This window comes from Rhododendron vialii, chromosome 4a (assembly GCF_030253575.1).
Source record: "Rhododendron vialii isolate Sample 1 chromosome 4a, ASM3025357v1".
NCBI classification, from domain to species: domain Eukaryota; kingdom Viridiplantae; phylum Streptophyta; class Magnoliopsida; order Ericales; family Ericaceae; genus Rhododendron; species Rhododendron vialii.
In genome coordinates this window covers 34,359,464-34,427,784 of record NC_080560.1, presented here as the reverse complement: position 1 = coordinate 34,427,784, position 68,321 = coordinate 34,359,464, and the positions used below count along the sequence as shown (strand labels likewise).

Below are 68,321 nucleotides of genomic sequence, written 5' to 3'. Positions count from 1 at the left end.
TGTGCAATTACCAATTATCCGGTGGCATGTAAACATGTACGTTGGAGAAAATTGGTCAAAAGAATTTGATCAAATTATGGCATTTCATCAACCAAAATGATTGACAGTAATCTAAGCGATTGGCTTCAGACTGGGCAGACCGAATTTAAAAAACACGAAACCATATGAAGCACTAACCATGGACTGTTTTGTGGAAGCTTTATCCCTGGCTTCCTGAAACCTAGCCTGAAATTTCTCCACATCAATGAATATATTGGAGACACGTGTACCGACTGTATTGCCTGCACCGATTCTCACACTACCACGTGGCTGCTTGGACATCAAGAATTCTAAGGCAGCAAGGTTGGACCTCTCCACAATCCTATGTTCAGCTCAGCCGCAAAACAGATAAATGCATTAAGAAACAAAGTGCAAAGAAGACTGAATTTTGCTCATTCATTAACTGGAACTGATGATATAAAAACTGGAACTGATGATATAAAAACTGGAATTGATGATATAGATGCATCATGCATGCTGATATAACTTTATAAAATGGTAAGTCATGAACATTTGCCCTTCTTAATCAAACATTTCTGCTCGCTGTACTTTAAATAATCAAAATGAATATCAATACCTTCAGTTCCATTATGATTGTGTCTAGGACTCTAGAATCAGTCTAGATACATAGATTTTTAGTCCTTTCTATGTTCTAAGCCATAAATTAATTTATGGTAGGCTGTAGGCATAGCCCATTTAACCTCTAGTTGCAACTTACTAAGAAGGAATAGCATTGCCATGTAAAACATTTAGTAAATGCATAAAAATTTGAAGTGTGAGCGGGTAAGAGCATCCACAATGGCAAAACCAATAGCAACATGTTTACAAAGTTAGCAATGTTGGCTTCAAAATTGGCTTGCAATGGAATAAACTAACTTAGCAATCTCTTAACCAATAACCAAATTTGAGCCTTTCAACAACCAAAGTTAGCAACATTTGTCTCAAATTCAATAACAAAAAAATAGTTGGTCCTACTCACAAAAGTTACTTTGTATGTTTTTTGTTGTTTGAAACTTTCACTCTTTATGGGTAGGTGAAACTCACTCTCCACTTTGGCAAGTGGTTGTGCATTTAACAATGTTGGTCACTTTATGAATTTTAACAAATGTTCTTCACTTCCACTTATTTTACAAGAACGTCATTCAATGTAGACCAGTAGATTGGGGAAGAAAAGAACTAACCGTTGGATTTGAATTTTTTCCAAACCCATTTTAATTAGCCCATTGTGGAGCTTAGGGTTGCTAACTTTAGCCATGCATTAAATGGATAACCAAAAGGGTGATGTGACAACTTTTAATTATCCAATTTTGATTAGTCCATTGTGGATGCTCTAAGACTGCCTCTGGTTACAATAGAATAAAAAAAAATGCGATTGGCTGCCTCTGGGAATAAAACAAAATAAAAAAAAATGTTGTTTAAAACGAGTAAGTTAAACTCAGAGGATTGGAGCATATGAAGCATGGATACTGATACGGGATACAAACACGATACATACGAATACAGCAATACGAGAAAATCCAAAAATAAAAAGGATATGTATCCGTGAGTATCGGTATCCGACAGGGATACGACTCCCATCTAGAAGTATCTGTGCTTCATATGCTGGAGCAGTAGCTCTCCCGCTTAAGAGGAAATCTAACACTATTTCAATGGATAGGTCATAGTAATTGGAAAGGGAGGAAAGTGAACAAAGTATTTACTGAGAGTGAAGTTTAGACAATCGTTTATAAACTCAATGGATCAAGACACAGACTAACAAGTATTTCAAATTCAATACACTCTTGGATAGGACTGTAATTTGGATGAGAACAGAATGGCATGGCTCATGGTTAGAAAGGATATACCTTTATAAGAGTAATAAACACTCGAAGATGCAAAGGTACCATTTTATGTCTGTAGAGCTTTGAGGTCAAAGTACTTCTTCCATAAGAAATTAAAGATACCTTTATAACTGTAAAACACTCGAGATGCAAAGGTACCGTTTCATGACTGTACAGCTGTGAGGTTCTAATTCTATCTAAAGGGAGTGAATACATGGACTTTAAAGCAGTAACATTGATTCATCCGTAGTCCTACTTAATTTACATGCACTAACTGCACTTAGTTGATGGATAAATCAGTTAGTATAAAAGTTCGCAAAAGTTAAGGTATGAAATGCTTACGAGATGCAATCGACTGGACATGCATCTATGGCCTCTTGGACTTTGTTTTCAGGATCAGCCCATTGAGCAACAACGCGAGCTCTTCCATAAACTGTCTCAACAGCAAATGTCTTTTCGGCTAGTAAGGCACATTTTAAGCAACCAACACACTTCACCTCATCCACAAACACAGCTCTTTCTTCGCTCTCTGCTCCAAACCACACTGAATACAGAGGCTTGCCAGTATAGCCTCTTAATTCAGAAACCTTTGCTTGTTCCTGCATTATTGGTTCTCATGGTCAATCAAAAGAAGAATAGAAAAGAAACCATGCGCCCACTCCCATGTGTACAAAAGCAGATAGACGAGTCTTCAGGAACATGCCACCTTACAAAAGCAACATCCTACTGGAGTAAGAGCGTACCCTTGGTATTTTCATGCATGCAGTGAACACAAAAGAAGGTAAAATCAGGTGTTGACTTCAATTCTACCATAGATCAATTGAATAATCTTTATGTGATTGCTTATCATGATTCACGAATCACGATCTATCACTAATTCATTCAAGGCCTTTGTGGATTCCCTCAAATTTGAATGGTTTTCACATCAAATTTTAGGAAGTAAAATAATCGAATACAGATATAAGAAAATGACATGCAGGACTTCATGTTTTAATTTTAGTACCATCTAGCGACAATCATGGCCCCATAAATTTCACCAAATTGTTCACCTTCTACAATGACAGAATTCAAAATTGTTGATTCTTGATTGAACCACTAAAATTAGCTTAGTAACATCCAATAAATTGGTTTTTCAACCACGAAGTAGGAGTGCAAGAGCCTCTTTCTATCTCGTCTCTCATCGAAAGAGATTAGAGGGAGAAATGGATTTTGACTTTCTTAAAGCAACACATAAAAACATGGATTGAAATACTATGAATGAAGTAGATGGGATTATCATCCAGAAAGGGCAAGCACTATTCCCCATAGATATCGCAAAGCATGTGCTGTAATGTATCAGTAAAACCCAACATATTCCCAAATTTCAAATTCTGTAGCCGTCTACTACTGAAAAATATCTGCTCGTTTTTGCCTTATTTTTCTATTTAACTGAAACATTTTAGGAAAGGGCTTGTGAGATTATTCTCTTCTTCTTCGTTTTTTGGTAACGGAGGAAAAGCCCTACAGCCAAGCCACAAAATAGACCCAACTGTGCAACCCAAACCTCCGGGAGCTAGCGCGGCCACACCAGTCACGCCACCCACTTACTGAAAGGTACTCACCTGTGGGGAATCCAACCGCAAACCATACTCCCAAAGCGTGGGCATCCGCCCGAACCACTGGGGCAACCCTGGGTGTGTGTAAGAGATTACTCTCTTCTGGGTGGTTCCGCAAGAAAAATACTCTTATTCAATTCGAAATTTTGAACATAGCAATTAATTGGTGCGTGTATATATGGCCGGGGTAGTTAGTTGTACTGACCCTATCATATGCTGAACGTGAACCAGGATCAGAGAGAAGAGAGTATGTATCATTGAGAATGATGGCCATCTCATGGCCGGGGGGCCCAGCTATATCTGGGTGGCACCGCTTCTGCAACGCCCTGTACGCCGATTTGATCTGGGTTTGATCGGAAGAGCTATCCACACCCAGGAGATCATACAGATCCAAGCCCACCATCGAAGAAGACGAAGAGCTAGTGCTAGCTTTGCATGTCGTTAGATAAGAATCGTTACGAGCCTTCCGAGTAGTGATTGGAGTGTAAAATCTCAAGGGCTTTGGATGTGGATTTCTTGTACTTGTGATTGATGAAACAGCAGGAGGAGTAGGGTTACATGGAAGGAGGGTGGAGGAATGCATTTTGCTTAAGGGATGAGAGAGAGAGAGAGAGAGAACTCTGTGTTGTCTGTGTGTATATATTTTTGAGACCTGGGAGAGGAAGGAGGGAAGATATTTTTCTTTTTTTCCCACCCTTGAGAAAGAAGAACAATGGGCCAAACAAATTGAATGGCTTATTTTCGTCTGCCAATTTTACCCCTTAATTTGGGAGCATGCGGCTTTGACCAAATAGATATTTTCGTCATTTTTCCCTCAGTCAAAAATATCTCAGCCTTCTGTGATGGAGTATGTGGATGGATCACTTGTGGACACGTTACCCAAACTTCTTCTTTCCAATACAATTTGTTCTTTCTCTCCCTCTCTTTCAAAGGAATCCGGCTGTGGTACTCCCACGTGGTTTGGGAGCACCATACTCTCATTCTGTCAGCAAAAATGATACTCATATAATAATTTAAACACAATATTAAACATAATTTTAAATACATATGAGCTTCACACAAACTATTATGTGTAGGCCCTACATGTATTTGAGAAGTTGTGTAAATTATTGTGTTTGAATCGTTATATAAGTAGCATTGTTGTTCGGTCTGAGCCATTGGATCAAATCCTTTTAATCTCGGCCAGAGAAATTCTTTTCTCTATATTTCTCCCAGTTACTCCTACCACCAGTTGGTTGTACGAGAAATATTTTTCAAATTCCGTTTAGGGCCCTCTCCCTCTCTCGCCTCTCCCTCCCTTCCTCTCCCGCTCCTGTTTGGGCTAAATTAGCACAATTTTTGACAAATGATTATGTGTGGACATGCCAGAAAAGAATATACAATTTATAATTTTCAGATTAACTCAAAATAGTTAATTTAATCAGGTAATTGTGTTATCCGTTTGATTACCTCAATTAAGAAGATTTTTCCTAAAGGTATCAATCATATAATAGATTGACACTCTTCAATCAAAAATAATAATTGAACATAATAAGCTTGAATTTAATCAAAAGTAAGTTTATATATAATTACTTTTAAGATTTCGACAAGAATAATTCAGAAATATAAGCACACTTGAATTGAATCGAAAGCAATCCTATATTCGATTACTCTTTCGCAAAAAAAAGACAAAAACATAGTATAAGATAACTTGAGTTTAATCAAAAGTAAGCTTACATTCAAATAAGTCTTCAAACTTGCAAAATACTAAACTAACTAAATTACTGTCCTAAACTATTTTAGATCTCTGAGCAACCATTTTGAATGGATTGTCAGATGATGAATTTTTGTCGGGAGGGTTCTTTCTTCAATTGTTTCTTCTATTTATAGATGATGTGTCTATCTTTAACCTGTATTCTTCACGTTTTCCTTTGATGCCCACGTTTTCGTTCAAATTTGATTCAAAACATTATTCATTCCCTCTAAAAACGGTTGCAAATACCTTCGAACGGTTGCTTGACTTGGTCTTCTCAGAAAATTATTCTCCATCCACGTTTGTTGATGTTGATTATCGTTAATTTCTGGATAGGGGGTTTTTGTTTTTGTACAACATGGATTAGTGCTTCGAGATAAATTATTTAGATGATTCACTACAAACATAACTGATTTCTCCTATGAAACAGAGTGCTGATGACACTGTTCGATGGTTTTAAGAGTTAATCAGCAGTTGTGCTTAATTATCATCTTAATACCTATCATTTGATGACCAAACGTGATTGTTTTAAATCTAAACAATACTGTGTAATACTAAAACAACATCATTATTAAACCTTTTGATCTTCTATATCTCAGGCTTAATTATGACATGTTTTGATTGAATAATACACAATTTGGTGCCACGTGTAATTTTCTTGTTGGGTGGCATATCTTAGGACGTAAGAGCATCTCCAGCCTTGACCCATTTTAAGACTCAAATTTAAAAATGAGGTAAAAATCACAAAAATCTCACTCCAATCTTTGACCCAAATTCTTTCCCATTTTGAGTTTTACTTTTTTTTTTGCCCAAATTTGAAACAACTTTTGCCTTGACCCATTTCTCCAACGGCTAGTTAGAGAGGGAAAGAAAGAGGGAGATGTGTAAAATTTGAGTTTGATGGTTGGAGATGTGTCTATCCAAAATGAATTTTTACCCAAAATTTGACTCAAATTTGAGTAAAAATATGGGGAAAGGCCGGAGATGCTCTAAACAGCTCGGTCGTCCCTCTCGCGCATCTACCTCCAAAGCTCCCTAATGCAAACGAGGAAATCGAAGTCGGACGCCTCCTGCCTCCCTCCTGTGCTCCTCTCCCGTCGATGGAAACCTCTACACCTCCACAGGCCCCTGAGCAAACGACAAAAGCCCTCTCTCTTGCGATCTCCCCCAACTTTGCAAGGTATTTCTCTCTCTCTCTCTCTCAAACACACACACAGAGACACCCCTACACGTACACATACACTCACCCCTATACACGCACAAGGAGCCCTAGCATTTTGGGGGGTTGTGGCTATAGGAGTCAAGAAATCTATTCGGTTACAGGAGTGGCCACTAGTTTAGAAAACCAGAATTTCGGGCCAGTCGTCAACCATATGGAATTTAGGGCTTGTGAGTTTGTTTCAGCTGTGCTGGTCCTAGTTGGAGTCTTGTTTAGTCTGTCTGTTTACTATCTCATCAGAACGGCTACTCTCTCATTACCATCTGTTTTGGAAGATGTTTACTAATATTGAGATGATTACATCTACCAATATTGATGTTGTATGCAACAAAGATGGGTAGTGCTGTCTGAAATCAAAGTTAGGGATCCTTGGTATTAATTTTGGTCTTATATTGACTCTGAATCTGTTGCTGATGTGGTGTTGGGAGATCAAAACTTAGTTGTCATTCCTTGTTCTCTGTTAGTATAAGACTGGTGGCTTATGAACAAGGCTGTCTGATTTTGGTTCTTTCAAGATACTGTTATTAAAGGTTTAATTTTTTTCCTCAAATTTTCCAATGATGTTTGCAAAGAGCCCACTGGAGATGGATTGTAGTTGAGTTTTCTGTTGTAGATGTTAATAGTGTTGTGCAAAACGGTAGCTTGATTGGTGTCTTTCACACTTTTCATTGACATTCTTCCATGTGCTTTTGGGGTTCAAATAAAGATTTATGAAAGAGTGGTAGTACCTGATTTGCCCTTCTTGCCTGATTTAAATATAATAAGGTTCGGGAAGAAGTTGAATTTCAGTCATGGGCATCCTTTATTTGGGGGTGGATGAGTATTGTGCATCCCTTGCGTCCTTTTCTTTTCCCATGAAGACAAAAAAAAAAATGCAAAGAAAGTGGTGGTGGTGGTGGTGTCAAAACGAATGGAAAGTGGAGAAAACAAACAGTGCTTGGAGATTTTGTGCGAAAGCATCTTTAATTTCTTGTGAGACACTTGCTTGACTCCATCACTTAACGCTCATTACCCCTTAAAACTAGAATTTGAAATTTGGCCATGACAAGATGCTCATTACCCCAAAAGAATGGTGTTGATTCTTAAATGCAGGTATTTTCTTGCATCATGTTTGACAATATCTTACACTATTTTGTTGAGTTCACCATGTATATAATGGCTTAATTTTATATGGCAATGAATGGTCACGTTCTTCGTTAGGTGTTGTTGAAGTTGTGTTGCCAACCGATCACAGTATCCATACTAGAGCATAAGGTACTTGTCGAACAACTCACTTCACTTTGATACTTTGAAATAATTAAATTGGCTCGAACTGAATTTTGTCAATTCTGGACTTTTGTTGAGTTCCATTTCTTGATGCGACTTCAAGGTGTCAGGCCCTTTTAGTTTCATACTATGTCATATTAAAAATTGTGCTGATTTGGTTGCCAGATTCTTTTGCATGGATGTGTATCCAGTTGGTAAGAAATTAATCGTTGGTATGAGCATAAGACTTAAGTATTAAAGATAGCATAGTGCCTAGAGTTTTATTTCTGAGTTGGGTTCATACTAACAACCCCTTTGGATCGTGACAAAGGATGAGAAAAATCCTCACTTAGCTGGATAACGAAATGAGATGAAAAGTGGTGAGAAAAGATGAGAAGCCAAGAAAAGAGATTCATCTCTTTTGGTACATTGTATTTCTCACCAGATCTTATAACTTTTCCAAGGGAAAAGAAAGTGGAAGGGGCATTGTGGGAGAGAGATTTTCATGCTTTTCATTTTTTACTTGCATTCTTGCTTTTGGTGGCTTATTTTCTTTAGCGTTTACGTACTTATTTTGACAGTTTGAGCACAATAATCTATTCTATCTACCAACTGGGGTCCGATTTTATTCCCATTGCGGAATATGGAAATGAGTTCAGTAAGGGTTCAAGAAAAGAAAAGAAAACCAAGGAAAGTGGTGAGGCTCTTGTACAGTGGGAAGAACCATTATGAACTACTTGTCTGAGAACTAGTGCTTCAAGTCTAACAGGAGAGGATACACTGGTAACCTCCGTAGTTTCATCTAGAATAGAATTGGCAGAATCATCGGGTCGTAGACAAAACACATTCACAGAAGCAAGGAATCGATGCAATTTTGCCTTCGAAGCAATCACAGGATGACAGAAGTTGCAAATTCCCTGGGTTTTTTTTTTATTGTTTGTACATACTGAAAAAATTAATATAGAACATAGAATAAAGGATGAAATTAGGCAAAGATGAAGTTACATTTATATATACTAATTAGATATTTTGGTGCCCACTTTCCGTCTCCAAATATATATAAGGAAGTTATATTTGGATTGCAGTGACATGGTATCCTGTTCCAAAAGCAGTTTACCATTTCCTAAGAGATGGGACTTTCTTTTACGTAGAAACTAGCAGAGGTGAACGAGCTATTGCTGTTGAAGCAATTGGAAGAGGAACTGGTCTTCTCGTTTAAAAAAAGTTTGATAGGTTCCTGGAAGATTATGCAAACATACCCTTGGGAGAGATGGTTCAGTGGGATTTGAAAACATATTATTTACCACTCCTTTGTTGTTTAAAGCGTGCCAGGTAATTACAAGTTTTTTTCGTAGAGTACTGTTGGACATATTGTTTCATTTAAAAATGTTTTCTCCACAGCAGCTACATTGGAACTTTTTGTAACCATTCTTTTGAACAATGTTATTGGTGTTCGCTATTGCTAGTATTTGAAATATGTATCTCAACTTCATTTAACCATGCCAACGGTTGTATTCACTTCTCTGTTTTTAATTATTGTTCGATACTTAATATTATTCATTGATATTGAAGCACGACTATCATCAATTACAGGGGCAAATTTGATATTGAAATCACTAATGCAACTAGTTCGATTGAGGCGGCAATCTTTGCTGAAAAAATAGAAGATTTCTTTGGTATTACGACAGCAAAAATAATGAAAAATGCAGTGGAGGTAAGCACAAAACCAAATTCAACCAATATTATTCACAACTCTATTTAGTGTTACAAATTAACCCATAATATTACACAGGACTATCCCTCTCTGCCTCTACTCCATAAATTATCAACACCAAAGAAAGTGACTGCCAACTTGAAGGCATACATGTACAACTATGCAGGAATGAGTACATGCAAATTCAGTGTTGACTGTTGAGGCAATCTTCAATATGGGAGCCCCAGATGATATTGAAACACTTGGGCTTCAAGCTTTGAACACGCCGAACAACAAAGCCAAAAAAGACAAAAACAAGGCTTCAGCATCCCATGAAACACAACCCTCCAGCCCGGCTTCAACCACCATGATGCATGAGGCACTCGTAGAAGAAGAAATCAACAAGAAAAACGACTAGATCAGGAATCACAACAACTTTTGAAAGCCTAGCAGATTAACAAGGAGGCAAAGCTTTTGGTGTGCATGTTTTGCTTCCCAAATATCTACACCTGAAGAACGACTACATCAGGAATCACAACTTCTTTTTAGATTAAAAAGGATGCAAAGCTTTTGGTGTGCATGCTTTGCTTCCAATATTACTAAATCTGTAACCTTTTATCTGCAAAACTTTGGTTGTAAATCATGTTCTCGCTTCCAAACTCTTAATGTAAATTATAAGACATGCTTCTTTTGGAAAAATTCTCTGAAACTATCACATCGGGCATAATCCTCGTACTATGCTCACCTAGTTTAGAGAAATGATACCCACATGGCAAATGTGCACACGATTCTGTGCACAGATCGCTGTATGGGGCCCACATAGGTCTCATACAAATGATGCAAACTAGAGAGACTATTTCTAAATTTTACTTTTTACTTTTGTTTTTGCAAGTAAAATTTAAAGATACAATACGCAATATATTTATCATCTCATTTTTTTTTATTGAATAATCAAAATATGTTGAAAAATGCTTGAGTTTAAGTTGCTGCCTCTGAAGAACTCAAGCTTGGTTATCCGTTGACGTGGTTCGCTAAATCTGTGCCCAAGAATTTTATTCTCAATAGATTCCATATATTTAGATCACAAAAATAAAATAGATTTCATAGATAGTTTTTATCAACATGGTTGTTGAATTGATTATTAAGCAACCAACGTAATATTTTGTTTTGGGGCTCATATGTGTTGTGCGGAGTTTGGGCAAAAGTTTTCCAGTTTTTTAATTATGGAGTGTTACCCATTAAAACTCAATTTACATAGCAAACACAAATCTAACTAATTCTCTCTCTCTCTCTCTCTCTCTCTCTCTCTCTCTCCTCCGTCGTGTTACATACTCCATATTTGTTAATTTTACTAATATTACCCACATGCACAACCCTTTTCTTTCTTTCTCTCTCAATCTACCTTTCTTATTTCTTTCGACGAAACTTTTTAAGAGCCTATCATTCCCATCTGTTTACCTTCATTACCGATTTCACAATTAACCAAAAATCATCGAGTACTCTTTTGAAATTGTGGTGGCAGACTGAGGAGGGTAGAGGATATAAAAATAGGAGGGTAAAGTGATACAACGAGATAGTTGAAAGAGTGTCAATACTTAAGGGTGTAAGTGTAATTTAAAAATGCGTATCGGATATCAATGCTGAATTTTATTACCAACCATAAATATGGGGGCCGCTATTCGCAGCCCTCTATTTTCTTCCGGAGCCCATTAAAAATTTGCAAGTAATTACAACATGACCCCCTAATGTATAATGACTTACTTACCCTTATACCTATACATGAAATGACCTATATGCCCTTATAACCAAAATTCCTAAATTATCCAGTACCCCCTTCCCCTCAAAATCCCCCCAAAATCATCATTCACGTTTGAAAATAAAAAAAACGCACACAACCTCCAGTTCTTCATTCTCGGCTTTGTACCAGTTCATCTTCTCTTCTCTCGGCTCTCTAAATCATCATTCTCTTTTTTCCTCTCTCTCAAATTTTTCAATGGAGGAGGAGCAAAGACCATATATTGTATCAATGGAAGGTTCAAGTCCTTCCATTGATCCATTTTTTGACCCACTTGTAGGATTTGATTTTGAAATTGAATCAAATTTTATTGACAACCATATCATGGCAGAGGAGAAGAATGATATTGTGATGGACACTGTATCTTGGAAGCCGCGTGAGGAGGTAAGTTTTTCCGTTTACAATGCCTCTGTTTTGTTGTTGTGGCGTCTGGATTTTGTAAACCCAGTTTTTCAAGGGTTTCGTCGATGTTTCTGGTTCGAACAGAATGAACAGAATAAAGTAAGTAATTTCGGTAGCTAACCACTGTAAAATATTACCATATTCGATAGCTAGTTACCGAAATTGAGATACATTTTCAGCATCTAATTACCGAAATATATGTTTATTGTTTTTTTGTTGTATGCATTTTTGACATGTAGTTACCGAAATAGAATCTTTTTTTCAACAGCTAGTTACCGAAATGTATGTATGATTTTCCTATATAGTATTAAGTTTAGTAGTTCTTTACCGTAGTTTGAACATATTTTCGACATGTATTTACCGAAATATAATCTTTTCTTCAACAGCAATTTATCGAAATGTATGCATGGTTTTCCCCATATAGATAGTTCGGCAGTTGTTTACTGAAGTTTGAATATATTTTCGACGTGTAGTTACCGAAATATAATCTTATTTACTTATGTATAATTTTGTAGACATAGTTCGGTAGTTGGTTACCGAATTTTGAACATGTTTTCGACGTGTAGTTACCGAAATCTTATGTATAATTTTTTTCTATATAGTTCGGCAGTTGATTACTGAAATTTGAATATATATTCGACGTGTAACAACCGAAATATAATCCTATTTTCAATACCTACTTACCGAAATGTTATGTTATAATTTTCCTATACATAGTTCGGCAGTTGGTTACCGAAGTTGGAATATATTTTCGACGTGTAGTTACCGAAATGTAAACTTATTTTCAACAGCTACTTACCGAAATGTTGTGTATAATAATTTTTCTATGCATAGTTCGGCAGTTGGTTACCGAAGTTGGAACATATTTTCGACGTGTAGTTACCGAAATGTAATCTTATTTTCAACAGCTACTTACCGAAATGTTGTGTATAATAATTTTTCTATGCATAGTTCGGCAGTTGGTTACCGAAGTTGAACATATTTTCGACGTGTAGTTACCGAAATGTAATGTTATTTTCAATAGGTACTTACTGAAATGTTATGTAATTTTGGCATGCCGAACGTTCGGCAGTTGGTTACCGAATTTTGTATATATTTTTGACATGTGGTTACCGAAAGTGATACTTATGCGAATTCTATGTATTTTTGACATTCACTTACCAAAACAGATCTAGAGAGGTATAAAACTTGTTTTAATGGACTTTTGAATTTTTTATACTTTCTTCAGGGTGACGCTTCAACGCACGGCAGCCATATAGGTCCAGTGACCATAGCACCGGAGTGTACGACGGAGAATGTGAGTGCGCACGGCAGCCACATAGGTCCAATGGCCCTATATGATTTGACACGAGAGTTTACAACGGAGAATGTTAGTGTTTTCAAAATAGTTGGATGATTCAATGGTTCTTTGGATTTTCTTTGTTTACTGTTATTAAATGTTTTTGTTGAATCATGTTTGTAGGTTTTTGCATCTGAAGATATGTTGAGAGATTGGATAACATCTACCGGTAAGGAAAATGGGTTTGTAATTATCATAAAGTCGGCAGAGAGAATGACAAAGAACCGAAGGCCAAGGATGCAGTTTGCATGTGAACGGGGTGGAAAGTTTAGACCGTTTATCAACAAGGCAAAGGACAAAGGAGGTAATGTGAAGGAGAATGGCAATGGCAAAGAAGCGAAGGCAAAGAAGATAGCACGCGTCACAAGAACTAAGAAATGCGAATGCCCGTTTCAACTGAGATGTGTTAAGGGGTTGGAAGGTTGGACTGTCACTGTCTACAACGGCAATCACAATCATCCTCCTGCGAAACAGCTTGAGGGGCACGCTTATCCCGCGAGGTTATCTTTGGAGCAGTCGAATATGTTGGTGGATATGTGTGTTTCGTCATTGTCTACACCGCGAGAGATCCTAAGTCTAATAAAGGGCAAGGATGAATTCAATGTAAGTTCAATTAAAACCATCTACAACGCACGCTACAAGCATGGGTTTAAGGACCGAACGGGAAGATCTCAAATGCAATATTTATTGGCTAAGTTACAAGAATATGGGTACATCGAGTTTAATCGGAAAGATGACAATGACTGTGTGAAGGACTTATTTTGGTCACATCCTACTTCTGGTGACATGTTGCGTGCTTTCCCTCGGGTTTTGTTGATGGATTGCACATACAAGACCAACAGATACAGGTTTCCTTTGCTCCAAATTGTTGGCATTACATCCACCGAGAGGACTTTTTCGGCTGCCTTTGCATTCATTGATGGGGAGAAAGAGGAAAACTATACGTGGGTGTTGGAGAAATTGAAGAGTATAATGGATCCTGCTGCACTTCCCGGTGTTATTGTGACAGACAGGGAGTTAGCTCTAGTGAATGCCATTACAAGAGTGTTTCCAATGGCCAGCCATCTTCTTTGTCGATGGCATATTGGGCAAAATGTATATGCCAAATGTAGAAAGATGTTTGATGAGACGACTTGGGCTCTGTTTAAGCATGCTTGGGATTCACTGGTGTACTCACCGACTATATCTTTATACGAGCAAACACTTTGTACAATGAAGCGGGAGTTTGTGCTATATCCAGATGCGCTTCTGTACGTTGAGACAAATTGGTTGGGACCGTATAGGCAGAAATTTGTATCAGCTTGGACGAACAATGTAATGCACTTTGGCAACCTGACAAGCAATAGGTAAATGGCTAGCACCATATGCATGTTTCACTGTGTCCATATCTTTTCACAATTAGATATTGATATTTCGATGCCTAAAACTTTCCTTTACCATTTCCACAGGGTTGAGTCTGAACATGCGAAGCTGAAATCCCACATTGCGAATTGCCAAGCCAACTTCTCGGCGGCCTGGGCTAAAATGCACGACTTGGTTAAATTACAAATCACGGATATAAAGGGTAGCTTTGAGAAAAGTTTGAATTGTTGGCAGCACCAGTTTAGAATTCCTATCTTTGACTATTTAAGGGGAGCTACTTCACAGACTGCCATGGGTTTGATGTTGCCGGAGATTAAGAAAATTGATGACATGGTCGTGGAGGACAAGGTTGACTGTGGCTGTCCTATTCGCCGAATCCATGGTTTACCTTGTGCTCACGAGATTGCTCCATTCAAGAATCGGGGTGAACCCATACCGTTGTCGTTGATTAATGATCATTGGAAGATGCTTTCGTTTGAGAAACATAAAGATGATGGGGCAATTTTGAAACTAATGAATGCCGATTGGAATATCTTTATGGCCAAAATGGTTGGCCAAAACCCTATGACCCATATGCATTGGATGAAGACTTTAAAACTCATTTTGAATCCATCAATCATATCCCTGTCTTCACCCCAATAGAAGGTCCAGACCCGCGGTCGAAAGTCCGGTTCGGTCAATAAGTCAATGCGTAGGAACCCGTCTGAGTTTGAGTATGTTGAGGCATCCTTGGAAACTCCTAAGTCGGTCAAGGAAAAAACCCCCAAGGCTAAGGCAGTTGTGAAAAAAAGGCCCAAGGCGAATGCCATGGCGGATGTGGAAACTCCCGACAAGACCACAAAAAAAAAAAGCATCAATGCGGTGGATGATAATAGCCCCAAGGGAAAGGCCATTGTGAGAACCCCTAAGGCGGCAAAGGAGTTACCGAGGCGGAAGAAGCCAAAACTTCTTGGAACCCTTTTTGTAGGACCGTACCTTAATAACTTTCCGGAACCAATTCGGCCGCACGTAAAATCTATAACGGATGTGACAAGTGATGGAAATTGTGGGTACCGAGCAGTAGTTTATTTTATGCACCAATTCGAGCACAATTGGAAGACATGCCGAAATGATTTGCTCTTGGAGGTGAATAACCATTATGACCTGTACGAAAAGATTACTGGTATCGGAGGTGCTAACAAGTTGCATTATAGATTGTCGTTCTTTCAAGACGGAACTGCACCCGAAGATAGGTGGATGATTTTTCCTGACATGGGTCACGTTGTAGCTTCAACTTATAATGTGGTGGTTGTCCTCCTATCCCAACTTCAATGCCTTACTTTCCTTCCACTCCATTCTCGTCCTCCATCATCAGACCAAATAAGGGTTCTTGGAATTGGACTCGTGAACGGAGATCACTTCGTACAGGTACATACCGTATAATTTTCTTTCTCATAAATTCAACATTACTACAAATTGCCTTCATGTGCAATTTTTAAAGTCTTTTTACTTTGATAGGTTGATCTAAAAGCATGTTCCCCCGTGCCGCCTATTGCCAACAATTGGTTCAAATTTCGATGGGAGGAGGCCAATGAATGGGAGACACTTTTTTCTGCCGAAATGGAAGCATTTAAAGCCATAATAGGAAGTGATGTAGCAACCGCTGAGTCGATTGACGTAGATTAGTTTTGTTTTATACGTATGGTTATCATGTTGACGCTTTATATTGCAATGCTGTTAACTAAGCACATTCATGGAGTTTGGTTTCGCTCTTAGTGCCATTAATTTTATTATGGGGTTTATGTGAACAAATTGACTGAGCACAAGTTCATTTCAGAGGCTGCATTCCAAAGTTATTGTAATCTTGTTGTAGCTGCATACCGATATTTTTGTATTTTTTCAGCATCTATGACCCGAAATTTGTATAATATTTCAGCAGTTGGATACCGAATCATTGGTACTATTTCATCATGTGCCTGCTGAAATATGATTTTTTTTTTGAACAAAAAGTTAGGTGGACTCTCTGAGGCACCAAGTGTCATTGATGGAGTTGAATCTGAATCTTTTTTGCCCAAATATGAGTACCACAATCTATAGAGGGGGCGAGTATTGGCAGCCCCGTAATTTCTCCCTTAGCACTATATTTTGGTAAATAGTTGTTGAAAATCATACATAACATTTCGGTAAACAACTGTTGAAAAAAAGTTTATATTTCGGTAACTACATGTCGAAAATAAGTTCAACATTCAGTAAACTACTGCCGAACGAACATTTTCGATAAATAACTGTTGAACAAAATATTATATTTCGGTAATTGTATGATGAAAATGTATCTTAATTTCGGTAAGTAACTGTCGAAGGGCCCATGAAATTTTTTTTTGGGCTAAAGGAGAATGTTTTATTGTCGCCCCCTTTACAGAAAATACAAGACAACATTTGAGTGTCTATCCAACATTTACAATGTTTCAGAAGATTATAAGACTCGTTTTGTCACACTTTGAGCACCACAACTTATACAAAACTTATATAAAACAAGTATAAAATAACATTGAAAATGTCAAACGATACTATTTTACGATGGAGCAGGTTGGGGTGGCTCAGGCCTCCTACACAGCAACAAGGCACAACTGCGTATTATTGTAAGCCCTGGACAGGGTACGTCAGGGGAAGTGAAGGAAGCTCCACACACCTTCACAGCTACAGGAGCATCGACGTGACTACAACTCCGACGACGTCGAGAGGGAGGGTAGGTGACGTGCCTTCCACTCAACAAGAAAACCAAATGTGGTCGTTGTAGTATGTACACACACTGACCGACGTTCCCAACACCTCTTATTCGGACAAGGGAACGAATGGTCAGGACGTTGAATATTCCCAATACCTCATATTCGGATGGACACGGCTTGATTACCTAGCTTGGAAAAAGCATGACAATGCACAAGCCATCGAAATAATTTCACTGATGAAAATATATGTACGCTATGGGATGTACATATGTTAATTGAAACTCCGGCCATAGGGTTTACAAATTTGGGACACAGGTTAAATTTTGTATGAAATAGTTGGAAATATAGAGGGAGGTATGAGTCTGAAACTCCCTCTGTCAGCTCCCAATTTATAGGCATATACGTTGGGGCTTTGAGATGAAGATAATGGGCTGTATGGAGAAAATTGCAAGTTCAAAACAAATCAACTGATTGGACAAGGCACTGCACGTATATTTACGAAAGATTCTCTCCCTGAGGAGGAGCATGTGGGTGGGGGCACTATACAGAAGTTTGGTTGCTGAAATTATTGGGGAAAAAGATTCTGCCCTTTTTCAACATTTGCTTGCTAAAGTAATTATAAAATTTCGGTTCCTTATTACTGAAAAGTGTTATTAATTTCGGTTGCAGGTTGATTTCAGCATTTGCTTTCCGAAATTATTAAAATTTTTCAGTAGTGTCCTACCAAATACCAAAAATTGTGAAAGTTTCAGCATTTAGAACCTGAAGTTGTTATAATAAATATTTCAGCACTTCGATACTGAATAATTTGTACGATTTACAGAACATAAATGCCTTTTTAGATTCTCTCCCTGAGGAGGAGCATGTGAGTGTGGGGGCTCTATACAGAATTTTGAATTGGCCTGGGGGAGTAGATGGGGAGTAGATAATGTGGTGTATGGAGAAAATTGCAACTTCAAACAAATGTTGTGATTGGACAAGGTACTGGACTCCATATTTACAAAGATTCTCTTCCTGTGGAGGACCATGTGGACAGGGCCTGAAATTTTGAAAGTTTGTTTTTGTGAAAGACACTTTCATAGTAGTTCAAAAAAAGCAGAACAAGCTTGACCAAATGTTCGTAAAAAAAAAGCCCAACATGTCCAAGTAGCAAATGTCTTACACAATTCAAAATACTAATAAGAACTGTTTATCCATAAACCCAACATCTAACCTCGCCCCAAAACACCCCGCAAACTCCTAAGTAACAAATGTGGGCCGTAAAATAGCTTCTACGTCCTGCAGTGCCTGCCGCAACTCAACAGCTCCAAGTTCGGTATCGCCCAAAGCCCTGTGTACCACATCCAACACAACCCGAACCTGCTCCTCACGACCCTGCCTAACACGCCCTCCACCAGGTGCCAAACCATGTCCCACCCTCGGGTGCGAGAACACCCTCAACCACGGAATGTAGTCATCAGTACACGCCCAAGGAATCCCAGGTGGTGTAGGCTCTCTCTTATCCTCAGGCACCAAGTGGTAGTCAGGGCTAGACCAAAAACCTTCAGTCCATTCGTAAACAACGTTGTAGGTGTGCTGGCCTCGCGATGCACGCTGAGGTGCTATAGGGTCTGCGGGTATTCGCTGCAATAGTCCAAACTGCCTCAAGACTCTGTCGGGGAGGTATGGCTCCACATAGGACATGGCACGAATGGGACCAGTGTAGAAAGCAATCTCAGAGACATTTTGCCTGCGGGCCTTGTACGGGTCAAATATCACCTGTTTGTCAAACAAAACATATGATATGTAATAGTACAATAAATTAACAAGTTAATCAAACGATCCGGCGAAAGCCATCAACTAACACTGTATCATTCATTCAAAAACTAAAGTCTGGCATATATGTGGAACTTGGCTTATAAGTAGGCCAAGGAGGCAAAGTAGTGCACACGTCAATTGAAAAGTGGCATGAACTCCTATTGGGTTTTCTTCATTTGAACAAAAGCCATTTGAGGCAGGGTTACAATAGCAGGCTATCTTGATTATTCATGTCCCCATACGCTTAAGAAATTTCACGATTAATGATTCTGCTCGATTAATGTCCCTGCATCACTGTGCTAGAATTACGATACTTCAGAAGATGAGTTAAGGAAGACAATGAAGAAGGCTAATGGTTTGATAGTAGATATTTTGAAGCAAAAGCCATGTCATGCATCTCAATGTGTTACCGAGAATTTGGAGAATATTGACACAGGTTAAGTTGGAACTTCTCCTATATTTGATTAGCTTATAAAATAATTGTACTTACAGTTCTCTGTCCTTAGTGGAAGAGTTTAATTTCTACTCTCAAACTGTATAATATTGTAAGACAGCTTATAATTGGCAACGTAATTCTACAAAATGTTGAATGCAGAGTGTGTTAGAATTCTACCTCATCTACAAGTAAGTTGTCCAACACGCGCCGGTAATGCTGTACACTTGTGCCACTCTCGCTATGCAGACACCAACGTCGTGCCCGTGGAAGTTCTTTTGTGTACTCTGGGTCAACAACAGCATGTAGCGTTGGGAAGTGCTCGTTTATCCACGCCTATAGCATTACACGCATGTGAAGCATATTACAATCATATATCCGTAACATGAACTTATTGGTTTTTTCATAATCAGAAAAAGTAAGTGTACCTCTAGTAAAATAAGAAATTCACCAATCTGCTTTGCATTCCTCCTACTCGCATAACCAAGATTTCTGTACAAATATGCCAAGCAACTAGAGCCCCATCCGTACGTATGAACGTGATCTAAATCCTCCAATAGTGGAAGGAGGTCAAGCTGTACGAACCCACCTGACTTATCACAAAAAAGGGTGCACCCAATGACATATAGCAGGTACGCACGAGCACAACACACAACCCGCTCGTCTGTGTCCGTCTCATTTACGTCTTTGAAATTCATCTCCAACCAACTCAACTTAACTGTATACCGTTTAACTGCATTCACAGTAATTGCATTTGTCGCAACTTCGTTCGACACACCAAGCAAATTCATTAACAGTTCTTTTGGCGTCCTTTCGTCCTCTCGTGTACACAGGCAATCCACGAACAGGTATCCCTAGTAGATGTTCTACGTCATCTAATGTCAACCCCATCTCACCAAAGTCAAAGTGAAAGGTGTTCGTCTCCGGATGCCACCTTTCAACAAATGCAGCAATTCTAAAGGAATTGCATTGCGCGTTTTTATTTATGCTACACAATGGAAGCAAGCCCGAATTCAATACCTTTTGTTTGAACCTGTCTTCTGTAACTACCCAATTGCCCAAAAGACCCGAGTGTTGATGCAATCTTAATGTACCCCTCTCTTCTCCCTCCAAAATGGCTTTAGCCACATGTGTGTGAAAACTCTTTAGCAAGGATAGGTCCTCCGGACCACCCACATCCAAAGGCGCATCGTCATGTTGCTGTGCTTCTGCCCGGCCCCGGCCACGGCCCCGACGTCGACGTCGGCCTCGAATAACCTACACATACATGCCAATAATACCATACAGATTAGTGTTCATAAAACAAATAACTATTAAAAAAAAGTAATAAAAGCAAGCGAGTATAAAATTGAAAAAAATGTACCTCTTCCGGTGGCTGTTCTACAACCTACACGCATATGCAAAAACATACAATACATATTATTGTTCATAAATTAAATAAAGATTAAAAAAAACTATTGAAAGTAATTATGCAATTGAAAAAAGTTTACCTCTTCTTCTACCGGTGGCTGCGGTGCTATAACCTACACGTATATGCAAAAACATACAATACATATTAGAATGTCCCAAAAAACAAATAAAGATTAAAAAATACTATTGAAAGCAATTATGCAATTGAAAAAAGTTTACCTCTTCCTCTACCGGTGGCTGCGGTGCTATAACCTACACGTATATGCAAAAACATACAATACATATTATTGTTCATACAACAAATAAAGATTACAAAATGCTATTCAAAGCAATTTTGAAATTGAAAAAAGTTTACATCTTCCTCTACCGGTGGCTGCGGTGCTATAACCTACACGTATAAGAAAAAACAAAAACAATACATATTAGTGTTCCTAAAACTAAAAAACTATAGATTGCAAATAATATGAGTTAGTGTTCAACAAAATAAAAATGTAGTGGAACCCTTTTTGGAAAATTTTCACCTCATCCTCAGGTATGTCCTCGAAGACAACATCTTGCTCTTCCTGACGAGGCACTTTGGCCTTGCCCCGGCCCCGGCCCCGACCTCGGCCTACTCGAGTTCTAATTCGAGGCAGTGAACGCATAACCTACACGTATATGAAAATAATACAATTACAAGTTAGTCTTAAAAGAGGCAGTTCATACATATTTCAATTTTTTGGTACCGAACGTTTCATAAAACAAACAAAGATAAAATACAAACTACTACAAAGCTGGTGTGAAATTGGAAAATTTTAACCTCATCCAAAGGTATGTCCTCGACGAAAGCATGTTCCTCTTCCTGACGATGCACTTCGGCCTCGCCCCGGCCACGGCCCCGATCTCGGCCTCCACGAGTTCGAACTTGAGGCAGTGAACGTATAACCTAAATAATACAATTACAAGTTATTCCATTTCCACATGAAGTTTTAACGTCTGGTTGCCGAAATAAGCATAACATGTCAGTTACTGATTACTGAAAATAATAAACAATTTCGGTGATTGGTTACCAAAAAATAATTTTGTTTCAGAAGTCAGAACATTTTATCATACGTGAAGCTTCTGCTTCTGGTCTCCAATTTACCAAAAGGCAATACAATGTTGCCTACAAACAGTTAATGCCTGAGACATAAACTTTTCCTATTCACATCCTTGAACTCCATTACCAGAAAAAAATCTTCCACAAAAAACTACTAGTAACAAAGTTTCATTATTTTTGTCCACCTAAACATAGCCACTTTGACTCCGATGCTTTCAACAAAATATTTTGAATACAGTTCTTATTTATCAATTTGGTTGATCATGCCCGTATCCTTTATAAACAAACAGCAAACATACTTCAACGTGGCTCAAATGGTTGAAGTTATCATCATCAATCTTGCAAACAGTATGCCATCATCAATTTCTACGCCACTTCAGCATGGCAGAACTTAAAGCTAGCTAGTTAATTCACATTCAGTCAAATTGTATTACTGGATACTGGACAAAAATGCGTAGTCTTTAAAGAGGGAACGATACCCTCTTATCGATGAGTCATAACAAGGAATGGTACACATCAAGTAGTATCAAACATTCATGATAAAAAGATCCGAGTTTAAGCGGAGTGGTTTTTTTAGCTTTTTGTACACAAACTAAAACAGTTTTTTGTACAAAATGTTTCACACTGTTCGTACATGCCCTTACACTATATGTGGGACAGATCCGACCTAAGTCGAGTGGTTTTTTTATTGAGTATAAACTCGGGCAGGTATGTCAAGTCTCGTGTTCTCAGGTCGAATACCACCTATGTGATAAAAAGATCAACTTGTTAAACATGAGACACTACGAAGGAAGATGGCAGAATTTGTCTATGAGAAAGACTTGAGCTATTAAACTTTATTCAAAAAATCAACTATTGAAAGCTGTTTACCTCAGGAGCCTCAGACTCGTCCTGAAGGACACCCCGGGCCCGACCTCGGCCTCGAACTCCACGTGGTGGACGCATAATAACCTGCATATCATAACAATAATACAAATTTACAAGTCTGAAAAGACAACAACAAGTAAGAATGCCTATAAGACTATGCACTATCAGTATGCTATGGCTTATGGCAGGACAAAATGAAAACTCCATAATAGTACTCTATAGCTTTTCAACCGTTGTTGTAAAAACATACTCAGACTTCCTCCAATTCATACAAATGATGCAAATAGAGACAACCAATGTCCAAAGCAAACTCAATAACATTTTCAAACTCATTTGGCTCACTGCAACAAAGTGTTCATTGCTCTCCCTCTTATATGTTCATTGTTTGGTTGACAAATCGAGTCTGACAAGTTTTGTACCAAGTGTTCTGCAAAATATATTCCAAAACAGAGAAGGGACAGGAAGAATAGCAAATTACCAAGACAACTTATGATGAAGGCCATACCTTAGCTTTTGATTTCGTCTGGTAATAATTCATCATACTATTTTGTTGAGTATGAGAATGCTGTTTCAAATATGAGTACGTCTTTCGGAAAAACTAATCTCAGTACCCTATATGAGTACGTCTTTCAAAAAGACTAATATCAATACCCTTACTAATATTTTGTCGAGGGACACAAGCTATTGGCAAAGTTGTTTAAAACCTAAATATATCTTTCAAAAAGACTAATTTCCAATCCTTTTTTTTTTTTGTTGAAGTATGCAAAGCTCTTGATTATTTTTTCCATTTGGGAATCACTATTAACTTTCTTGTTTATTTAACTATAACTTTCTTGTTTGGGAAAAGGGCCTTGCATATGAACTAGTGGTAACTCTTGTAATAGCTGAAGATGGTGACAATCTAAAGCTAAGATCCTAGAAAATGCTTACTGAAAAACAGCAAGGAACCTTAGCGCATTTTTTGGCTTATAATTAGACTATGAGTTAATTGAAGAGCATCTTCAGAGTCTAGCCCTTACTCATTCAATTGAATCCCTTCTCATTGGGTACGCGTCTAAGGTGATTGTGAAAACCTATGATCTTTTCACCTTGTTGCATGTATCAATCAAGGTTCCACTCTATTGCATAATTAGGTCAAATTTGGTGGTGGATCTATTCCATTTGGATGTTTGAAATTTAAATAGGTTAAAGATTTCTGCGAAAGGAGGCAGCCATGGCTCAATCATCACAATGAAGTCGAGGACACAAAATAGATGTGTGCAGAAACTCGTTAAACAATAGGTAAATTTGGCTCTGTTTGATTTCCTTTTTTGGCTCTTCTATGGGTGAACTGAGAAATCTATTTATTCACAGGTTGCACATTCACTACCCTATCCACATAGAGCCCTCAAGGTTGAATCCCCATTACTATTTAACTGTTAATATACTAACAATAATAGAACTCCTATATATTTTGGGATAAGTGGAGTTCCTTATTGTATACCCTTGTTTGTTGAATTCAGGTACTTGAGGATTAAGATGGAGTTTGTGGAGAGGATCTTGTCATCAGTTATTGCAAAACGTTTATACTTGATTGGTGAGGTTGATATCTTTCTCTGGTGTATTTAAGTTCTCTTGGATTTTTTTATATCCAATACGTAAGCACTGAAGGGGAAGTTTGTGCATATAAATGGCCACGGAGCACCGAATTCTATTAAAAGTGCTAATGGTGCGTAATAAGTCCACTATAACATACCCAGTTCCTGTGATCGTTAGACTAGTTAAATTAGCACCGTAGACTATTGGGTAAGCAACTTCCATCTCCGTGTTTCAATTCATTTTCCTTTTTACCGGCAACCATAGTTGTTGCAATAGTCAGTGACGGGATGAGATGGGCATTGTGCTGTGAACCGATCTTTTAAGAATTGTTTGTGCTTTTTGCTCTCACAAACTTACACTTACAATTTAGTTTTCTCTGCTTTGTATCGAATGCCTAATTGTTGTATTGTGTTGCTTTTTTTTCACAGATGATCCAGCCATGCGATATGTTGTATAACTTATAAGTTGTAACTGGTATCCGACTCTCTGATAAGTTAAATCCTAGTTGGTTATGCGCTAGTCTAAGTTGTATGGTTATGAGCTATTTCATATTCTTTGCTCTAAGTTAGGGTTAATCGATTAGAACCAGGGAATGTGGAGTCCAATTAGGTGGAGCCGTGGAGGATGTGGAGTCCGTAGCATCTCACAGCTTACTAATCGGGCACATTCACCGTTTTTTGCTACCAATTTCGGAATCTAGTTACCAACATTTCTAAACAAATACGGGATCTAATTACCAAAATATTTACAAAAATACGGGATCTAATTACCAAAATATTTACAAAAATACGGGATCTAATTACCAAAATATTTACAAAAATACGGGATCTAATTACCAAATTCTCTACACACACACACACAGAGAGACAGAGAGACAAAGAGAGAGAGAGAGAGAGAGAGAGAGAGAGAGAGAGGGAGATTAGAACAGAAGAACAGAGAGAGAGAAGATCAGAGAGAGAGAAGAACCTGAGCCGGTGGTGCAGCGGTGGTGCGGCGGCAGGAGTGGCGGTATTGCAGTGGTGGCTATGAAGGTGGAGGTGAGGGGAGACGGAAATGGAGTGGCGTGGGAGGAGACGTAATGGGTGGGCTGGGTATTTGGCTGGGATTAGGGTTTCTATTTGGATGGGTGGGGGAGTTTAAGTGTAATTTTTTAGAGGGAAGGGTATAATAGGAAGATCATGTACATTTAATGGGTTACATGGAGAAAATTTTCTTTTTTAAAATATTGGAAATGGGCTACGTGGAGTAACGGGCTACGGGAGAAAATACGGGGCTGCGAATAGCAGCCCCCATAAATATTAGCAAGACCATGAAAATGTATCACAAATAATCCAAAACGGTATCCGAAAACTTTCCAGGTATGCATAGTATCAAATAGTACTAAAATGGTATACTCCCTCCGTCCTTTAATAAATGTTTATATTATTATTCTAGACATTTTAAAATATCATTTATGTCTTCAAAAGTATGTACTGTATTTTTTATATGCACTATAGATCTTAATTGGTTTTGTTAGACAAAATTTTGAAAATTACAAAAAACTATATAAATTGAAAGGTATAATTAATTTAAAAATAAAATGAAAAAGTACAACTGGGCAGTTATTTAGAGATGCAGGGAGTAATAACCAGTACGGTATTCGGAATTTTGATTTGGGGGTGTTAGAAAAATCAAGTAGGGGTGGGCATCATGTTGTGTTCGTGTCGTGCCATCTCAGTTCGTGTCAGAATACTCTCAACTCTAACCTAACCTGTTTAGCTTTTTGTGTTTTCGTGTCATGTTATATTCTTGTTGTGTGTCAAAAATAGCCGACCCTAACCCGCTAACTTCGTGTCATGTTCGTGTTCGTGTCGTGTTATCGTGTCCTTCCATAAATTCTCGTGTCGTGTCTTCTTGTGTCAGAATTCTCTCAACCCTAACTTGACATATTTAGTTTCTTGTGTTATCGTGTTGTTTTATATTCGTATTATGTGTCAGAAATAACTGATTCTAACCTGCTAACTTCGTGTCGTAAATTTCCACCCGTAAAATCAAGCATCCCTTATTAGAAAATCCAATACTTTATGGTGCAAAGTGTAATTTTTCCGAACATACACAGCCGTAAAATGGCAGCTACAAAAACCAGTGGCGAAGAGCACACTAGCAGGCAGCCACCAGGGCCAGCAGCTCCATATATACGACACAACACATGCATAAGTGCCCTTTCCTCTCCCATTCTTCCCATTTCAGGTCTCTCTCTCTCTCTCTCTCTACCCCTGCATTTCCTACTCACACTCAGAATCTCGCTTTTCTTTTTTTGTATTCTCGAAATTACGTTTCTGTTTCTCTTTCTGGATGATTATTTATGCCCTTGTTGATGTTAGTCTTTTCAATTTCCGCCACTTGATTTTTCAGATCTATGGTCGGGTTGAAGCTTTAGGGTTTTAGTGGGTTTTTTCCCCTCTCGAGAGCACTGGTCATGGCCACTCCGTTTCACAACTTCCACTTGCCCGTCACTGCTGCTCAGGTCCTCTCTCTCTCTCTCTCTCTCTCTCTCTCTCTCTCTCTCTCTGTGTGTGTGTGTGTATTTGGGTAGAGTGAAAATGCAAGAACGAGAAGGAAAAAAGAAACTTTGCTTGTGTCTTTTTGTTTCTTGGTTTGGCGGTCAGGGTGTCTGGGCCAGCTTTCGTGCACCTCGACTTATCCCTTCCAGTCCGTTCAAAGCTAGGCCATCCAGGCCATCCATACTGGGACTAGGAGATTGACAAGAAATTCCTTTCTTGCTGCTTGACCCAAAGAATCGAACCGTCGTCAATTGTGTGGGGAGCAAACCCACCAATCAACCGGATTAATCTTTAGGGCTCACTTTGCTCGTGTTTGATTGGCATGAAAGTGCTAGAAAGTGAATTTTCTTGTGCTACCCATTTAAGAATGGTTACATAGCTTTCACTTTCTTGTTAAAAACACAAGAAATAAAATGTTCTTGAGAAAGTTGTCACCTCCTATGACACTTCCCATTATGCCCATAATTTTTTGATTATTTCATTGTGAAGTTGTATGTTAAGGGTAAGTTTATAAGTATTTTCTTGCAGAATTTTAACAGAACTTTTCATTTTTATCAAAAACATAAATTTCCTTTAGACTCTCTTTTCTTTCACTTGACTTTCTCTCATTTCACTTTCCAATGTAATTTTCTTTCTAATCCAACGGACCCCAGAGGTGTGTAGGTTCTTGTTTGTATGTAGTTCTATATGTAAGTGTCAAGGTAGATGTGTGTAAGACCAGGAGAGGTAGGATTAAATATGAAAATAGTTGTGAGTTGATTGGGGCCAATGTAAGATAGGTTCAGTGGTCATAGACTAGGGTGGTCTGGTGACTCTGGTGAGATACAACCAAAAAAAGGTGATAAGATTACTAGTAAAGGCCAAGGGGAACACCTAAATTGATTTGGGGAGGGAAACACTTAAACTAATATGAGGTGATGTTGTAAAACATGACATCTACTTGTTAAACGTTAAGTCTTTGAACCGATAGAATGGCAAAACAAGATTCATGTAGCCAACTTTAGTTTATTGGCACACAAGACTTAATTTGGTTTCCTTATATGTCAGTATTTTCTCAGTCTACTTTCTCTAAAAATCTCAGTTATGGGTGGTTTCAGGTTGGCACGTACTTTGTTGGGCAGTATTACCAGGTACTTCAACACCAACCTGAGTTTATTCATCAGTTCTACAGCGATGCCAGCACTATGATTCGTATCGACGGTGATGCAAGAGAGACAGCCACGGCAATGCTGGTATGTGTTTTTTAAATTCGGTTTTATTACTGTGATTGTGTGTTATGTTTTTTTGTTAGAGTGTTAGTATGATTTTTAAGTGTTTGAAATAGACTTGCTGGCAGTTGTCAGACAGTCAAATAATGTGATTTCTACTTTGGGAACGGGTTTTTTTTCCTTGTCAAATTAATTATCATCTTTTGTTTCTCATTTTGGTGTTGGAACTTGGACCGTTCTAGGACATATGTGATTCTTGTACAATGTTCACACTTACTGTTCTGAGTCCTCACAAAATTTGTGGAGTTCGGAAATCTCTGGGTGTTTTGTGACTTTGTTCTTGTGTATTTTCCATTAAAAATATTGAGCATATAAGAAAGCTCATATAGCTGACATGGACCAGTGCAAGTGTGCATTTTCTTTGCATTGCAATATCAAGGAAACAAGGTAACTTTGTCATTGAAGATAAGGATAAGTGTCCTTTGGTTACTGCAAAATAAGGATCTTGCCTTCTACATCCCGGAGGCCATGCCATTTCGTATAATGGGAACCCTAGTAGCTGTGGGCATGCCTAAAATGAGAACCATAATTTTCAGAAAAGGCGTAGACATGTAGATATGGGAATGGCCGGTTTTCATGTTAAGTGTTTAAATGCAAGTTTGCAGCCTCTCGGTTTCTGTTAGTCAAAACACCAGAATTGATTGGAAGCGGAATTTGGATGTCTTTGTGTGATTGAGTAGATTAGGAGGGTGAGAAAAATGGAGTTTCCCGTGGCACAAAGTGCTAACCAGTGCACGAGGCTCTGACTACTATCAGGCCTAGTGACTGTGAGTCTGTGACACTACCGGTATTTAATCATATGTGACTATAGCTGACTATAACTATGTTGAATCGAGTTAGAACTTGGAACATCCAATTTATACTCCACTACTCCCTTTCTTGTATATGAATATGTGGGTGTCTCTCCCTTCAATTAAGTTGGCCAGTTTTATTTAAAATTGGAGGGGAGCAAAGCTAATTTGACGAGGGGAAGGGGTTGGGGCCATGGGGGATTGGATATTTAACAAGATATTGTTATTTAGAGTGGTGGGGGGAGAAAGGGGCTATGGGGGATTGGATATTTAACAAGATATTGTTATTTAGAGTGGTGGGGGGAGAAAGGTGTTCAACGAGGGGGAGGAAGATGATTTTACGTCCTAATTTTTATCCTTTATGTTTCTTCCGATGGATTAAGATCACATGCATTGGTAATACTACACATTGTAACGAGTACTACAATAAACTATATCGTGGGCCTGCTAAAATTAGTAAATTATCATTCTGTACAATGAACTGGTTTCTCAATCTAAGTGGCTTTATAAAGTTAGAAATAGGCTACAAAGTCAGAAAATTGCCATCCCGAAGGGATTGGCTACTGACAACAGTTCCTTCTCCTAGGATCTCTCTCTCTCTCTCTTTCTCTCTCTCTCTCTCTCTCTCTCTCTCTCTCTCTCTCCCCTTGTTTTGGGATAAATGGAGGATGAATGCTGGGCTGATGGATATTGGCTATGAGATGGTTTTGAATGTTCCCGCCAGATATCTAGAATCCTAGTTCTTTCAGTTTGTGCTATAGCAACACTTAACTCTTTTTAAATTACTCCATCCTAGATGATGACGATCCTTTGTTCGTGTATATTCCTCCTTTCTCTCCCTCCTTTCTCTCAGACACATTGCACAGTGTTGGAAAGCGGAAACGACTAGGTATCAATCACACACAATCAAAACACTACTCTTTTATTAATCTTGAACAGAAAACACAAACACAATTACTCATCTCACTCATTCTCTCTCGTCAATTTCCCTCCCACTAGCGGTGGGGGGGAGTACCCCGCAGGGGCTCCCTCTTTCTCATGTCTCTCTCTCTCTCTCTCTCTCTCTCTCTCTCTCTCTCTCTCTCTCTCTCTCTCAATTCCCACACTTTTACACTACGACTTGTACACATATATATAGGATACAAGCTCTAATCAAACAAAAGACAAATTTCATGAAATCACCCGCGCGCCTACCAAATTGGACTTTCAAGACCAATTCTTATCCAATCAATCTTTGACAAAATCTCTTAGCCTGATCCTAATCCTTGAACATGTTTCTCATGTGTAAATCAAGCTTACCATATTTCAACACACAGTACCTCTCCTTGCTGGGTAGGTTAAGTATCTACAACCACCAGAGAAGAAGTTGAACACAATCTGTTTGGGTTTACTGTTAATCCCAATGACAACCACATTGCCTCTTCCTTGTTCCTTAACACTTAAAAGGTCCCCACCTGACATATTTTATTCTTATTCTTCCCAAAAAGTTAGGTTGAAGGATGTTAATCTCAGGACCTTCAAAAAAAGTTATAGGCCGACTAACCTGACCTAATTTTTGATTTTATATTGTTGGTTTTGCTGGAAAATAAATTTGGAGATGGTTATTTCTTTTTTATACATTTACTTTGATATCATTTTTCAGTTTTTTAGATTCTGTAGGGATATTGTTTATTTTAAGTCAACTCTATTGGAGATGGCAAATAAATAACTCTAAATTCGCACCTCAATCCGACATCTTGATGTTAATAATTTTTTGTGCAGTCAATGTGCTTGTCACTTTTGCACATTTAAAACTATGATAGAGTTGTATTTTATCCATTTTGTGCATAATGGGACTTCTGGCATCTTCAAATAAAACGTTTCGATGTTGTACATTATTAAGCGCTCTTGCTGAACAAAAGATTTGCTTTGCATTTTGTGTTCATGCCATTTTCTTCTCTTTGTTCTCTCTATCTCTCTTTTAGCCAGATTGAGGAGATGCAATGGCCAGGTTGAGAGAATCTACATTTTCACAGCCATTGTTTTTATCAATGCAAAGACCTGTTGACCTTTTGCTTTCATTTTACGATCATTGTTGTTTTACTACAATTTTTTCCAATTCTGGGACTTTCCAATTAACCAGAGTAAAAGAACTGTCTAGTTTCCTGTTGTGATATGCTCCAAAACTGCAAGCACCTTTTGTTGAAATGAATTATTGTCATTAGAAATGTTCTTGGTTTTGGCTTTCCTAGTATGTGAGGTCAATGTTATCTTGCCCTTCACTTGCTCTAGTTCTTAAGTTGTTGAGATCTGTGCATATATATCATGGTGATTAGATTTTGGAGTGATAGTTCCCAACATAGCCGATTGCCATCTTCTGATCCACCTTTATGCCACTGGTTAGAATTCCTCGTGCTACCTTAATAATTGCATTGCACACTCATTTCGTGTAAGGTATAGGCAGGAGGAAGGACCTAATTGTAATGAATAGAAAATTTGGCTATTAGTTATGAAGTGGCAACCATATAGCGAGACATGTCCTAGTTTGCTTCAACAAGGTGCACTTGATCTTCATGCTAATCTACAGTGTTGTGTTGCGAGTAAGACATGTGTTGTGCGGTAATGATTTAAAATCTTGCGTCTAATCAATGTTTTGTAGTCTCTGTGACTAAGAAAGTTATGTAACTTGTAGTTGGCACAATACTTACTATAGCTCCTACCTATTTTTCTTAATTGCATAATTGTCCTTGTTAATTTCGTTGTTTTGTCTTGCTTCGTAAATGCCTCTCTGTGGTATTGTACAGTTCTACTGTATTTTCAGCTAGTATCCTTGTTTTCTAAATAATAGCCATTTGGATTAACTTATTTCCTTTTCTTTCACTTGTTTTGTGGCAGGAAATTCATACACTTGCTATGTCTCTAAATTACGTGGGAATAGAAGTAAAGACAGCACATTCCCTTGAATCATGGAATCGGGGTGTTCTTGTCATGGTTTCGGGTTCTGTGCATATAAAGGACTTCAGTAGCAGGAGGAAATTTGTGCAAACTTTTTTCCTTGCACCTCAAGAAAAAGGCTACTTCATTCTCAATGATATCTTTCACTTCGTTGAAGAGGAACAAATTCGCCACCATCCAGTACCATACTTAATGCAGAGCAATCTTGGTTCCAAACTAAATCCTTCAACTACCATACGGGAACAAGGTATTACAATCGAAGATGTGGTTTGAAGATTGCAAATTACCTGACCCGGGATCTTTGTTACTGGGAGTGGCTTCACTTTCTTTATTCTAAACAGGGCAAGAAACTATTTATGTATCACTTTCTAAGAAATATTCCGCAAATCTCTCACTTCATTGCAAAAATTTTGATAGTCAAACAAATGGACTGGTTAACTACCAATTGGTGGTTGTTTAAACCTTTTTGTGGGGGATAAGCGATTTAGGATAGAGGTTCACATAACCATAAAAAGGGAGAGATGCAATTCAATCATACTAGGGTAAAAAGGAGTGAGCTAAATAACTGGTTATGGAACAAATATAATGGTACAAACTTTCTTTGGCCTTGTTTGTTACCACCTAACAGTGTATATGGCTTTGAAATAGTTAGCCAAAAAGTATTCAAAACTCACATTTTTAAAGTTTGACTTTTTGAGCCTTAAAATCTTAAAACATGAATCGATTGAAGTACCTTTCTGAAGTACAGCTGCCTTCCAAATTTTGAGCCAAATTAGCTGGGAAAAATGGAAACAAATGGCAATTGGCACCAATGTTATTCTGTGTAATTCGTCGACAAGATGGCTGGCTTCTTCATTGGATTTCAATTTTGCAGCTCTAGATGTAGTTCGTTTTGTTTTTCATATGCATACTGGAAGTATGTTGGTTCCTTTTTAGAACTCTGGCGAAAAAATTATGGCTTTTGCAGTATCCAACTACATGCCAGTATCCAACTACATGCTGGGCAGAGAAATCCAGTCAAGGGAGTTTGTGGATCCTGCTGATATCATAGAAAATGGTCTCGATTATGGTTACAGGTTCTCAGAGCAACGACTGCAGCATAGCCCTGAGGCTGAATGTATTCTTGAAGACAATTTTCCTGAGTCTAATGGTTCTTTTCAAAATTCAATCAACCCTGTATCAGATCACCTGTCTGCTCCAGTTGAGGAACTTATTGAGGAGCCCCGAAAGCATACTTATGCTTCTATTGTATGTATTACTTAGTTCCTGCTTTCGATACATAAAGGATAATTTATAGCATGTGGCTTCAAGAGTAGTGTGATGATGTTGAGAACAAAAGGAGAGGATAATCTTCCTCTCCCCCCCATCGCCCCCTCTAGAGCGACTTCTAGTGTTGAAATTTTGATCCAACCACACACAAATTTACACTCTCAAAAAGGGGGAGGGTCCCTCGCACACCATAAATCTACTCACACACACACACACACACTCACAAAGGGTGTGTGTTTGACCCTCTCCCTTCGTGTTTGTGTAAATTTGTAATTTTTTTTGGCCATTATTGATTAGTGAACTCACATAAAGGGGCATCTGTTTCTGGTTTTTTTCCTGTATACATTTTACTTACTGTTGTGGTCCATGAGTGCATTGCATATAGCTACTAGTCTAACCTAGCGACGGACTCTCTGCTTGATTGTCATTGAAAGTTGCAGGTTGCTAAAGTACATCCAGCAATATCTCAGCCCTCTGTGAACAAGTCCATGTTTCCTGCTTCAGAGTGGAATCATACACCAGAAGCACCTACTCAGCAGTCTGTTGCATCATCAACTGCCATAGAAAGTTCATGGGCGGAGACTCCAGAGGAGTTTTCAGCTGTGGGAGATGAAGGTCAATGTTTCCTGGCATGTAATCTATAGTTAGAGTGTGTTGCTGTGGCAGCTGTATTGGAGGGTCCTCTTATGCGGGATCCTTGTTGATAACAATATTAAATTGAGCAAATCATGTCATGAGTTTTTGTCATTTCCTTTTCATCTTACAAACGTATTCATCATAAGTACATGCACCTTGTTGGATGCCGTTTCCTGACTTTTTCCAAATATCTGAATGTTCTCAGATGAAATAAAGTCAGTTTATGTGAGAAACTTGCCACTCATAGTGTCTGCTTCCGAAATTGAGGAGGAATTCAAGAAGTTTGGTAAACTCAAACCTGATGCTGTGGCCATTAGAAACCGGAAGGTTGATTCTTTTAGCTTCCCTCATGTAGTATCATTGCAGTTTTGACTAAGAAGAAAACTAACACGTGACCTGTGCCTTATTGATGTGCAGGAAATTGGTGTTTGCTATGCGTTTGTCGAATTTGAAGACATTACTGGCGTTCAAAATGCAATCAAGGTCTGAATGTATATCAGTATACTTATTGTCTTATATGATATGGTTCTTGAGTTTATTCACAATAAGATTATATCATCATTCAAAGCTCTTTATCTATTCTGCTTTTTAACTAGTTGCTCAAATCTTCCTTGTGCCAACCTTTTTCTTATCCATCTATAGGATTATGGCTACTATATGTTTTTCTAGATTTAAATGAATGTTTTGCTTTACTTTATGTTCTATCAATTGGCATCGGTCTGTTTTTGAGCTTTAATTTCTAATTTGGTAATTTAAGGCTTCTGGCAAGCATCCAAAATTTTCAAGTTCAAACCATTATTGGAATTCTTTTTCAAAGTCTCCTTTCTGCACTGGCTACTCAAGTTCAGCATTTTATTTACCTTCTCTCTGTCCTTTTTCCTTTGTGGTTTTATTTGTATTGTGCGATGATAATTATTACTGGTGTGGACGGTGCTTGGTCTTGTATGGCAAATGTTACCTTTCCTGCATTCTAGCATAAAGCTGGCCCTTGGATTTCTCTGATTCTTCCTGCAGGCTTCTACACTTCAGATAGCTGGACAACAAGTATTCATTGAAGAGCGGAGAGCGAACAGTGCTTATGCATTTCGAGGAGGAAGTAAGTACTTGAATCCTCCTAAAATTTGAACAGACTAAGGTTTTTCTGACAATGTGAGGTAGTACATTTCCATTTCATCGTTACATCCTATGATAACAGTCCTAAACATATGTTACCTCACACATACCTATTGCCGCTTGACTGTATGTTGGCTTGTCCCACTTGAACTCTCTGTGCTGTCTTGATAACTTCAAAACCTATTTGTGTATTAGATATAGGCTTTAGAACGTTCTGCTCTAAAATTTAGTATCATTGAAGCATTTTTCTGAATGCATTGTTCTAGTAAGTGAGAAACATTTTAACTGTACATCATGGGGAAAGTTGGTTATTGAACACAATTACATATTAATATAGTCTAGCAAGTTGTATAATTCAGCTTGTGAGCATATCAATTGTTTGATATTCCACAGTCGAACCGTTTCATATTTGTTTAGTTGAGTAAACATTGTTTTCTTTAGAGGTACTAAATTTCACTTTCTGAGGGCAGCAACTCCATGAAAGTGAAGCCATGGTCTAGGTCTCCACCCCTACCTTGCCAATTCAACCCAGCTGACAGCATTGTGGCCTATGGGGCATTTCCCACCCCCCCTCGTTTGGCCATTCTTTAAAGCTGATATTTGCACAGGGGCAATGGTTTGGTGGTTCCAAGATGAACATAAGGTGAATAGGTTCAAACGTTAAGGTAGCCGCTTTGTGCACGTAATGCCAAAGGTTAGGTCTCCCAATCCCTTGCAGACCCTTTATGATCTAAATTGGGTGTAGTTCTTCCCCCCTTGGAACACAAAGAAACGTGACATTTGATGGGGAGACATGGCTTTTCTTCGTGTGTGTGCATGATCTGCAATAAATATTATTGGACTAAAAATAGTTTCAGACTCAATGATCTGTTGCTCTAACATCAAACATCTTTTGCTTCCTTTTTGATGTAATTTTTGTTACAATCGAGTTGTTTTGAACAGGACGGGGTAGAGGGAGGGGTGGCTACACAATGGAGGCTCCAAGGGGACGTTTTGGTAATCGGAGTTTTGGCAGGGGAAATAGCCACGACGGAGGTGACCACCGGGACTTCAACAGACCAAGAGGAAATGGTCTCTATAGACCAACTATGCGCCAAGTGTCTGTAAGTGGACAAAACTAATCAGAGTGAAAGACTTCCTATCAAGCACAGTAAAAAAGGAAGAAAAAAAGAAGAGGGTTTTGCATCAAGTATATTTCTAGGAGGCATTTCAAATAGTATATGCAGGAAAGATTTGCATATCAAAATTTTGGGGAATGCCTTTGAGTTCCATGTTTTTTTCTCTTTGTGCATGGCCTAATTCAAAAGGTAACGATTTTGCAATTTTGAGCTCTGCTTTAGTTGGTAAAATGAACTTCTTCTTGTTTGGCCTACTTATCCTCGTTTTTTTTTTTTTTGGTGCCTAACTAGCAGATTTATCGTCCATTTCGTGTGGTTGTTTGTGTGTATGCTCAAAGGAAAAAAGTGACAAATAAACTGGAGATGGATTATAATTCCAACATTAGGAGCATTATGACTTCTTTTACGATTAGTACTAGTCTACTAGATAAATGAAAGTTTAGCCCTTTTGTTGTCGAGTTGTTTTTCTCATAACAGGGAAGGTCTACCTTTAGAGTGAACCTATCGGTAAGCGATACGAATATAGCCAGGTAGTAAAACTTTTCACTAACTCGTTTAAGCTGAACCACAAATAAACTTTGGAACAATCCACATAGGGTCTAGGTAAAAAACATAGAGAAAACCAAGTATGCAGAGTATGGAAATTATGGACCTTCATAAGTTGTCATAAAAAGTCTCACACCTATTAGCACAATTTTAGATGTTAAGGAGTATAAGTTTGGCTAACTTCTTAGGGGCCTTTTGGCATGGGTTTTTTTTTTTTTGGGTTTTTGTTAATCTTTATTTTTATTGGTTTTTGTTAATCTTTATAAGATTTGACTAAAAAAAATTTAAACCATATTTTTCGTCTTGATAGAAATTTTAAAAGTATAGTTCAAGTTGAAAAGAAATCATAATAAGACAACGGAAGAGACCATTTTTATTTTTATTTTTGGCTTTTTGGGTCATTTTTGTCGCCTTATATGATATTATTCAACTTTGGTTCATGTTTTTATACCTTTTCAAATCCCCTCATCGAGACGGAAAACATGGTGTAAAAATTTGACTTGAATGTTGTAGAAGATTAAGAGTAAGAAACCAAAGACCGTGCTAAAAAACCCTTGAAAAGACCCTTGAAAAGTTAGGCCAGGCTCACCAGAGTTGCAACTTTTTAGTGTTAGTGCTATGAGAAAACCCAATCACAAAATGCAACCGAAGGGTGTGTGTGTGTGTGTGTGTTTATTTATTTAATTATAGAAAAACTAGTTACTTTGTGTACGTCCTTATCTAAGGATGGGTTTAAGTAGATTATTACAAGTTTGTAACCTGAAATTTTGCGAAATAACAAAATTACCAAACCCCCAAAATTAGGCTTAGAGAGATGACTCCAATCCATGCATCAAACACCGGTCAAAGTGATATATTTAACTGTCTCCTCCTTTGTATTCGCTGGTCAATGTTTTCCTATGGAGAGGACTCTCTCTTCCTCCCCATTTCTCTCTGCATCTTCCTCACGTTGATGCCAGCCCTTCCCTCGTCGTCCTATCTTCGGGCGGCGGGCGGAATACTCCCCAATCACCACCACTGCTCCCGCCGCTAGGCCGTTGCTGTTGCCGTTGTCGACACCACCACCACCAAACATTACCAATGGCTCATTTAAAGCCGTTCCAGCTCTTAGAAATAAACATCATATCAGCCCAAGAATTGGAGCCCGTGTCACGAAACATGCGGACATACGCGACCGCATGGGTGCACCCCAAGCGCAAGCTCTCCACGAGCGTGGATTCCCAAGGCCGCCACAGCCCCACGTGGAACGACAAGTTCGTGTTCCGGGTCGACGAGGAGTTCCTCCGCACGGACACGTCCGCGGTCATGATTGAGATCTACGCCGTACACTGGCTCCGTGACACCCTGGTGGGCACGGTGCGCGTTCTCGTGGGGAATCTTGTCCCCCCTCCAACCCGTCCCCATCTCGCCAACCACCATCATTTCGGGATGCGCTTTGTCGCGCTTCAGGTCCGCCGCCCATCAGGTCGTCCCCAGGGGATACTGAACATTGGCGTGGCGGTCCTTGATAGCTCGATGCGGAGCATGCCTCTGTACACCCAGCTCAGCGCATCAGCCGTTGGCTACCGGGACTTGATGGACGACGATCACCTGAACAATCACGGTCACCAGGGCACCACCGCCCAGATCGGCAGTAGCATCACAAACGTGAAGCCGATTTTGCGTCGATCTAAAAGCGAACGGAGCGAGCGCGTTACCTTTGACGACATTTCGACTGCGAATGGGTCCATTCTCGCGATCAAGGGAAAGGCTAGTTCACTGCTTTCAGATTCCACCATTAACCCATCATCAAAGGGAAAGAGCAAGAAAGGCAAGGCAAGCTCTGTAATTAGTGGTGCAGAACTAAGGGAAAAACCAAAAGAGAGAAGCAAGAAAGGAAAGGCTAGCTCAGTTATTGGTTCAATTATTAGCAGAGACTCGAACAAGGCAAATGCCAAAACTGAAAACCCAAATCCTGATCCACCCAAAGAAAAGAAAACAATTCCCATTGAAAAACCCAAACCAGTTGAGCCCAAAATCAGCAATAAGCAGGGTGATGAAAAGATCCCAAGTAAAGAGGTCCCAACCATAACAGTAATTGGAAAACCCATTTCGAAATTCAATGGGTTTGAGTATGGGGGCCCAAAAGGGTCCTCCATAGTGAATGGAAAGTACATTTACGGAGGCCCGGTGCCCGCGAAGGCCCATTCTTTTTGGTCCGATTCGGAGGTGGGCCCGTCGCCGTCGGAAGTGGCGGCGGTGATGGCGGCAAGGGAGAGGCACCCGATAGACGACAACCAGAGCTCGGTGTTGGACGGGTGGAGCTTAGACGAGAGCGTGGAAGGGCTCCGGTCGAAGCTTGAGCGTTGGCGGACGGAGTTGCCGCCTCTCTATGATCGGAGCGGGTTTGGCAGCAGCAGTTACCGATCGACTAGTCAGCACGTGCGGAGGCATAGCGACGACGGAGGCATGGGCCTCTTTTCGTGCTTTGGAAACATATATGGGTATGAGTGCCAATGCATTTGTGGGAAGCCTCCGGACGGGAGGAGAAGCCTCAGCGGCCGGTTTCAAAGCCCGTCGGCTAGTGCGGGCCGGTCCTTCGTTTGAGCAAGGCCCAAGCCCAATAACTCTACTTAGCCCTATCCATTGGCATGCCCTTGAATGGAATATTGACATGGTTGTGAGACAAGTGACTAGAAAATGTGGGGAAAATGGTCAAGTTTGAGAATTGGGTAAATGATAGCATGAACAGAGGGAGCTCAAAATCTGAGGGCTAGGGGCCACAATAGACATTGGTGATCATTCAAGTAAGTGTGGTGTCAATTCTTCCCCCTTCTTTTTTTTCTCTTGTTATTCCTTTTTTTCGCCTTTTTTGCGTTGAATCTGTATACGTTTGAGAGCACAAGAGTGATATATAAATTATAAGCAAAGAGAAAAGGTGTATAGTTGCTGTTTGCAGAATCTCAAGACTTTCCTTCTTTATTTGTTTGAAGATATTGATGATGTTTTTTTCTTAAGATTTTGAGCTAGGGTTGTTTATCTTCGTGGTTTTTGGAAAAATTTCTTGAATGGACACACTCGTAATGCTATGCATGAAAAGAACACTTTGCATTGAATGAACTCCATCAGATTAGGACTTTTGCAAATGATATGGTGTTTGGATCATGAATTTGTGCATGAATTTATCGACCGGAAGGACAAGATAAAAGAAGAGGTAACAAGAGAACAAACGGAAACCAAATTAAAACAGAGCTATTAGGTAAATTGCTTCACAACTTTCTGATCCAAAAAGAGCTGTTGTCTTGCTCCTATGTGATTGGAAGTTGTTATTCACAATGTAGCTTGGATTCATTTTGACTTGGGAAAGGAAAAAATTGACTCATTGTGAAGTTGGGGGTAGTGCCTCATTGTCTAATATGAGTATACACTCCCTTCGGGGTTGCCTCTTTATCAGTTGCCTAGCGGGTGCCCCTTCCCCTTCTGAGTAGACTAGAAATTATAAACTCGTGTTTGATGTTCTTACAAAAAAGCGGATATAGAACATAGATCACCAATCGATTACGAAATGATCGATTCGATCTTGCTTGCTACAAGATATCTCATTAGTCATGGAAGGGTTATAGCCTAGGTATTAAATTTAGGTTATTGTTCAATCACAAATAAGGCAATAACGTATTCATGAAGTTCGTGTTTTGTGTGCTCCATAATACTGCGATTCATTGTTACTAAAAATAGTATTCGAAAAGACACTAACTACAACTAACAATACTGACTTTCGCTGAGAAAAAAAAAATAGTCCAGAAAAGATGAATTTAGAAGTTTGATTTTTATATCAATTTTTCTACATCTTGTTCATCTTCATCTTCATCTTCTTTTCTTCTCAAACTCAGATGCTAAATAACAGCTTATTCCATTTCCCATTCACATAGTTCTTGCTAGAGATAGCCATGGCCATTTAGTAAAATAAGGTTTTCCTTGGCAATTTTTTTTTTGCCATTTGGTAAACCTAATCTATGCTATCCTAAGGGACTTGGGGGAGGGGAATGGGGCTTACAAAAATCGAACCTTGCCCAAATGCATAAGGCCTCACCATTGAGGCAGCCAACCACTTGCTTTCTCCTTGGTAAATATTTGAAGTGCTAAAATTGCTGGTCTGTCTAATTTTTTTCCATGACTAGGGTACCAAACTGCTTTAAGTATTGCATGTACAAAGTTATGACAATTGTATGTCCTGTTTGGCGTTGAGAAGTGGATCACTAAGAAGGGAGATTAATATTGGACTGCCTTTCCTCAAGTTTCTTGGGGGACTGCACACTTGGCACTATTTCAGGGCTCTTCTCGAGCACGCAAAGATGATCGGAGCCGTTCACTTTTTATTAGATGGTGTCAACTTATTTTGATTGGGTATCGATATACATATATAATTTTAAGGTCCATTTATTTTCAAACAAATGGAATAAATGGGTTCGGGTTCAGTGAGTCAAAGTGAATTTTTTTTCAAGATAAATGGACCCCGAAATTATACTCCTATCTACCAATAATCGAACGATATGATTTTTTTGTATGACTGTTCTTGACACGGCCTAAAACGTGAAGGATTCCAATCATCTTCGCGTGCTCGAGAATAGCCCGGAAATGGGGCCAACCTGAGGGTGCAAAAATTTTAATTTCAAGGACGCGCACTACTACAATAATAGATGTGCGTCAGATTAAGAAGATTCACAAAGATCATGGTTTTTAGTGAAAGCATGATAAAAGGTGGTGCTTAAAATTTTTTATCTCAGTTTAAGTCCAATGCTAAGATAAAAAGTGGGTTTTAGCGCGAAATAAAAGACTTCGCTCTTGCGGCGAGATAAAAGAAAAACAACCTCACCCTTGCGGCGTAATAAAAGATTTTAGGGCGGAAAAAAATGAGATAAAAGATCTCGCTCTTGTGGCGAGATAAAAGATAAAAGATCTCGCCCTTGTGGCGTGACAAAAAAGAGAAAAGACCTTGCCCTTCTGGTGTGATAAAAGATTTTTGGGCGGAAAAGAATGAGATAAAAGATCTCGCTCTTGTGGCGAGATAAAAGAGAAAAAACCTCACCCTTGTAGCGTGATAAAAAACTTTATCGCGAAAAAAAGTGAGATAAATGATCTCACTCTTGCGGTGAGATAAAAAGCCTACCCATTTAGGCGCGCAGCCTGAATTTTCACGTAGGAGGGCTGGTACTCATTTAGGCAGACTTTGAAAAGTTATGTGAGAAAAACGATGTCATTTAAGAACTTTGAAAATTTTTTTTTCTTTTTTTACAAAAGGTAAGAAGATAAGCCCTAATTACACTTATCCCAAAAAAATTTACGTTTCATCTTCATCTTCACGCCCAAAAACGATCTCGAAAGAGAGAGAAGGCAAATCCCACAACTGGGTTCCACCAGTGCCCAGTTGCTTCTTCGACGATGGGTGAACTGTTCCACTAGTGCCCGATTTTCACGTGGGCGAGCTGTAATCTTTATGGTTTATTGTAATAGTGAAATTTAGTTATTTTGGATGTCTTTCAAGTATACGTTTGACACATTTGGTAAAAAAGAAATTATATTATTATGGCTTAGTATTGTCTGAAAAGGATTAAAATCCAATTGATAAGCCACCATTGAAATTAAAATTCAATATAAACACAAAATCCATGTGAAATGGTTAGTTTATAAAAAAAAAATCTAAAGTTTGTCTATAATGTTACAATCTGCAGTTTGTGATAATTTTCATAAAAATACAAAGCGCACATTACAACAAAAAAACACTATTGTCTACTAAATTTACTAGCTAAAATTAAATTTTTCGCCCCAAGAAAATTTTTTGGTGACCAACAACTAATTTTGATTGGCAAAAAATCTGTTGTCATATTTTTAAAAATTTTTGAACAATGTTTATATATGTATTTTTATATATTTTAATATCATGTTAATTGTATTTCAAAAAATTCAGCAAATTTTTAGGAAAGAAAAAATTTTCTCACTTTAGGAATTAAGTAAGCATAAATATTTTTATTTTTTTAATGTAACAGAAATTCTTGGCTAGCTTAGTGGTAAGGGCTTGGAAAATAACTAAGAGTGCGTGGGTTTGAAACTTGGCAATGAAAAGAAAAGATGGTCTAGTAGATATATAAAAAAAATCACGCGCAATGTTTTTCCATCTCAGTTTATGGTGCGATCATTTTGAACTTTCAATCACGGTTATAGACCGTGATCAAAAGTGACATACAAGCACAACCAGAAAAGAGAAACGATCACTCCCAAGAGAAACAATCACGGTTAATAACCCCGATAAAAGAGAAACGATCACGCCTTTTGGCCGTGATTGTTTCTCTTTTTCAATCACGGTTTTATAACCATGATAAAAGAGAGTGACTTACAATTACACCCAGATCCATAACGGTAGCAAGAGCGTGATGAAAAACTTACAATCACGGCCAATGACTGTGATCTTTATGGTTTATTGTAGTAGTGGCGGCATCACCACTCCATGCATCCAGTAATTGTATGAATTCGGGGTCACTAATAATGTTATGTCACCACCCTAGAGTGAATTGTTTCGAGCAATGCTAGGGATACAGATGTGCCCAGAGTTTTTCGATGCACGTGAATTTCACAAATACAAAATATAAGACCGACAGACAGAGAACTGTTCTGGAGACATTTGTGTTCGATTTTGTGCCCGGCCGGATGTCTATATCCGAAGCATTAGTAAATTGCCATTTACTTGTAACTTGGTACTGGTATATATCCAGTTTACTTTGGTTCGGTTCGAACGGTTTCTATACAAGCTTTTGGTCCTGGCTTTTTAGATTCTTTGTACTATCTTATGGAGTATTAGAAGTCCATAAGAAAAGCTTCTCCAACAACTAGGGTTCTTCTGCCAATACAGGGCTTACCCACAAACAGGGCCGGCCCAAAGATTTTGAATGCCCAAGGCGAAATTAAAAAAAGTGTGCCCCTAATACTCGGATCCCACTGTAAGACTTCTGAATGAGAATGCTCTGTTCCTGAGCTAAGAGGCAGAGAAGAACTCAAACATTCTCTTCCACGGTGATCCCAGCCATATTTTTTCTTTGTGAATCCGTTGACGAAACCATGTCAATTTTGCTTTCGTTCAACACCAGATTTACGCTTTGTTTGGATAGCTGGCAAATAGCTAAACATACCTTGCAAATTAGAAGTCCCAGAGAAAAATGAGAATCTTTGTTGACATTGGTGTTTATGAATTAAGTCCAGTTGTTGAATGTATCAAGTAATTTCTACAGATTCATATCATCCTTCAAGTCTTGAACAAAAGTTCAGGGTTTGCAAAGCTCTGTTTTTTCCTTTGATTCTTTAGAGGCAATGCAATTTGAGTCAAACATAAAAAAAATTTAATCCTAAAAAAACAAGAAGGATATTTTCCCCAATTCCAACACAACGCAAATCCCCAAAACTGAAACAATTAAACTACGGTAACATCAGAAAAACTATGGGAACAATATCTGTGGATACACAAACTAATACACCAATATATGTACGTAGATTTCTCTGATCTGAAATACAAAAGTTATGATAAAAAAAAAATGCAAAACAGAGGAACCCCAATCGCTGCCATCTTCACCAAAGCTAAACATATTGAGGAATGAGGACCCAACCTCGACTTTTGTCACTCTGCTCAACAATCCCTGGAAAAGCACCAGAGAGAGAGAGAGAGAGAAGCACTGGTAAGAAAATGGGTGCACTGAGGGCAAGGATTGGCGAGAGATAGGCCGCGGCGGTGGGAGGGCGGGAGAACGGCGGAAATGACATATTCGTTGAAATGGGGGTGGGCGTTTGATGGTGGCGGGATTGGGTGTCGGTGGTGGTGATGAAGATGGGAAGCAGACCATTCGATGGGGAGAGAAATATTTTGGAGAGAGAGAGAGAGAGACAAGAGGGGAGAGGGAAGGAAGAGGATGAAGATTTTGGAAGTAAAATTGGTGCATGGGCCCTCAAATTTCAAAATCCCCAATTTTTTTGAATTTTCACTAAATGTTGATGAGTGTGGCTTTGGTTTTTTTTTTTTAAATGGACCAAGTAGTTTTTTGATTTACAAAAATGCCATCGAGTTTTTGGGTCATTTGAGTTTTTGGGCCTTTATTTGCATGTTGGATGGGCATTTTTTTTAATGATATTGGGCTAAAAGGAGTCCTAGTCAAACCCAAACACTAAAAAAATTGGAGTGCCCCAAAAATGGAATTGGACATTTTTAAGATGCCCAAGGCCCAGGCCTCTTGGGCCTTGGGGTTGGGCCGGCCCTGCCCACAAAAGGAAAACATAAAGGGAAAATGACGGCCCAGGACGTGTTTGGATAATTAATACCCACCAAGGACATGCTGAGATGTTAATGCTGAAAATGTCCTTGACGGGTATTAATTATCAAAAACGTCCTTAGCCGTCATTTTCCCAAACATAAATTGGAGGAGGTGGCTTTGGGGGTATAATAGTCCAATTGACAAGGATGGCAACACAAGAGAGGTTTGGCAGTTCGAGACAGAATGCTTCAAAGGCAAACGAGGCTATAAAAAAAAAAAAAAAACTAAACTAAAACTAAAAATACTGCTTTTCTCCGTTCTAGCAATTTCAATTACATATATAACGTACGGATTTATTTCATTGTGTTGAGCTGCAACTATGGCAGAGTCAGAAATCGAAATCGGAGGGGGCCGAACTATGAAAGAACTTTTGTTACGTTGATTTTTCTGAGATTAAATCCAGATGTTTGAGTTTTTATGGAACAATTGTGTGTTAACTTGAATAATTAATCTTGAGTATTTCTACCGTCATATCATTTAACGACACGCGGTATTCTTATCGCATGGTAATTTAGGGTGCGTTTCCGCTGTATTTTTTTTTTTTGCTACAGGCTAACGATAATAATCAAGTTGTTTTCACTAAACGGTATTTTAGTTGATGTATGTGAGAAGAATGACCTACCTAAAAATTCATGAAAATATAAGTTTTAATCCATTTAGTTTAGTGAAAATATTATTAATCATAACTTAACGTGCTAAAAATGAGAAGTGTTCTTATGCATTTAATTACGGTTGAAATTTCATAATTTTTTTCAAATACCTACAAAAATATGTAAATTTCTTTGGTTTATAATTTGCTTAGTTGTTCCTCGTGAAAGTGCTTTGAAATTGGTGTGCACTCATATCTGCTTTGAGACTGGCGTCATGTGTTGTGTTTGCCTTTCAAATTCCACTGTAAGCAATATCCCACTCCATGTCAAGTTTGATGTGGAGGTCCTGCAGGTGGATTGCTGATTAATTATGATTGTGGTGTAAAGAGAACATTATGGTAGTCTATCCTTTAGTTGCTTGTTTCTAATAGTAGTAATTACTGGGAACTGGTAGTTAGAGAAGAGGAGCTACCGCAAATATTGGGTACAGTAGATAGCATTTTGTCATTTGTTGGCAACTGAGTCAAAAAGCTTCATATCTCATTTTTTTTTTGGAGATTATTGCATCCTCACGATAATTCAAATTTTTTTTTTCGTCTTTATTCAAAAAAAATTGGATTTCGGTCAAAATTTTTTACTTTTTAGATTCCTCTTGTCGTGAGAATGCAATAATCCCCAAAAAAAAATGACAATAAGCCAAGTGATACGAAAAAAATTTGAATAAGGACAAAAAATAAGCCACTTTGGCTTATTTGTCCGAACACTCTTACATGTCTAGAAAAATAAGAAATGCTAACTTCTTGTTGCTGCCTATTAGTTGTCCGTCTTTTTTCCTATTCTGTCTATGATGATTTGTGTGGTATCCAACTTGCCCAGTTCTCCTGCTAACCTTTAATGAAAGCAATATGCATTTTGAACTTGGTCTTCGGGGATTATATTCATTTGCAACCAATATGGTAGTTGAGAAGGAAAGGTAGACACATATGTTGTAGCTTTGGAGCCAAAACCGCAGTAAAAGCAAAGCTCTTCCAATTTCTGTTTCTCTGTCCCGACATTATCAAATTCTAGAGCTTGACTATATTCAAAAATTTCAAACTCTAGAATCCGAAATTTTTAAAAAATATCATATTCTAGAATCCAAAATTTATAGTGAATATCAAATTGTAGAATTCGAAAAATATATCATATATCGTACATAAAAATCCAGTCCCAAATTATTAAAGATACATCAAGCTCTAAAATTTGATAATGTCGGGACAGGTTCAGAATATGATATTTTCTAAAAAATTATGATATTGTCGTCAATTTTCAAACTCTAGAGTTTGAAATTTTGGCATAATTTCAAGTTTTAAAATCTGACAATGTCGGGCCAGAACCAGGTTAAAAATGAAGGAGTGATGAGTTAACTTTTGCTGTGATTTCAACTCTGAAACTACAACATCCATAGCTACATCTTCCAAACTTCCATTTCCATTGCACAGCCTAAATTGCTTCACTAATTTCCAAACTCTTCTAGCACTAACACATGAGAAGAAACATGTTCAATAGGGTGGTGGTGGTGGACGCTGCTTGTGTTGGTGGCGTGATGGTGGACGGTACTCATGCTGGTGGCGTGGCGGTGGTAGTCTGAAGAAGAGAAGAATAAGGGAAAAGAAGATGAAGAAATTGACAATGGGAGAGAGAGAAGGGTCGGGGGGGGGGGGGGGGGGGGGGTTGTGGTTGAGGTTCAATTTTTTGGGAGAAAATTAGGTTTGGGGCAGGGAAGGGTAATTTGGGAAGATCATGGATATTTTTGAAGTTATATGTAGCAAATTATTATAAAATTTGAATGTTTCATTTAATAAACGCTATATACAGTAAATTCGCAGTTGCATTTATAAACTTCCAAGTAGAATGTATACCTTTCTACGCATCAATTGATAAACACTAATGAATCAACTTTAGTTTCGCGTTATCCGTGCGAAACACGTTTCTAGGAGCATGATTACCATTTTTTGGATACTTTCTCATGAACCAATTTAGCGATTTCCAGAGGTTTTAGATATTATTGCCATTTGGAACGTAGTTTTATCATGTTTCGGAAAGTGACTCGGTAGGGGAGTAGCATTTCCTGTTAGCGAAGGTAATTTTCTGTTCTGGTTCTGTTTTCTTAATTGGATTTTTTTGGGTAATTGGTCCGGTTGAGATACACATAACGGTTGTGTAAAACAAAACACACAATTAATTTCTAGCCGTCCATTGTCATAATAAATGACCCGCATTTACTCAAACTCTTCCCCATAACTTTCTTTGGAAAAGTTTTTTTAAAATTTAGACCGTTCAAATACATCTAGACGGTCAAAATTACGCACACAACCAACACAACAGTTGTGTAGGTAATATTTGGGTTTTGACTTTTGCGTTAGATACTTAGATGTTGTTTTGCGTGCGAGTTCTTTTAGCTTGACAAAAGGGTTGTTGTCTCCCCAGAGATCAAGTAAATTAATTAACAAATGGAAGAGTGGTTTGTCTCCACAGAGTTCAAGTTAAAACAGTGAACAAGTGGAAGAGTGGTTGTCTCCATAGGGTTCAAAGTAGTTAATGGATATGTATTTGCAATCATCAACAACAACAACAGAATTCATGTAGTTCTTAATTATTGGACTTGCAATCATAAATGAAAATTGTAAACCAAAAAAAAGGAAAGAAAGAAAAAGGAAAGCCAAAGCAGGTTTTATGGATACGTGGTTCTCTTTTTTATTAGTTTCGGACTAGTAAAAAGGGATGACAATCTCGACCGAATCGAATGGGTATCCGAACCGTAACCGTTTTTTTTTCCCGAACCATAATCGAAATATTTCCTGTTGGTGCGGATATGGTGGACGGTGGGAGATAACCGAAACGGGTTCGGTTCGGTTATGGTTCAGCTGGTAACCGAAATGTTACCCGAACCGAACTGTTACCGAACTGAACCGAAATTATCTATTTACAAAAATACCCCTATATATATATATATATATGCACTTTTATGTTAGGGTTTTCCTCGTTTCCCCACATCAGGTTACAGCAGACGCCGAGCGCGGCGATCTCTCTCTCTCTCTCTCTCTCTCTCTCTCTCTCTCATCTTGATTACCTCCGTATCCTCTCTTCACCAACGCCAGGTCCTCCCCCCACTTGCTTCACCGCCGTCCACCTCCGACCACCTTCCATACTCGATCCCCTATCCGGATCCTCTCTCTCCACCTTCCCCCCCCCCCCCCTCCCCCCCTCCCTCTCCACACCTCTCTCTCTCTCTCTCTCTCTCTCTCTCTCTCTCTCTCTCTCTCTCTAAAATATCCCCAAATCGTAAACATCAAACCCACCGACACCCTCCGTCGCCGAGGCAAACAGCTCGAGGCCTTGAATTCAACGCACCAATGGTAAATCACTAATCCCAGGTTAAAATAATAGGAACTACAAATTAGGAGATTTGTTAAACAATCCTTAGAACTTGGGTTTTGTTCCGGGGACGGTGGTGACTTCTCTCAAAACCACCAAAAAGATTTTTATTTTTACCGAAACTTTGACTTCTGTTGTGTGTTCGTCTCTGGTTCTCTGAGATCTATGTTCGAAAATGACTGAATGTTGAGTTTTTTTTTTTTTTTTTTTCTCTTTTTTTATCTGGTTCGGTTACCCATTCGGTTCGGGGATTACCTGAAAACCGAATGGTTTGGTTATGGTTTCCTTTTTCCCTCCCCGTTCGGTTATCGGTATATCGGTTTCGGGGATCGGGGACGGAAACCCCAATATCCGCCCCGAATGTACCGAATGCCATCCGTCACTAATATCTGCACTGAGAGTTTCTTTTGGTTTTATAGCAGCTTTGGAGTTCTTTTACTATTGTAACTGTGGTTGATGTCTATACATGCAGGCCAGTGACAGGTTTAATATCAATTCCCAGCTTGAGCATCTACAAACTAAATATGTTGGAACTGGGCATGCAGACTTGCATAGATTGTAATATCTTCAAATCCTTTCGAAGTTGTGGCAAGATTTTCAATTTGTTTTTAATTGTTATAGCTTATTGTTCTTATATTTTGGTGTGTTTTTGTCCAGTGAATGGGCTGTGAACATCCAGCGGGACAGCTATGCTTCATATGTTGGACACTATCCTATGCTAGCCTATTTTGCCGTTGCAGAAAATGAATCTATTGGAAGAGAACGCTACAATTTTATGCAGGTTCAGAACATGTTACACACTTGTCGTTATTATAGTTCTCTGTTTTGAATAACAATGAGTTATCAATGAGGCTAATTTGCTTAGTTGTTCCTCGTGAAAGTGCTTTGAAATTGGTGCGCACTCATATCTGCTTTGAAACTGGCGTCATGTGTTGTGTTTGCCTTTCAAATTCCACTGCAAGCAATATCCCACTCCATGTCAAGTTTGATTTGGAGGTCCTGCGGGTGGATTGCTGATTAATTATGATTGTTGTGCAAAGAGAACGTTATGATAGTCTATCATTTAGTTGCTTGTTTCTAATAATAGTTACTGGGAACAGGTAGTTAGAGAAGAGGCGCTATTGCGAATATTGGGTACAGTATATACTATATAGCATTTTTTCATTTGTTGGCAACTGAGGGGAGAGAAGTAAAAACCAAGGAATTGATTTCAAAAAGCTTCATATCTCACCAATGAGTCATCTGACAGGGTTTGACATTTGTAGAAGTTGGGCAGTGGATTTTGTCTAGAAAAATAAGAAATGCTAACTTCTTGTTGCTGCCTATCAGCCGTCCGTCTCTTTTCCTATTCTGTCTCTGCTGACTTGTGTGGTATCCAACTTGCCCAGTTCTCCTGCTGACCTTTGTTATCCAGAGTGTGGATAGCTTTGGTAGGTGGAATGGGAACGGGACATTCCACGTGCTCCTAGCTATTGTAGTATGGTACCTTACACTGTTAGAATTAGGTACAATCAGACATTACTTTACTCCATGTTCTCGTGATGCTACACGTGAATTTATGACCACAATTGCAATGTGTTCAGCAAATATCAATTATCGCAGTTGTGTGCAACGTGGGTGCCCATCAATTGCTTATTTTGGCAGTGGAGTTTTGAAACTGCGGCTTAGTTGAGTTCTCTTAATTGGAAATGTTGGAATTAGATAGTTTGGGTATTCTTTATTGTGTATGAAGCCATTTAAGAGTATTGACGTAGAGATGGATGGATTATGGAACTTTAATCTCCGAAGACATCTTGCTCCAAGTCTACTCATGACCAACTTCTTAGTTTTGACTTCGAGAGTATGAACTTTGTTTCTGGTATTCATGAAGTGCATAATAATGTTTGTCTGTATATGTAACGACCCTGACTCGATCCTGAAGGTCTTAGTCATAACAAAGCGCCGGTGAAACCCTCACCAAGGCCAAATCATAGATTCAACTTCTCAAAATTATATAATCAGAAGGAACAAGAGTGCGTAACTAGCGGAAGCATATTCTGTGCAATCTAATAAAACGACAACTTATACTTACAAAGGCTAAGGATATACCCAAAACACATCTCAGAGCTGTGCTTAATTATGAGGTTTAGCAAGCTACTTACAATGGTTACAGAATTTAACAGGTAATCTAAACACATCTCCTATCTATAAAATAACCATAAGACCTGACTCCACAAAACAAGTGTCACGCCATCCAACTCGTCAATTCCTGAAAGGTGGAGAAAACACATAAGCTAACGCTCGTATGAGTGACTAATACATAATTTACATGCTCTCCATGGACAATGCAAAATAATTTGATAGTATATTTCAAAACAAAGAACTTGAACCATAAGCCGAATGTAATGCACATTCCGCTATTCAAAATTCAAAAGCTACCGGGCGTCCCCGGTAGTGGATAAGCCAAACGTCTACGCATTATCCCAAAACACACACCAACCTCAAACACCCTTGCTAGCCATTAAACCGTCCCCTAGCAAGACCGGACGTTGGGAATGCCAATTAAATAGATTAGCAAATATTTCACAAATAGGTCCACCTTCCATTGCTATTCCATGGAGTACACAATTTATATAACTTGTTCAAGTAAGCTCGTTAAGGGAAACAAGTTCAAATCATGTAATTTAGGTATTAAATCACTCACCTCGATCCGAGCTTTCACACAAGTCCCCTACATAAACATACAAGACAATTATAATTAAGATTCAATGAAATACATTTAAATTTCTAAATACTCTCATTAGATCATCCCCAGTAGTAGCTCAAACTTAAAGTCCAATCGAGTGGAGAAGTCAAAACCTAACTAAACCCCAAAATGGTATGGAGTCCTATAACCAGCCTGTAGTATTTTGGCTATAAAATCTTATAGGATCAGAATTAGATGTTGGGACTACCACCATTGAAAAGTAGACTTTCGGGGCATCAATTTCGATATAAAATTTGCCTAAATTGGAGTCCGAACGACAAAGATATGCTCATCCAAAGTTGGGACTGTAATCTGTCTTGGTTCAGCGATTTTCCAGCAAAATCAACCATAGAACTCGTTTCCAGCGAAGAACTCACCTAAAGCTCTTAAAATCCACCTTAAATTTCACAAATTAATCTCCAAGGCAAGAATACCAGTCAAAACTTACCGGTTCAATTGGATTTTGGAACATTCAGGAGAAATCAAACCTAGGTTTTGAAGAATATCATGAGAGAGAGTATCAAGAACTATCTCTAAACCTCAAAATAAGAGTTTCTATGATTCCTAACTATTAAATTTTGAGATCAAATAACAAAAACATGGAATCAAGAATAAAGAAACATAAATTTACCACGTGTAGACTTCCAAAACAATCGAAGCTTGATGTTTCCCTAATTTTCCTTGATTCTTTCTTCTTCCTCCAATTTCCTGCGTTCTTCCCTTTCCCAAGTTCTCTCTGTTTCTCTCTCTTTCTCGCTCTCTGTGCGTCAATATACAAGGAAGCGGTGGGAACACGAATAACGTAGAAACTCTTGGGAAAAATTATCCTATGTGATTGAGTCCATACTAACAACTAAAGATTTTCCCACATCCCCACCTATTAAGCCCTGCCTTGTCATATAAATCCACCCTTATTAACATATGTAATTAATTACAATACCAAAATACTCCAACTTAATTAGATTAACTCCAACACTAATACGCTCATAAAATACCATTTAAACTAATTAAGATAATTAGGAGTCTAGGGTGTTACAGTATAGCTTATGACTCAGTAGAAGATGGAACTTTTAAATGAAGGTGCAATGTAGTCCTTAACTTAAAAATGCACGTTTACTGAATTCTCTCGCAAACCTATAAATATACCATTAACCTCTACCTTCGTGAGGCCAGTACAATTTCTGATGATAGACATTGAGCGACATGCTAAAATTCATCATCTTCAAGAGTCATTTTTTGCAAGCCTCTGCAATGTTCAAACACAATGTTTCTGTTCATGAAGTGCACTGTATGATGATTTACATGTTCATCTCTACAGAAGTTGAACATATTGGGATAGAAAATGTACTTATCATCCATAAGACTCCTTGTATGTGTATCACAGAGAAGAAGTTTACATGTCAATTGCATGGAATGTCGTAAAACTTCTATTTTTTGACTGATATAAGATGATTGTTTTTTTTTAGTTTACGAAGCACGAGAATATGGTGTTTATTAGGTGTTTATGCAGGATGATAGTAGTCTTGATTTTGTAAAGCATCTAATGTTTTCTGTGATTGTTCTTATAATCTGTGCAGAAAATGCTTTTGCCATGCGGTCCTCCCCCTGAAAGAGAAGACGATTAGGAGATGTCTTCAAATGGTGTAAAAACCTTACAAATTCCGTGTTTACAGGCCGGGGGGTGCTTTGTTCACGACACTTTGGGATGTCATTTTTTTCCCCTCACTTCTATGTTTGTAATGTTTAACTCGAGAATTGAGATCCACTTGACCTGTTTGTGTTTGCTTGAAGATGTTATGCAGAGAATTTTTCTAGGCTAAGAATTAATTGTTTGTTTCTTTCTTTTTTGGTCAAGGAACTCCTTTTGGTTCAGTTTTTCTTTTAGGTTTTCATTTAGCGAAAATCATAGAAAACTTGTGTGGTCAGCGGTTTCAAAACTTGTTTGACACGGGATTAGTTTGAAAAGATCTCATTATTCGCAAAGCATTTTTCAATTTCCTGAATAATATCCCCCGAATTTGGTGTTGTGTCAAACAATGAGTGGTTTTGGTTTTCAAAAAATAGTTTTTGGAGAGTTTTTTAGTGAAAGGGTTCTCTCCCCTCCTTGCATTATTTTTCCATCCTCTTTTAGTCTTCAAGTATGCTGTATACTTTGATCTTCAATTTATAGAAAAAATACATTGCATGAAAAAAAGTTACAGGTTTGGATACGGTTGGGAAAAACTTTGCGCCAAACTATGTTCACATTTACATACACTGGTGAGTCGTGATCAGGCTCACGTACGGTGAAATTTTTTGTTATGAGATGTCTGCATACGGAGGATTTGTGCTGGATATAGAATTGATTATGTAGCTAAAGATGGTTGGACAATTTGATCATTAGTACTGGACAAGTTGGCCCATGTTTTGTTGTAGTTTCAACTCTCAGCATCATGTAATAGCACGTGACACACACCCGACATCTAGCCACAGGTGCCAGCCACAGTTCAAAGGCTTAAAAGTTCCAAAGAAATTAAGAAAAATAAGCACAGATTAAATGATTAATCAATTTTAGGCTGGGTTACACGAGGTGCCTTGCCATAACTTTAGAAAACAAGATTGTTTGAATTGGGTAACAGCCTCTGCTTGGCAATGTTTTGTAGGGGTCATTTGGGTCACCAACTATCCATTTTGGTAAGCTCACGAAAGCAACGTTCCAAATGTGCCAGGCTCGGTTTATTTTTCAATCATGAATTGGTATAGTCTCCATTTGTGGGATGATTGAAACTTGAAATGGTCTCCCCATGAATTGTTTAGGCAAAACAACTCTTGTTTTAAGAGTTATTCTTCGGTCGTCGGCCGACACTCACTATTAAGTAGTACTAATTGGTCATACTTTTTTTTGTTGAATGATTCTAATTATCGTCGTGAGATTCGATATTTGGCCTAGTCGTTTTCTTTTTAAGGTGATCAAACAACCAGAACTAATAGTACTCATTACGAAATGTATATTCCCAAATATGTTACCACATATTGTATAATCTGAGTTGTTCAAATATTTTGTTACTATTAGGTTGTAATTTTTTAGAAAGAATTAATACTTATTACAAAACCTAATACTAAACCGTAAATGAGATACCATTAGCACACTCTTACAAGAATGATACCAATAGCATCCAACTTCTCAGCAGTCAAACATATCTCAGCCCTTTCGTTCGACTGAGATAATTCAGATTCGTAAAAAAAATCCTAGCAATAAGATACTTTTCTTAGCAATAAAAATCTATTAAAGATCTAATCCATTAAAAAAAAGTACTACTTTTATGGTCACAAACAGTTCCATGCAGTCCAAAGCCGGATGCATACATACAATAGCAAGAATACAATTACTGTACACCACAAAGACTTTTATAAGTTAAATAATTAAACTGGTGTAGCGTGGCTTTGGATTGTGGATTGTATTGAGGTTTGAAGGGAAAGATAGATTGGACTATTGGGGTTTTTGTCAACGAACGTGATCTTGATTGGGGATTTTGTGTGGTTTTGGATTGGATTGAAGAGAAGAGGTGTTGAAGTATTAAGGTTTTTTTTTTCTTGTTTGAGGAACGTTTTTGCAATCTCAATCGGGATCAAATTTTGAGTCACGTGATTGGGGAAAAGTTTAGATTTTTTTGGGTTTGGTTTTGGCATAGTATTGAGGTTGAAAAGAAGGGAGATATTGCAATATTAGGTTATTTAGAAAGAGGTGATTTCGATTGGGGATCAAAATATGGATCATGTGATTGGTGGGAAGTTCAAGCTCGGGCGGAAGATTGGGAGCGGATCTTTCGGCGAGCTGTATTTGGGTATATGAAATTCTAGTGGCATTCACCTTTGTTTCATCAGTTGTGATGTTTTATTGAAGATTTTGGAATGTGTTTCAGGAGTGAATGTACAAACTGGAGAGGAAGTTGCTGTGAATCTGGTATGCATGTGTTTTTGCTAATGAGAGTGATTGAATGTTGTGTTGGATACTTATTATTTAGTGCATCTGCAAATGTTTTTAGAAAGTTACTTGGGACTCTTTTTTTGGATTGATTCTTTAGTTGGGCATTGGAACTTGGTTCTTCCTACAATGGTTGTTTTAGTAGGTACTTTAAACATGAAATTTGGTTGATTATCTTGTTTTTGTGATGGAACTTCGATTGTGTTTATGCCAATTCACTTGTTCTCCGTTTGGACATATGTGGATTTCAAATGAAGGGATTTTACCTTTGCTGATAAGTATAGCTCGGTTATAAATTTGATAGTTTACTTATGGATTTCGTTATTGGGATATCTAGAATTGCACTCCAAACAAACTGGAGTCATTTCAAGTAACTGGAAAATGGTTTCCCAAAGTACTTTCTGTATTTTGAATTTAACTATTGCGTAGTGTTTTGTGAAAACAAACTTATCAATTAAGTTTAGAGTTGCATGTATGGATGGACAGACCCTTTCTACCTTATTTTCTCATGTTACTATATCATCTTCCTCGTGTTGTCAATTGCATTACCCCAGTGTATTTCTTTTTATTGCTTGCCATTGGGTCCTTGTAACTACAAGCCTCAATCGGTTTGTTTGGCTGAAATTTTAGTACAAAACTGAATATTTTCTTCTAACAAGAATTTGGTATGCAAAACTTAAGCGCCTTTATAATTGTTTCTACTGACTGTTGTTAATTTCCTCTTGTAAGTTGTTTCTCCATAAAATGAGCCCATAAAGTTTCTTCTGACCCTTCTCTGATGTTCTGACTTTATCATGATGATTGCATTTTTTTTTTGCAGGAATCAGTGAAGACTAAACACCCTCAGCTGCAATATGAGTCGAAATTGTACATGCTTCTTCAGGGCGGAAGTGAGTTTTCTCTTTGGTTCATTCCCTTTTATGATTGCAAGTAATTTCTTATTCCGTTGATCCGAAGTGATGTGCCGATCTCTTAATTCTTTTGTGAAGCTGGTATTCCCCATCTTAAATGGTTTGGAGTTGAAGGTGAATACAATGCAATGGTTATTGACCTTCTTGGACCAAGCCTTGAAGATTTATTCAACTATTGTAATCGGAAGTTCACTTTAAAAACAGTTTTAATGCTTGCCGATCTGTTAGTAAGTACTCTAGTTGTTCTGAGTGTTGATTGAACTTTGACTACTGGTTGTCGCTTCTCTACTTATGAGTTATGCCTTTTCTCATTCTCTCCACGGGGAATATATGCACTCAAGAGGTTTTCTTCACCGTGATATAAAGCCTGACAACTTTCTAATGGGTTTAGGGCGCAAAGCAAATCAGGTATGTTCTATGCAATGCTTTTTTATGTTTATAGTTGCCTGTTGCTGCATTTGCATTCACATGATTTCATTAGTCCATTCTTTTGGCAATTTTAGTTCTGCTATAAGGTTTTCATTCTGAGTTCTGGCCAACTTTTTTGACATATGAGAACAAAAAACCATGCAATTTCTTGTCCAGTCGGTTTGTATTGCACTCTCATATTGCGAGACATACTCCATACGAGTTATAATACAATGTTTCAATGGAAAAACTAGACACAAATGATAAATATGTACCCAATTTGACTTCTGTTGTCGTACAAGCATAAAATACAATACATGGTAGTGGCTACTATATATGGCCTATTTCATATCGAATTAGTTACTGGGGATTCAAGGACGTTCAAAGCCCTATGGCCTTATCTACCTTATTATTCTATTGTACCATTTTCAGTTCTGTACTTCTCAACTTTTTAGTTATTTTTTTGCGCTCTCTCTCTCTCTCTGGTTTATGGGATTAGTTCTTAATTGCTTTAACTTTTTTTCTTGTGTCGGTTTTTGTTTTTGCTCCTTTTTTTCAACCCTACAGGTATATGCTGTTTGACTATGGACTTTGCATTCTACAGGTCTATGTTATTGACTATGGGCTTGCAAAGAAGTTTAGAGATCTTCAAACACATAAGCACATACCATACAGGTAACTGAGGTACCTTCTTTATGTTTCGAGGATATGATAAAATGGTTTCTACTTTTCATTTTAACCATCTAGCTCTCAGCTCTTGAGCTCCTTTTCAAAGTTATTTTAATTGTAAGCTTGCCATAGAGTTTTCCTTTTCATTGCTTTGTGTAGTAGACTGGGGAGTGTGGGGGAAGTTGGGAGGATTTATTGTGCAAGTCTGCAGGTGTTTTGTTTCGGGAAAGTTAATATACATGGGCTTTCAAACTATCTTAAAACCTTTTACACAATTATCTCACAGTAAGTGGCACTCGTGAATGCCCTTGAGTTATTGGTATTGCCCAATAGTTTGCGAGAGATATATCCATTTGTGCATGGCTGAAAGTAATGGATCCAGATTAAAGATTTCATTGTCTATGATGCCTGGGAATATGTGAAGATGGTTTCATAAGGATTTACAATTTTAGAGTTAAGATAGCTAATTACTTTGGTTCCTGGTCTTTGAGTTGGTTAGCTGACAAAGTTCCGATACTGTAACTTTCTTCTTGGCATCATCAACCATTTACCCTTTTCTCACACATTGGTTTGGCCTATTCATGAGCTTGCTTACATTAGTGTGACTGAGACTTTTCATCCTAGCATCAGCGACCATTTACTGTTTAACTACTTAGATTATTTTGGCGTATTGATGAACTTGTTACATGATTGTAACTGTGAAACTTTTTCCTCCTTCGTCAATTCTCCGCCTTTTGGAAAGTTGTCATGTATACTTATCGAATCTCCTCTTATAGGGAAAACAAAAATCTCACAGGCACCGCTCGTTATGCGAGCGTTAACACTCACCTTGGAGTTGGCGAGTAAGGCTAATTTGTTGCAGCTATTCAGAAAACATGTCCATTTTTTTCAAGTTTTCATTTTTCCTAGTTTTAAATCTGCATTATTACTTGCAGAGCAGAGCAGAAGGGATGATCTGGAATCTCTTGGTTACGTGCTTATGTATTTTCTGCGGGGAAGGTGGAACATTTGATGGAAACCCTTTAGTTTGTTTATTTTCTTAGCGTTTCTACTTTTCTAACCTGGTTCGTATGATTGCTGTCTTAGCCTTCCTTGGCAAGGTTTGAAAGCTGGCACTAAAAAGCAGAAATATGACAGAATTAGTGAAAAGATGTTACTCCCATAGAGGTAGTACCACATTTTCCTTTGAGCACCACTGCTTAGAAGTAGTTCCTAGATGGCATTGGTTCATGAAAGGACAGTTACTGGGTGGTGTTGGGTCTTGTGTATGGTGTCTTAGTTCGGGCTTCTCCTTTTGTTTAACCACATGAAATTCTAATTTCTGACTTGTTATTTTCAGGTGCTTTGCAAATCATATCCATCCGAATTCATATCATACTTTCACTACTGTCGATCATTGTGATTTGACGACAAACCAGATTACTCCTACCCGAAGAGGCTTTTCCGTGACCTATTTATTCGAGAAGGTAAAGTGTACTTCTGAACTCCTTTCCTTGAGTTAATTATTCCATTTCTATGACCTTTCCCACCCACTTGTGACATCTAACAGTCTCACTGATGATGATACTGCCTTCAATCTTGAGAGGTGTCTTTTCTAATTTGATTCCTGCAGGCTCTCAGTTTGACTACGTATTTGACTGGACTATTTTGAAGTATCCACAAGTTGGTTCCAGTTCTAGGGCACGGGTTACTTCTCACTTCTCAGAATTACTGGCAAGTAGTTGAGGTTGTCTTTGTCAATGTTCCTTGACTTGTTTACTCCCTTTTCGGCAGCCCGTTGGGAAGTTACCCTTAAACCCAGGGCCACCTGCAGAAAGAGCTGAAAGGACCCCGGGTATGTTTCTTTCTTCAGCAAGTTTTCAATTGTGTAGCAAATGTAGTTGTTAGTCATCAACAATTAACCTAATCTCATTCTAATTTAAGATCCTTCTGTCATCTGAGTTCTGGAATTTGCGTGCCCTCAATTAAACTGCCTGTGAATTTTTGTGTTTTCCTTGTATGGTTTTAAAATAGAGTGATTTGGAACTGCAGTCCATTTTGAATGGAAAGAAACTTAGGTTGATTCTTGATGTGCATTTTCATGTAGTGAGACAAGAGGTTCGAGATAAATTCTCAGGTGCAGTGGAGGCATTTGCCAGAAGGAATGGTACAACAGGTGGTGGTTTGCATGGTCCAGGCACAGCGATTATTCCAGACAAAGATCTTCGGAGGATGTACGTGGTTAGTCAGAATGATGAAATTTGGTTATTTAAAATGTTTTTGCTCATGCTCTTAATTTTAAACCTGGATGGGTGGATCCTGATTGTAGGTTCATTAATTTCTCATTTCATCGATAATGCTCCATTTGAGTGGTTATATCCCATGGGATGAGTTCATGATTTCTAATCCAAGTTGTTGGGATTATCAGTCATCCCCGTGGTTGTTTCTGAAAACTTCCCAGGCACAACTTCTCCATTATGGCCCTTGAGAAACTGTGCAACTTGTTTCATTGTTTGGAACAAGTTTTGCTTCAGGGAAAAACAACTTTGACTCTGGGAAAAGATCAGTGTGATGCTTTTGTATATGCTATAAAGAATCCTATTTTGCCAACCTGAAAGTTTTGTCTTACTCCAACAGTGTCCTTGAATTGTGGGATTTGCAAATTGGGTGTTTGTGGTAGCTTTTGAGGGGGTGATTAGAAACCGACGCCGTGGAAGTGAAGTTTTGTTTGGTGTGTCTATCCACAAAACTTCTGCTTATGCATTTGAGCTAAAAACAGTTTTAAACTTGCTTGAAAGCTCATTCAGACAAGAATCAATTTTAATGCCTTTCACTTCCTGTAGAACTTTGAGTTTTTGCGAACCCCTCAACTCGTTGTAACTCTCTTTATTGCCCTTTGCTTGTGTTACTTTTCAGCAACCTGACTCTGAAAGAAGTCGCACCTCTCGTCATGTCTGGCAGCCGACCAAGCTCATCTGTTGAAGTCAGTGAGAACCGACATAGCCGATTGGGATCAGGCAGTGGTCGCATGGTCCAACCGGGTCTTGAGTCCAAATCAGCATCTTTCACCCGTGCTGCTGCCACAAGAGGCGGCCGTGACGATCCTCTTCGGAGCTTTGAGCTGCTCACCATTGGCACGGGAAAGAGGAAATAAACGACTTATACTATGTGAGTAAGAACAAATCCGAACGAATCCAATATATGAAGGCCTTACTCTAGGAAAGAAAATCAGCAAGTCAGCTATATTCTTAAGTTGCATGATTGTTAGACAAAGGATTACATCCACGGGCATAAGCTGAAGTTCGTTCTGGAGATTTTCGAGAAGTTCTTCCTCATCGTCGATTCTTGCTGTTATGATATCTTTTAAACTCATAAAACAAGAAAGAGATTGTTCATCTCAAGTTTAGGGAAATGTTTATATTGTTAAAGATTGGTTGCTGTGACGAGTACTTCAGTTTTGTATTAATGAGAAACTTTGCTTCCCTCTTTTGTGTCGGGGAAAAAATACGATGGAAAGTGTAGTAAAAGAATGAAGGAAAAAACAAGCAAAACTATTTAATGTGTTTGTTAAAAGATAGATCAAGGATGATAAGCTAAACAGTTTTTTTTTTTTTTTTAATACAGTTACGCTATGTTTAATTGCCCATGATCTTTTGGTAGGAATACGAGTTTGATTACTATGAATCTAATTGATCCCTAGTAATTCCATACCTAAAGTAATTCTATTTCGATGTTTTTGTTAATTTAGTAGTCTCATCTATGAATCAATTATTTTGAAAATTACTCTTAAACATTTCCTTTTTTATTGATTGAGCTAGAAATCTAGGATAATTTTCATGGGGTATGGGAGGGATCAAACTCTTAGTTTGGGAATGTGTTTTTGTGGTTGAATATGTCGTTGGGAATTAGATTCTCATTCTAGGCAGTTCGAACGTAGGAATCAAGGAAATATGACATCACATTCTCATTATTGTCATTCAAACTGAGTATGTCATCTGGGTCCATGAGGTAAGTTTTCTTTCCAGAAAAACATCCTCACTTACCTTTGTTTTGGTGCATGGGAAAAGACCCTGTTGAAATAATTATTTATTCAAGAAATTCCCAAATATCCAAATTCTCAAAAGGAAGGGGTATCTCTAGCACCTAAGAAAGATAACACAACTGTGTAATCACTCAAAGCGAATGACCAAACAGGAAATATTGCTTTTGCTCATTCTAGTTAAAGCCTCTCTGGCGGATCCTCTATGTGCATATTATGACACGGGAACTAAACATACAGCATCGCGATCATTTTGATCGATCCCCTCTCAATTTTCTCGTTAATTTGGTCTTCTTATGAGACCGCCTTAACGTGTCCTCAACTTGTCAGTTTTATAAATAAGATGCATATCTGAGATGTGTCCAACACATGTAGGGAGTGTCCACGAATGTTTCAGTATCCCCTATCCCAGACAAGTGCGTGCATCTTAGTGTGATATAGAAAGAAAACGGTCAAGAAAAATGGAATGTATACCTCCCAGATGCCAGTACTAGCCAAGATGACAAACTCAGTATTGGAGTCTATTCTTTCATCTCCAACCACAATTTCTGCTGAGCATTTAGGGTTTGCCTTATCAGTCCCCACTTCAGCACCGGATTCGCGCACGAGTATACGCGCTTTGGGCATCCGTATTACACCTGAAATAGTTGGCCCATCGAAACATTGAGATCTTGATACATTTGAACTTGTTTTCAATTAGAAGCAATGGAAATCAGTCTTTTACCAACCGAAAAAGGAAAAAATAAATAAATAAAGAAAAGAAAAGAAAACTAAGCAGGGCAAGGCTGCCTACAAATGTGAAATGTTCTTTCAAGGAACTTTGTCACCTTTCATTAGTATTACAACGCACATCTTTCATTAGTACCTGGGGCCTGCTAGACCCGCTGCGCTCTTTATAGGAGATGCATTTTAAATTGATCACTGTTATCTTATTATCTCGTTCAGTTGTCTGTGTATGCACAAAATCAAGTTGATTAAACATCGGTACCTCAATGAGCGAACACCATTTTCTTATTCATGTGGCTATTGATACCGAATCAATGTGATTTACTGCGGTTTGTGGGCATTACCTACTCAACAAGTCCACCAGAATGAACGATTTAGAACACTTTCTTGGGTCTTAAATGGGCCTTGTATATGGAACAAAGCAGGCATGTTGTTCTCTCATTCCCTAGTTTCGAATAGTGCAATGGCACGTACACGACCTTTAAACACAACTATGTTCGACGCTGTTTGATGCGTGTGGGTTCACATATATCCAACAGTTCCGAACATAGATGAGTCTAGACTGGTGTGCATAAGGTGTGTTCCTAGATTCTTTTCCTAATATGTCTTATCTCGTTATAAAGTGATCAATACAATGAAGGGACATCATTGGAACTTACTAAAAGAAAGTGCAAACTGATATGATTGATGAAGTAAAAACTACCTGGAATGAGTTTTCTAGACCAATGTCTTCTGGGGGTCCCTTGATTTTGCCTTGTCCTATTGATCTGATGAGCCTCACCATCTCTGCACACAACAGCTCTGTATCCACCCATGTTAGCCATCACAACCTTCTCTCCATTGATGACAATGGCAGATGCTGAACCACCACCACCCACTTTCCCTTTCTCCTTCCCCTTCCCCTTCTCCTCTGCTTTCTCTTTCATCTTCCCTCTTGCACCCACATATGCCTTTCTCATTGCCTCTTTGCTCTTCCTCTTCAAGTGAGACTGGAAAACCATACAAACAGTAGTTTATTCAACTATGTCCTGGACAGATCCGGGGACACTGTAGCTAGCAAAGTTACTACAGGGTTGAGGTTGAAGTGATCAATTCCAGCCGTCCAAAAGTGTTTGCAATAGTCCGGATTAAAAAAACTGTTCCTGAAAGAGTTTGGTTAAGATCCGGACCATTAATTGTTTAGATAAACTACTGAGATGCTTACTACAATCCTGTAGTGACTTTGTTCACTACAAGGCCCCAATCCTTCTCGGACTCCAAATGTTGATGTACCTTAATTATTCAGAGGTGGCTCAACTATTAGGCCAGGCGGCTCGTCGGCGTCGTCACCCTAAATCTACTTATAAACCTCAGAGATTCATGTAATAAGCCTCACTTACAGTTTGAGCTCGCGTTCAGCTTGTTCAAAGTCCATTCCATTAACATCGGTTTGTTATATGAACAACTCAAACTTGAATGTTTTTTTAAACCCTTTAAGCTTTCATGAACAAGCTAGTCAAAATTGGCTCGTGGCCGACTTCATTAAAGCTATTTAGATAACAAACGAGTTGAGCTTTACTAAATCTTTTAAAACTCGTTAATTCCTCACTGCTCGGCCTGTTTGGCTCGTATACTAGCCCTAGTAAAAATATTTAAAGGGAAGCCTTTTTCTTCTTACCTCTTTGGGCTTTTTATCAAACAGATGTGACTGCATGCTCTTTGCAACACAGTCTCCCATTCTTGCATTGAAAACTCCAAAAAACCACACTTCAAGTTCTCCAATTTGCTCTCTCTGTGCCACAACAGAGACGGGGACCGAGTTGGACTCACCATTCGACTCACCTGTGAATGACCGATCCTCGACAACATGATACCCATGGCTCACTGGCACCATCCAATAAGGCCTTTTCCCAAATTCAGCTTCTCTTTTCTTTTTCCCAGCATCTCCAACGAATAATTTCCTCAGCCGAAATGCCTGCCCATATCAATATCAAAAGGTTAATCCAAAAAGCATTTCACAAGTTTCCGTATCTATCCGACTTTATAAATGCACTCTAAAATTTGCATATCGTAGGATTTTAAACGATAAAGCAGTATCTTGAACTGCGGCATCCGGCTACGGCCGATACGCCAAGACCGAAGGGAAATATTATTTCTCTTATTGGATTGTAGAAATTCAACAGTAATGAACCAATTGAGAAAAATCAGTGATCTAAACAATGATAAACCATGCAGGACAAGTTTTTATCAAATGGGTTGCCTTTGGATTGAAATTTTTCGTGACCAACAAATCTGAATAATCAAATCATGTGATGATGCTATATTGCTATTAATCTAGATTAATAAGTGTGTGTGATGAGAGAGAGAGAGAGAGAGAGAGAGAGAGAGAGAGAGAGAGAGAGAGAGAGAGAGAGAGAGAGAGAGAGAGAGAGAAATTGAAGATGTGAATAGAATTAATCTGTTGAGATTCTCCTATGCAACTCCTAAAGAAATGGTTCTTATATGAGTTAATATGGGCATTTTAAATGCTTTTAATTTGTGAGTGGAAAATGGGTAACCCCATAACGGTCATACTAAAATCTTTTTGTTAGCTAATGAAAGATCTCACATTCACACACACACACACAAAAAAAAAAAAAGATGCTGAGAAATTTGCACCGACTTTTCAAAAATTCATATGTTTTCACAATTGTTTAATTTGAGACAGTCGTTACATTAGTCTCCCCAAAAAAATGACATCCAAAAAGTTATGTTGGGTCGAGGTCCCTCGAGATCCGTTTAGTCGTTGACTTCAAGATTTCAGAATCAAGGTGCTTGTAATATAATCTGGACACCCATGTATCAAAGTCATTGTGTGATGTTAGAGTTCCTCCTAATCTAATCCGGACTGAATGGAATATGATGATTTGGAGCTTGGACCCCTTTCACAAGACGTAAGCAAGCAAGGTGGCCTCGTAGCTGTTTGCAAATGGGAAGTTTGCCTGCGAGAACTGTGGCTTCCTTCTCTCTAGCGACAGAAGCTCCGGTGGGATCAAGAGCACAGGAATCCCATTCTCATTCTTTTTGTTTTTCTCATGAGCTAGCTGTTTAATGGTGACCCTGTGAATGTGGTTCGGAATGTAGAAAAAAAACGTTACAAGCTCAACATGCTCTTCTTCTAGCATAGACTTCCAATTGAAAAACTTTCTGATATACTTTCAACAGTATAATTGAGCCTTCAGAATTGTATTGTTTTGAGATGTACACCACTTGGTGTGACTCAAGTCTGCTCTTAGCGGACTCAACGAGCTTTGGAAGCCAGAAATTTCTCGATTTTCAAAGTAGCTAACTTGCCCTCTAGTCTCTACGGAAGTTTGTCAATAGGAGAAGTATTCATTACAAGGCTTGTTTGGATTGTTAGTAATATTCCAAACTATTATAACAGTCCAAGAATAATCGGAAAAAAACACGAGATCGTGTTGGATAACTTCTTATCTATCACCATAAAAGTACGTACCTACCTAAAATATGTCCAAACCCGATTGCAGTTAGAAACAAATGGTCACATAATGGCGATAACAAGGAAGAACATCTATGTGCAAAACAATTAGAAACCTTCAGCTGTAACTTAAACAAACCTGAAATAATGAAGCATGCTTGTCCAAATCGACTCTCACTTTGCAGTTCTTGATAACAAAATCAGGAAGAGAAATATGACCCTGCAAAGGCAATCAACCAAAGAGAGATCACGTATCCCTATTCCATTGACCCGGTTTGTTTCATTAGTTTCTTCATATCATGGCATTAAATCGCAAATGCTGTGTTTGGATCGTGGATTTGAGGAGGGATTTGTAGAGGAAGGAAAAGGAAAAGCTAATAAGATACTTAAGTAACAAAAGATAAGTTTTCCCTACCACGGTCCCTTCCCTTGACAAATCCTTCTAAACTTCCATGAGCTAAATGCAGCCTAAGGATAGTGAAGTTTCATGTGAATGGTAAGGCAGTGGAGCCAAAAAAACTACAAATGAAACAGAGCAGTCAGAACATATAGGCAAGTCAGCATCTAGCCTAGGGACAACCAAAAAGCACAAAGTTTCCAAAGGCCCCGATAGTGCAAAGGCTCGGTGCCCTAGAGGGAAAAACTTTGGTACGCTAACTCGAAAAACTACATGGAGATGGGAATGTTTCACAATATGGTATGTAGCCAAATCTTCGTCATCCTTGAGTATTTTTCAAGCATATGCAAGATTATAGCAGTGAACGGGCACACTAAACCAGTGTAAAATCTTAGACTTCACATCCCTGACCCTGTCCTCTTTGCACACTCTAAGAAAGTGTGTTTTTCCATCCAAGTCCATCAAAAATATCTGATAGGTAAAAGGCAACATCTCTAAGAGGGAGTTCTCCTTAATGTCATAATAAGCTAAAGTCTTTGAGTTCTCAAGTAGCTTTCCTGTATAAGTTAAATTCTGCTCGTCTATGTCCACAAAACAAACGAAACTCCGAATTACTGCCTTGACATCACGAATTGTGTGCAAGACCTTGACTTCCGGTTTCAGGATCTCTCCGTCGGCATTTTCACAGAAACTGACATCACATCTCTTGGGTTGAAAACCAAATAAAGGATCGATTCTGACTGGATATTGAGAGAGGCCAAAGTTCTGTTTTCTTCCAGCAGCTTTCCACTGTAGAAAAGAGTGAATTGATCTGATAGGATGCCCTCTTTTGTCTGAATCAAGAGTTTAATGTTCTCAACAGTTTCACAAGACTTCGCTTCAACTTCAGATTGTTTTGCATTTGATGGTATGTAGACAAGAAGCTTTATCCTGTCTATAGTTTGGAGAAAAAGATGGAGAGTGGAGTTCGTCCAAATACCATAGTCAACCAGCTTGTGGTCATCCTTGAGCCGCTCACAGCGAAAAACAGCTCCTGAACATTTCCCGGAGTGCCTTCCTTCTTATGAAACAATGCCTTCAGTTTTTTAGTTGTCTGTGATACCTTTTAAGGCAACTGTTTTGATGACCTTCACGTATACGTTCATCTGTAACGAAACACAAGAAGGACCGGCAAGTGCTCAGAATAAGTGAAATTATACAATAGTCCGGGGTGCCGCCACGTAATACTCCAGACCACTTGTAAACTTGTCCAGAGTACTGCGTGTCTGTACTCCTGGACTATTGAATAATTACTCTCGGAATAAGCACCACCTAGGGCGATATTGATTGCCAAAACTGTTATATTGGTAAAAGCTTAATCTTTTAGCATCAAAATGTTTTGGCCCAAAAGAAGAAGTTGTGGTAAACACATTGACACAACTTCCTCAAGCGAGAATCAGAAGTTGTATTCCAACTGGGAATGGGAAAAGCAATAAGTGTTTGTGATCACATGTTTGAATTTCACGGTGGCCAAACATTCTGTACCGTGAGGCCACCGTTTGCCCGGTCCCTAACTTCAAGAATCCGGATTTAGTCGAGGTGGTCCAGAGATCTAGTTATCAAGATAAACCAAACTAATGAAAATTTTCTGTTCTTCAGCACGCTTTCTCATCTACCAAATGCAAGAAAAATAATGAGAAATATCGATAAAAACAGACACACACAAAAAAACATGAAAAGTAAGGATATGACCTCGTGTTCATTTGAATCCATGGCGATGTTTGGAAACCCTAGCCCGTTGATCAGATCATAGAAATAAGCAAGAAATAGCAGCAGTCTCAGTCGAATGGGGTCTCGTTGTTGGGATACCGCTAGTCATCGAAGCGGTCAGCATTCCAGTAATGAAGCAACTTTCCAAGGTACCCAAATGAAATTGTGGCCATCTGTAATTTCAAGCGGAAATGTGTAATTACTTGTGGCCAATCGTAATTCCTTGCGGCGAGGAGTCATGTAAATCACTTTCGCGGCCAAATGCAATTATAAGCGGCCAATTGTAATTTAATGCGGCCAACTGTAATTCCTCACGGCGGAAGCCATGTAAACACGAAAAATCGTGTACAGTGATCGCGATTTCAGTATTTGGCGGCTAAATGCAATTATAAGCGGCCAACTGTAATTTAATGCGGCCAATTGTAATTCCTCTCGGCAAAAGCCATGTAAAACACGAAAAAATCGTGTACAGTGATCACGATTTTACTATTGCGCGGCCAGATGCAATTTCTAGCGTTCAACTGTAATTTGACGCGGCCAAATGTAATTTCTCGCGGCAAAAGCCATGTAAAACACGAAAAAATCATGTACAGTGATCATGATTTCACTATTTCGTGGCCATATGCAATTTCA

At 38.5% G+C, this 68,321-nt stretch overlaps 8 protein-coding genes, 1 long non-coding RNA gene and 1 pseudogene across 15 annotated transcripts in view; 6 read left to right on the top strand and 4 right to left on the bottom strand.

Annotated features, from left to right (window-relative positions):
- Positions 1-4,158, bottom strand: part of LOC131324297 (chaperone protein dnaJ C76, chloroplastic) — a 5,559-nt gene extending 1,401 nt beyond the window's left edge. The window contains exons 1-3 of the mRNA XM_058356215.1: positions 3,660-4,158; positions 2,202-2,458; positions 178-361 (exon numbers count right to left, since the gene is read on the bottom strand). Coding sequence (XP_058212198.1) covers positions 178-361; positions 2,202-2,458; positions 3,660-4,037 — 819 coding nt within the window. The 5' untranslated portion in view covers positions 4,038-4,158. The remainder of the gene's footprint in view (positions 1-177; positions 362-2,201; positions 2,459-3,659) is intronic.
- A 2,730-nt stretch (positions 4,159-6,888) lies between these two features.
- On the top strand, positions 6,889-10,096 carry LOC131324300 (uncharacterized). Of its 2 annotated transcripts, none has more exons than XR_009199288.1 (3): positions 6,889-9,158; positions 9,244-9,364; positions 9,443-10,093. XR_009199288.1 is itself a non-coding variant. In XM_058356222.1 (3 exons), the coding sequence occupies exons 1-3, from the start codon at positions 8,921-8,923 to the stop codon at positions 9,563-9,565; spliced, it is 306 nt and encodes a 101-aa protein (XP_058212205.1). In that variant the 5' UTR covers positions 6,889-8,920; the 3' UTR covers positions 9,566-10,096. The 2 variants fall into 2 exon arrangements, 1 of the variants encoding a protein (XP_058212205.1); XM_058356222.1 differs by having other exon boundaries at positions 6,889-8,982; positions 9,443-10,096.
- A 4,832-nt stretch (positions 10,097-14,928) lies between these two features.
- Positions 14,929-17,871, top strand: LOC131323935 (uncharacterized). The gene is made up of 5 exons (XM_058355770.1): positions 14,929-15,648; positions 15,739-15,868; positions 16,124-16,177; positions 16,807-16,875; positions 17,789-17,871. The coding sequence occupies exons 1-5, from the start codon at positions 14,929-14,931 to the stop codon at positions 17,869-17,871; spliced, it is 1,056 nt and encodes a 351-aa protein (XP_058211753.1).
- Positions 17,872-18,185: 314 nt separating this feature from the next.
- LOC131323934 (protein MAIN-LIKE 1-like) lies at positions 18,186-19,874 on the bottom strand. Its single transcript, XM_058355769.1, has 3 exons — positions 19,605-19,874; positions 19,357-19,512; positions 18,186-18,704 (listed from the first exon to the last, which is right to left on the bottom strand). The coding sequence occupies exons 1-3, from the start codon at positions 19,872-19,874 to the stop codon at positions 18,186-18,188; spliced, it is 945 nt and encodes a 314-aa protein (XP_058211752.1).
- Positions 19,875-26,202: 6,328 nt separating this feature from the next.
- On the top strand, positions 26,203-36,035 carry LOC131324298 (nuclear transport factor 2-like). 4 transcript variants are annotated; one of them, XM_058356219.1, is made up of 10 exons: positions 26,203-26,338; positions 26,504-26,615; positions 27,750-27,884; positions 31,586-31,892; positions 32,613-32,893; positions 33,355-33,529; positions 33,756-33,877; positions 33,968-34,033; positions 34,565-34,646; positions 35,606-36,035. In XM_058356219.1, exons 2-10 carry the CDS (start codon positions 26,568-26,570, stop codon positions 35,782-35,784), a joined length of 1,395 nt encoding a protein of 464 aa, XP_058212202.1. In that variant the 5' UTR covers positions 26,203-26,338; positions 26,504-26,567; the 3' UTR covers positions 35,785-36,035. The 4 variants fall into 4 exon arrangements, with proteins under 4 accessions (XP_058212202.1, XP_058212200.1, XP_058212201.1 ...); XM_058356217.1 differs by having other exon boundaries at positions 33,355-33,547; XM_058356218.1 differs by having other exon boundaries at positions 33,349-33,529.
- A 503-nt stretch (positions 36,036-36,538) lies between these two features.
- Positions 36,539-39,345, top strand: LOC131324296 (uncharacterized). The gene has a single exon (XM_058356213.1). The coding sequence runs from the start codon at positions 37,408-37,410 to the stop codon at positions 38,911-38,913; it is 1,506 nt and encodes a 501-aa protein (XP_058212196.1). The 5' UTR covers positions 36,539-37,407; the 3' UTR covers positions 38,914-39,345.
- A 9,117-nt stretch (positions 39,346-48,462) lies between these two features.
- On the top strand, positions 48,463-53,209 carry LOC131323120 (uncharacterized protein At4g14342-like). 2 transcript variants are annotated; one of them, XM_058354758.1, is made up of 4 exons: positions 48,463-48,645; positions 49,137-49,222; positions 49,322-49,445; positions 52,967-53,209. In XM_058354758.1, the coding sequence occupies exons 1-4, from the start codon at positions 48,643-48,645 to the stop codon at positions 53,012-53,014; spliced, it is 261 nt and encodes an 86-aa protein (XP_058210741.1). In that variant the 5' UTR covers positions 48,463-48,642; the 3' UTR covers positions 53,015-53,209. The 2 variants fall into 2 exon arrangements, with proteins under 2 accessions (XP_058210741.1, XP_058210740.1); XM_058354757.1 differs by lacking the exon at positions 48,463-48,645 and having other exon boundaries at positions 49,131-49,222.
- Positions 50,596-52,422, bottom strand: LOC131323121 (uncharacterized). The gene is made up of 2 exons (XR_009199087.1): positions 51,348-52,422; positions 50,596-50,912 (listed from the first exon to the last, which is right to left on the bottom strand). It is a non-coding gene; the product is annotated as an uncharacterized LOC131323121 (long non-coding RNA).
- Positions 53,210-54,804: 1,595 nt separating the features above from the next.
- On the top strand, positions 54,805-60,741 carry LOC131323933 (casein kinase 1-like protein 10; annotated as a pseudogene).
- Positions 60,542-67,895, bottom strand: LOC131322783 (putative protein phosphatase 2C-like protein 44). Of its 2 annotated transcripts, XM_058354242.1 has the most exons (6): positions 67,671-67,895; positions 66,919-67,084; positions 65,682-65,762; positions 63,743-64,039; positions 62,789-63,074; positions 60,542-61,997 (listed from the first exon to the last, which is right to left on the bottom strand). In XM_058354242.1, the coding sequence occupies exons 2-6, from the start codon at positions 66,940-66,942 to the stop codon at positions 61,753-61,755; spliced, it is 933 nt and encodes a 310-aa protein (XP_058210225.1). In that variant the 5' UTR covers positions 66,943-67,084; positions 67,671-67,895; the 3' UTR covers positions 60,542-61,752. The 2 variants fall into 2 exon arrangements, with proteins under 2 accessions (XP_058210225.1, XP_058210227.1); XM_058354244.1 differs by lacking the exon at positions 67,671-67,895 and having other exon boundaries at positions 66,919-67,652.
- Between the last annotated feature and the right edge of the window lie 426 nt (positions 67,896-68,321).

What these genes read in the sequence shown, in the direction of transcription:
- LOC131323934 (XM_058355769.1), bottom strand. Translation starts at nt 19,874, where the DNA reads ATGAATTTCAAAGACGTAAATGAGACGGACACAGACGAGCGGGTTGTG. An exon ending in AATTTCTTATTTTACTAGAG is followed by an intron (nt 19,513 to 19,604) that starts GTACACTTACTT and finishes GTAATGCTATAG; the next exon opens with GCGTGGATAAACGAGCACTT. An exon ending in ACAACTTACTTGTAGATGAG is followed by an intron (nt 18,705 to 19,356) that starts GTAGAATTCTAA and finishes TTTGACAAACAG; the next exon opens with GTGATATTTGACCCGTACAA.
- LOC131323935 (XM_058355770.1), top strand. Translation starts at nt 14,929, where the DNA reads ATGCGTAGGAACCCGTCTGAGTTTGAGTATGTTGAGGCATCCTTGGAA. An exon ending in ACGGAGATCACTTCGTACAG is followed by an intron (nt 15,649 to 15,738) that starts GTACATACCGTA and finishes TTACTTTGATAG; the next exon opens with GTTGATCTAAAAGCATGTTC. An exon ending in ATTTAAAGCCATAATAGGAA is followed by an intron (nt 15,869 to 16,123) that starts GTGATGTAGCAA and finishes GTATTTTTTCAG; the next exon opens with CATCTATGACCCGAAATTTG.
- LOC131324296 (XM_058356213.1), top strand. Translation starts at nt 37,408, where the DNA reads ATGGCTCATTTAAAGCCGTTCCAGCTCTTAGAAATAAACATCATATCA.
- LOC131324300 (XM_058356222.1), top strand. Translation starts at nt 8,921, where the DNA reads ATGGTTCAGTGGGATTTGAAAACATATTATTTACCACTCCTTTGTTGT. An exon ending in TGTTGTTTAAAGCGTGCCAG is followed by an intron (nt 8,983 to 9,243) that starts GTAATTACAAGT and finishes CATCAATTACAG; the next exon opens with GGGCAAATTTGATATTGAAA. An exon ending in TAATGAAAAATGCAGTGGAG is followed by an intron (nt 9,365 to 9,442) that starts GTAAGCACAAAA and finishes AATATTACACAG; the next exon opens with GACTATCCCTCTCTGCCTCT.
- LOC131323120 (XM_058354757.1), top strand. Translation starts at nt 49,131, where the DNA reads ATGCAGGCCAGTGACAGGTTTAATATCAATTCCCAGCTTGAGCATCTA. An exon ending in CATGCAGACTTGCATAGATT is followed by an intron (nt 49,223 to 49,321) that starts GTAATATCTTCA and finishes GTTTTTGTCCAG; the next exon opens with TGAATGGGCTGTGAACATCC. An exon ending in AACGCTACAATTTTATGCAG is followed by an intron (nt 49,446 to 52,966) that starts GTTCAGAACATG and finishes TAATCTGTGCAG; the next exon opens with AAAATGCTTTTGCCATGCGG.
- LOC131322783 (XM_058354242.1), bottom strand. Translation starts at nt 66,942, where the DNA reads ATGACCACAAGCTGGTTGACTATG. An exon ending in AGCATGCTTCATTATTTCAG is followed by an intron (nt 64,040 to 65,681) that starts GTTTGTTTAAGT and finishes TGATATGGGCAG; the next exon opens with GCATTTCGGCTGAGGAAATT. An exon ending in GTCTAGAAAACTCATTCCAG is followed by an intron (nt 61,998 to 62,788) that starts GTAGTTTTTACT and finishes CAACTATTTCAG; the next exon opens with GTGTAATACGGATGCCCAAA.
- LOC131324298 (XM_058356216.1), top strand. Translation starts at nt 26,568, where the DNA reads ATGGCCACTCCGTTTCACAACTTCCACTTGCCCGTCACTGCTGCTCAG. An exon ending in AGCATACTTATGCTTCTATT is followed by an intron (nt 32,894 to 33,348) that starts GTATGTATTACT and finishes TGTCATTGAAAG; the next exon opens with TTGCAGGTTGCTAAAGTACA. An exon ending in GCGTTCAAAATGCAATCAAG is followed by an intron (nt 34,034 to 34,564) that starts GTCTGAATGTAT and finishes TTCTTCCTGCAG; the next exon opens with GCTTCTACACTTCAGATAGC.